The sequence below is a fragment of the Sorex araneus genome, chromosome 5 (genome assembly GCF_027595985.1).
Source record: "Sorex araneus isolate mSorAra2 chromosome 5, mSorAra2.pri, whole genome shotgun sequence".
Classification (NCBI taxonomy): Eukaryota; Metazoa; Chordata; class Mammalia; order Eulipotyphla; family Soricidae; genus Sorex; species Sorex araneus.
This window is the reverse complement of record NC_073306.1, coordinates 152,551,724-152,623,812: the sequence shown is the minus strand read 5'-3', so window position 1 is coordinate 152,623,812 and position 72,089 is coordinate 152,551,724. Positions and strand designations below refer to the sequence as shown.

General features: G+C 39.5%; 1 pseudogene; it reads left to right on the top strand.

The window, feature by feature from the left end:
- The first annotated feature begins 19,676 nt into the window (after positions 1–19,676).
- On the top strand, positions 19,677–50,537 carry LOC129405022 (uncharacterized; annotated as a pseudogene).
- The last annotated feature ends 21,552 nt before the right edge of the window (positions 50,538–72,089 follow it).

Genomic DNA, 72,089 nt, shown 5'->3' with positions numbered 1-72,089 from the left:
CTAATGTAGCACAGCTATGGTCCCACTGACTAGTTGTTTACTGTGGGGCAGTGACAGTGACCACTGAGACCCTGGTGAATGAACAATCGAAGGCACTTCGTCTTGGGCCAGAGGGAACAGCAGGGCAGCTGGAGAACCCAGGAGACCTGCAGTAACCAGAGACTGGTCGAGGCTGGAGACCAGGAAAGTCCAGAGTGAGAGGATCCTGGGGATATGGGTAATAGTTATCTGAAAATTCTAAGAGTTTTACCATCTACTGGGTAAAATAGAAGATTTTAGTTTTGTCAACAAGTGACTTTATGATGTGACTATTGTCTTTACTTTTTATATATCAGCACTAGGGATAGCACAGTATGCAGCCACTTAACATTTGTTTCTCAAAGACAAGGACTAAGACTTCTTCACTTTCACTTTCACCAGACCCTGGAAGAAGGCCGACCACATAGTAGTTTAGTAGGTGCTCAATAAATGCTTGTCTAATGTACAGTCCAAGTACTGTGTGCATGTGTGTGTGTGTGCACATGTGCATGTGTGTATTTGTGCGTGTGTGTGTACATATACAATATAATCAGGGAAACTTATGGTGTAAATGTAAGCTCAAGGATTGGCGAAGATGAAATGAGATGTCTCAGTTTAGGCACTAAGACAGGAAAAAGTGAATTAATTAAATAAAAACATGAATTAGGGGCTGGAGCGATAGCACAGCGGGTAGGGCGTTTGCCTTGCATGCGGCCGACCCAGGTTCTAATCCCAGCATCCCATATGGTCCCCTGAGCACCACCAGGGGTAATTCCTGAGTCAAGAGCCAGGAGTAACCCCTGTGCATCACCGGGTGTGACCCAAAAAAACCAAAAAAAAAAAACAAACCATGAATTAATTCTTCCTTCCTCTTCCTTTTGTTAGATTCAACTTTTAGTGAGATGGATAGTGCCTGCCCACATTAGGAAGGGCAATCTACTTTACAGAGTCATGTAATACTTATCTAATCAGAAAATACCCTATGAGATATACCCCAAAATGTCTAATTTAGGTGTTTTGACGTCAGTCAGGTTAACAAACTACATATGAAGATGAATTTGGTGCAATATTTTTGAGTTCCATGTATCTATCAAAAGGAATAAATAAATTTACACACTCTTTAATTCAATAACCTTTAAACAGAGTAAAGATTTAGTCATAAGCATGAACATAGCATAGCAATTGGAAAAATATTGAAAATAACTGGTATTTCCAATAGATTATTTGAATTATGGTAGTTATTCACTTGATAAAAAAAGATATTGCTTCCCTTGGAGAGCCTGCCTCAGCGCGGAGAAGTCCCCTCCCCGCCCCCTGCCCGCCGCGGCTCGGGGCTTCTCCTGAAGGAAGAGGAATAAAGAACTACAAGGTGCCAACTCTGCACTTCCGTGACAATATGAAGAAACAGCGAAAATCCCCTCCACCAAGAGAGGGAGAACAAAAGATACTAGAAACCTCAAAACAGTCTCCCAACATCTACGACCTCTCAGATAAACAATTCAGAGAGGAAATATGGAGGAGAGTCGACCTACTCCAAGCAAATATGGAACACACATCCAATAAATTAAGGGAGGAGATGAATCAAGCGCTGGAACGGTCTACCAAGAAAATACAGGAAGAAATGAGAGCGGAAATGAGAGCAGAAATTTCAAACCTTCGAACCGAAGTCTCACAAATAAAGCAATCGGTAGATGAAATAAAAATCTCACTAGATGCCCTCAACAGCAGAATGACTACAGCCGAAGACAGAATCAGCGAGCTTGAGGATGAGCTGCAGAAAGCTTACAGACAGCAACAAATCATGGCCAAAGACCTCAAAATGGCTATAGAGCGAATCAGAGCCCTGGGGGATGACTTCAAGAGGAACAACATAAGAATCATTGGAGTACCAGAACCACAGGGAAGTAACCCCAATGAAAAAAACATAGTCAAAGACATCATCGCTAAGAAATTCCCAGAGCTGGAGAAGGCAGGCGTCCAGATACAAGAAGTCCGAAGAGTGCCAGCAAAAAGAGACCCAAATAAAAAGACTCCAAGGCATATCATAGTCAGAATGGCGGATGCTGTAGATAGAGACACAATTCTACAAGTAGCAAGGTCAAAGAGGGAAATCACATACAAAGGAGCACCCCTCAGATTTACGGCCGATCTGTCAGAAGAAACCCTCCGAGCCCGAAGACAATGGTGGGACATAGTGAAAAAACTCAACGAAATGAATGCCTCACCAAGAATACTTTATCCGGCTAAACTCTCACTCAAACTCGAAGGAACCATACACTACTTCTCGGATAAACAACAGCTCAGGTCCTTCATAGACTCAAAACCAATCTTGAAAGAAGGTCTAAAGGGGCTACTGTAAGGCAAGGAGGAGCCCCATAAGAACAACAAATCCCACAGAAAGATGACACAAAACCACATCACAATAATCTCTCTCAATGTCAATGGCCTAAATGCACCTATCAAGAGACACAGAGTAGCTAAATGGATCCGGAAATTAAACCCAACATTCTGTTGCCTGCAAGAAACACACCTGAACAAACAGAGTAAACATAGACTCAAAGTCAAAGGATGGAAAACAATCCTCCAAGCAAACAACCCCCTTAAAAAAGCTGGAGTGGCCATCCTGGTATCCGACAACATAGATTTCAGGATGAAAAAGATCAAAAGGGACAACAAAGGTCATTTTCTGTTTATCAAGGGATATGTACAACAGGAAGAAATCACACTCTTAAACGTATATGCTCCTAACGAACGACCGGCTAAATATTTAAAACGACTCCTAACAGACTTCAAAGAGGACATCACTAACAGCACAATTGTAGTCGGAGACTTCAATACGGCCTTATCACCTCTAGATAGATCCACAAGAACAAAACTCAACAAGGAAACACTGACCCTGAATGAAGAAATTGAAGAGAGAGGCCTAATAGACCTATACAGGGCCTTACACCCCAAAAAGAAAGAATACACATTCTTTTCCAGTGCACATGGAACATTTTCAAAAATAGACCATGTACTGGGCCCCAGAACATACCTCAATCGAATCGGAAAAATAGAAATTGTATCAACCATCTTTTCAGACCACGATGCGCTGAAGATAGAAGCTAACCACCCACAAATACGGAAAATCAAATCAAACACCTGGAAATTAAACAATTCCATGTTGAACAATGAGTGGGTCAAGAAGGAAATCAAGGAAGAAATCAAAAGATACTTAGAAACAAATGAGAATGAAGACACGAGCTACCAAAACCTATGGGACGCAGCTAAAGCCGTGTTAAGGGGAAAATTTATAGCTCTCCAAGCATTCCTCAGGAAGGAAGAAAGGACCCACATAGATAGCTTGACTTCACGACTCAAGACCCTAGAAAAGGACCAGAAAAAGGACCCCAAACCAGACCGAAGGAAAGAAATAATAAAAATTAGAGCAGAAATTAATGACATCGAAACCAAAAAAACAATCCGAAAGATCAATGAAACAAAGAGTTGGTTCTTTGAGAAAATAAATAAGATTGATAAACCGCTAGCAAGTCTCACAAAGAAAGAAAGAGAGAAAACTCTAATAAATCGAATCAGAAATGAAAAGGGGGACATCATAACAGAAACCAGTGAGATTCAAAAGATCATTAGAGACTACTTTGAAAGTCTTTACGCCACAAAAAAGGAGAACCTAAAAGAAATGGATGGATTCCTTGATTCCTACAATCTCCCAACACTGAAGAAGGAAGACCTGGAATACCTGAATAGACCCATCAATGTTAAGGAAATTGAAACGGTAATCAAAAACCTCCCCAAAAACAAAAGCCCAGGCCCAGATGGTTTCACTGGCGAATTCTTCCAAACATTTAAAGAAGACCTATTGCCTGTTTTCCTCAAACTTTTCCAGGAAATTGAAAAAACAGGAACTCTCCCAAACAGTTTCTATGAAGCACATATCTCCCTAATACCAAAAGCAAACAAAGACACCACTAAGAAAGAAAATTACAGACCAATTTCCCTGATGAACACCGATGCGAAGATCCTCAACAAAATACTAGCAAATAGGATCCAACAACTCATCAAAAAGATCATACACCACGACCAAGTGGGATTCATCCCAGGGATGCAAGGATGGTTTAACATTCGGAAATCAATCAACATAATCCAGCATATCAACAAAAGGAAAGATAAAAACCATATGATCATATCAATAGATGCAGAGAAAGCATTTGACAAGATCCAACATCCTTTCATGATGAAAACCCTTGCCAAAATGGGGTTTGGAGGAACTTTCCTCAAGATAGTCGAAGCCATCTATCACAAGCCTACGGCAAGCATTATCCTCAACGGGGAAAAACTAAGGGCCTTTCCTCTGAGATCAGGCACAAGACAAGGATGCCCACTCTCACCACTCCTCTTCAATATAGTACTGGAAGTACTTGCGATAGCTATTAGACAAGAAAAAGAGATTAAGGGCATCCAGATAGGAAGGGAAGAAATCAAACTCTCACTATTTGCAGACGACATGATACTATATCTAGAGAAGCCTAAAACCTCTACTAAGAAACTCTTAGAAACAATAGACTTATACAGTAAAGTTGCAGGCTACAAAATCAATACCCAAAAATCCATGGCCTTCATATATGCAAACAATGAGGCAGAGGAAAGGGACATGAAAAAAGCAATCCCATTCACAATCGTGCCCCAGAAAATCAGGTACCTCGGAATCAGCTTAACCAAGGAAGTAAAAGACCTTTACAAAGAAAACTACATAACGCTACTCCATGAAATCAAAGAGGACATGAGGAAATGGAAACATATACCCTGCTCGTGGATAGGGAGAATCAATGTTGTCAAAATGGCAATACTCCCTAAAGCATTATACAGATTCAATGCGATCCCTATAAATATACCCATGACATTCTTCAAAGAAATGGATCAAGCAATCCTAAAATTCATATGGAATAACAAACGTCCAAGGATAGCTAAAACAATTCTTGGGAAAAAGATGATGGGAGGCATCACCATCCCCAACCTCAAACTTTACTACAAAGCAGTAACAATTAAAACAGCATGGTACTGGAACAAAGGCAGAGCCGTAGACCAATGGAACAGGGTGGAATATCCCTACACACAACCCCAAATGTATGACCATCTAATCTTTGATAAGGGAGCAAGAGATGTGAAGTGGAGCAAGGAAAGCCTCTTTAACAAATGGTGCTGGCACAACTGGACAACCACATGCAAAAAAATGGGTTTAGACCTTGACCTGACACCATGCACAAAAGTCAGATCAAAATGGATTAAAGACCTCAACATTAGACCACAAACCATAAGGTACATTGAAGACAAGGTCGGCGAAACCCTCCACGATATTGAAGATAAAGGTATCTTCAAAGGTGACACGGAACTAAGCAATCTAGTAAAAACAGAGATCAACAAATGGGACTACATTAAACTAAAAAGCTTCTGCACCGCAAGAGATACAGTGACCAGAATCCAAAGACTATCCACAGAATGGGAAAGGATATTTACACAATACCCATCAGATAAGGGTTTGATATCAATGGTATATAAAGCACTGGTTGAACTCTACAAGAAGAAAACATCCAACCCCATCAAAAAATGGGGCCAAGAAATGAACAGAAACTTTACCAAGGAAGAAATACGAATGGCCAAAAGGCACATGAAAAAGTGCTCTGCATCACTAATCATCAGAGAGATGCAGATCAAAACAACTTTGAGATACCACCTCACACCACAGAGACTAGCACACATCCAAAAGAACAAAAGCAACCGCTGTTGGAGAGGATGTGGGGAGAAAGGGACCCTTCTTCACTGCTGGTGGGAATGCCGACTGGTTCAGCCCTTCTGGAAAACAATTTGGACGACTCTCAAAAAATTAGATATTGAATTCCCATTTGACCCAGCAATACCACTGCTGGGAATATATCCCAGAGAGGCAAAAAAGTACAATCGAAACAACATCTGCACATGTATGTTCATCGCAGCACTGTTTACAATAGCCAGAATCTGGAAAAAACCCGAATGCCCCAGAATGGATGACTGGTTGAGGAAACTTTGGTACATCTATACAATGGAATACTATGCAGCTGTTAGAAAAAAGGAGGTCAAGAATTTTGTAGTTAAGTGGATGGGCATGAAAAGTTTCATGCTGAGTGAAATGAGTCAGAAAGAGAGAGACAGACATAGAAAGATTGCACTCATCTATGGTATATAGAATAACAGAGTGGGAGACTAACACCCAAGAACTGTAGAAATAAGTACCAGGAGGTTGACTCCATGGCTTCGAGGCTGGCCTCACGTTCCGGGGAAAGGTCAACTCAGAGAAGCGATCACCAACTACATTGCAGCCGAAGGCCATGTGGGGGAAGGGAGTTGCGGGCTGAATGAGAGCTAGAGACTGAGCACAGCGGCCACTCAACACCTTTGTTGCAAACCACAACAGCTAATTAGAGAGAGAAAGCAGAAGGGAATGCCTTGCCACAGTGGCAGGGTGGGGTGGGGGGGAGATGGGATTGGGGAGGGTGGGAGGGACACTGGGTTTACGGGTGGTGGAGAATGGGCACTGGTGAAGGGATGGGTTCCCAAACTTTGTATGAGGGAAGTGTGAGCACAGAAGTGTATAAATCTGTAACTGTACCCTCACGGTGATTCTCTAATTAAAAATAAATAAATTATGAAAAAAAAAAAAAAAAAAAGATATTGCTATTAGAATGTTGTTAAACTCTTTGCCCTAGAGTGATTATTATATATTGTTGGATTTAAAAAAGATGAAAAGTATTTGCAATGTCATCTCATTTTAGTTTGGCCATATATATTTTGTAGAAAAGACAGTGAAGTATGAACTCATGTACTGTGAATTCCTTTATGGCTAAATTTTATCTTTGGTCCATCTATTATAAATATAAATTAACTATATGATGAAAGAAATTCATCTTAAAATATAAAAAATGCAGGTTGATAGAAGTAATGTTTTCTAGGCTATATGTATTAGCCACTATAACTATATTTATTTGAACATATGGATCTTTGACCTAATTTGCATGGTAATGTTAAAAATAGCTTTTATTCTTGCATTTGTAGGACATAAGTTCAGAGAAGTGGGTGGACTAAAACATTTATAAAGCACGGGCATTCAAGTTGGCTCAAAGCTTCTAAAACTCATCTAATTCTGAGACTAAGTTAGCTGCTGAACCTTCTGGGCTGTCCTCACTCCGTGGCATTACAGGCTGGAAATGTAACTGCTTCTCACTTTTGATCTCTGAAAATGATGAGACATTAGATCAAGAGAAAGGGATTGTCAAAGCTCTTTGTGAACTGAGAGCTACTTGACAAGAAGAGAGCTTATTATCAGTGTGTCAAAGGCATATTGAAAGCACTGTGACTCTGAGCTCTCAAGTTCTCTTCCTTGGAATTCTGATTGTTTTGGGGGTGAGGCCGTGACTTTGGGAAGTAGGATTCGGAGTCTTCCAGTCCAGACTGTCGATGTAGTGTCCCTGGTATGTACTGCCATTTCTTCTGTTCATGGAGAAACTGAAAAATCTCTGATTGAGTTTAGTTACCTCATTCAAGTTTATTTTTTGGATTTTGGGCCATACTCAGTTGTACTCAGGGTGTAGTTCTGGCTCTGAGCTCAAGGATCACTCTTGGCAGTTTGGGGGACCATATGGAGTGTTGGGGACTCAATCTGGGTCTACTGCATGCACAGCAAGCACCTTACCCACTATACTTTTGCTCCAGCGTCATTAATTTCCTCATTTAAGAGACTTCAGACCAAGTCTGCAAGAGGGGAAGTAATTCTCCTGGGTCACTTAGTGTATGGTGAGAACTAAGAGTCTTGTGATTTTTAACACTATCTAATTTTAACACTGTTGGGAGCCATTGGATTTTCATAATAAAGCAGTGATTTAAGACTTTTGTCTAACAGTGGCTGCCTCTGATCTGTCAATGATTTTTTCAGTGTCAGTGGCACAATGTTCATTCTGCTTTTTCCTCTTCTCCCAAGAATGGAAAATCCATGAGTTTCAGCAACAGAGATCACAAGCTCCAGCTCTTCTGAGATCTTAAACCTAGAGAGTAAATGCTGCAAGGTACAAGGACCGGCCACTCACAAGGATGTGGAGCCGGTGCAGAACATGGTCTCTCACGGTGGCAAACTGCCCGATATTCTGGGAATAACCCCGGAGAATCAACTCCTACTTCATTGAAATAGGAAAACTTTCTCAATAATTAATTATACAGCAAGACAACAGGAAGGAACAAAGATGATCTCTACTTAGCCCTTGTTCCTCATTCTTACATTCCACTAGACACACAAAGACAACTCATTACCAAAAAGAATAAGTTAAGTTACACTATGATAACTTGTGATTCTTGACTTTCAAGTTTTATGACTATATTTAGGGAAAAAAAGAACAAAAGTTTTACAATGTATTTTTCAACTAAAATTGTCTTTGAGATTTTCCATATATCTCTTGTAAAATCATTAATTTTTTGTTTTGACATATAAAGGGGGTGCTATAAATAATTATGTTTGATTGATGTACGTCATTTCTTAATTAGCTCAAAACTGGTGCCAAATCCAGTGAGATACACAGTCTTTTATGGTTAACAGGAGAAAACTGTCAAATCAGAAGAGCTATTCCCTGGATTTGTATGGGTAAAATGCTTTTGACATATTTTAGAGAATGTGAACATCATACAAAGGATCATAAGTTTTTGTCAGTGCTATTGCTGTGTGGGCAATTTTTAATTCTATTGCAATGGAAGTTAACGCGTAGATTTTCTTTCAGTGGAGATGTAAATAAATTCTAATTAATATAACAGAAAACATAAAATGTTATGACTTTAGATCCTGTTGAGTATTAAATAATTTGGTGTTTCACCCAGAAATTCTAATCCAACATTCATTATTTGGGACTTATATATGGTTTTTAAACAATTATAATTCTTACATGTTCTATAATTAACAAAATTAAAATTTAATTAAATAATTGAAAAGAGATTCTAGCAAAACTGTTGCAGCAAAGTAGTAAATTACTTTACTATTAACAAATGTGTGTTGAGCAACTATTTATGTAGCTCATCAAGCTAAGTTATTCACGTGGAAAGTTACTAACAAGGAATTGTTCACTCACCATATAATTTCTAGTTTTCAGTGCTTAGAAGACTAAAGCTCTTCAGAGTTACATCAGGAACATATAAAGTTAAACTTCATATTCACATAGTTGTACAGACCTAACCAGATAAGTTCATAGACTCATATATGATAGATACCACAGATGTAACTTTATATGTGGTCAGATTTCTCTGTAAATATTGTGGATTTTGTTTCCAGTAAGTTATGAATTCGCTTGGAGTCATGAACTTTTAGAATCCTGGAAACTAAAAAATCATGCAAGACGATCAATTCATTTCACAGTTGAGGAAATGAGAATTAAAAGGTACTTCTCTTTTAGAACGTCATGAATCACCCTTGGCCCTTTTGACTGGCCTTTTTTCTCATTCCTCCACTTCCAGAAAATTCCCTAGAATCATATTCTTGTGTAATTTAATAATGATGATGTTAGCGATATTATTCTGGATACATTCAGGTTTCACACTGGCCATAGTTCTACAATGGGATAGTCTTTATTTTTTATTTTTTCTCTACTTCAGACAAATAGGAGAAGTGTGACTCCATTGCCTTCTAGTGAAAGTCCTGGCTTTTCCTCTTTGGCTGTGATTACCCACCCCTCTTACTGATTTTGGCCTGGTTCCTTCGGTATTAGTTTGCTGGGTCTGCCATAACAACCTACCACAAACTGGGTGACTAAATGCAAAGAAGTTTATTGTATCCTGGACACTCAAGTTCCAAAGTCAGGTGGCAGAGGGCGATTCCCTCCCAAAGTAGTATATCCTGTCTTTTGGGTTTGTAGGTACCTATGGTCCCTCTCTGTCTCTTCATATCATTTTCCATTTATATTGTTGCTGTGCCCAAATTGGCTCTTTCACAAAGGACAGCAATTGTGTCAGCTTACGGGTCTAAGCTGACATATATTGAATATACTGAAATTGTATATTCCAGTATGATGTGGTTTTAGTTATGTGTCTGCTATGATCTCGTTTCTAAATATGATCACATTTTGAGGTACTAAGTGCAAAGGGTGTGTGTCTATGAATCGTGTATATATTATTATGAATTTATGGGAAGACCTGTCAACCAGCAGCATATTCACAGGATCTGGTGAGGCATTATGGTGGCTCTGGAGCCACTCCTTACATCAGAAGAGATGTTCTCATTCTCCATCCTGAAATAATAGGAATATAAAAGGAAATCAGAGAAAGTTTTAGAGAAAGTTCTCTAGTATCTATTTAATGAGGCAGAAGAAGCTTTCCTGATCTACAGTCTATTCCAGTTTCCAAGAGCTAGACTTTGATGTCAATGCCTCTGTCATTAATATTGATACTTCCAGAATACGAAAAGATGATATATAGCAGTTGACAGACAGCAGACTTTCTATGTGATAGGGGAGTAGGGTGATCCACTTTTCCATGATCTTTGCAAGACTTGATAACTGACAAGAAATTGTCATTAAAAAAACATAGATATTCCTCCATTCGTTCACACATTCAAATGCTATTTATATGCAAACACAGATTCCTTGCTGGTTCATTTGCCAATTAAGTACTCTTGATTCCTTCCCATGACATTTTAATTTTCTCACTTCCATCTCTTTTCTCCCATTGCTATCTGCTTTAGTTTTGACTTTCATTTACAATTCTTTTATCAGTCTGTTAGTCTTTCCCATTGTAACCCACCTGTAGGGGGAGCTGTACAGAACCCACTATAATTCCAATAGATTTGACCTTGACCTGTACATTTTTTAAAAAATTTTTTATTTTTGAATTTTTTTATTGAGTCACCATGTGGAAAGTTACAAAGTTTTCAGGTTTAAGTCTCAGTTATACAATGCTCGAACACCCATCCCTTCACCAGTGCACATATTCCACCACAAAAAATCACAGTATAGCTCCACCCCGCACCCCCACACCCCTAGCCCCCCACACCCCTAGCCCTCGCCACCACCCCTAGCCCCCCCACCTGTGTAACTAATGAATTTCACTTTACTTTCACTTTGATTGCATTCAATATTTCAACAAAACTCACTATTATTGTTTGGAGAGTCTCTCCCCTAGAGTCGGACCTGCTGAAAAGGAAGCATTTGATAATTTGTTTTCCATTGCTGAGAATGAAGAGGTATGAGGTCAAGTGACTGCACTTAGCGGTCTCACGGTTTTGGGTTTCTGTATTTTAGTATTTTAGTAACTAAGTCCAGAGAAATATCTGCCAGAAGTTGCATCATTGCCAACTTGTACATCTCAGTTACATTATATTCCACATATGAGTGCAATCTTTCTATATCTGTCTCTTTCTTTCTGACTCATTTCACTCAACATGATACTTTCCATGTTGATCCACTTATATGCAAATTTCATGACTTCATGTTTTCTGACAGCTACATAGTATTCCATTGTGTAGATGTACCAAAGTTTCTTTAACCAGTCATCTGTTTTGGAGCACTCTGGTTTTTTCCAGATTTTGGCTAATGTAATAAGTGCTGCAATGAACATAGAAATCAGATGCCATCTCTACTATACCTTTTTGCCTCTCCGGGATATATTCCCAGGAGTGGTATTGCTGGGTCAAATGGAAGCTCAATTTCTAATTTTTTGAGAATCGTCCATATTGTTTTCCAAAAGGGCTGAACGAGTCAGCATTCCCACCAGCAGTGAAGAAGAGTCCCTTTCTCCCCACATCCACGCCAACACCGGTTGTTTTTGTTTTTTGGGATGTGGGCCAGTCTCTGTGGTGTGAGATGATATCTCATTGTTGTTTTGATCTGCATCTCCCTAATGATTAGTGATGTTGAACATTTTCTCATGTGCCTCTGAGCCATTCAGTTTTCTTCTTTGGGAAAATTTCTGTTCATTTCATCCCCCCATTTTTTGATCGGGTTGGCAGTTTTCTTCTTGAGGAGTTCAACCAGTGCATTGTATATCCTTGTTATCAACCCTTTATCGGATGGGTACTGCATAAATATCCTTTCCCATTCTGTGGATTGTCTTTGTACTTTGGTCACTGTTTCTCTTGAGGTGCAGAAGCTTCTTAGTTTGAGATAGTCCCATTTATTTATCTCTGTTTTCACTTGCTTGGCCAGTGGCGTGTCAGCTTTGAAGATACCTTTGGCTTCAATGTCGTGAAGGGTTTTGCCAACCTTGTCTTCAATGTACCTTAGGGATTCTGGTCTGATGTTGAGGTCTTTAATCCATTTTAATCTGACTTTTGTACATGGTGGTAGGTGGAGGTCCAAACCCATTTTTTTGCATGTAGCCGTCCAGTTTTGCCAGCACAATTTGTTAAACATGCATTCCTTGCTCCACTTCACATTTCTTGCTCCGTTATCAAAGATTAGATGATCATATATTTGGGTGTGTGTGTCAGAGTATTCCACCTTGTTTCATTGGTCTGCAGCTCTGCCTTTGTTCCAGTACCATGCTGTTTTAATCACTACCGTTTTGTAGTAGAGTTGAAAGTTGGGGAGGTTGATTCCTCCCATTTTATTTTCCCCAAGAATTGCTTTAGCTATTCGTGGGGGCTTATTGTTCCATATGAATTTCAGGAGCGCTTGTTCCATTTCTTTGAAGAATGACAAGGTTATCCCTATACGGATCGCATTGAATTTTTACAATGCTTTGGGGAGAATTGCCATTTTGACAATATTAATTCTCCCAATCCATGAGCAGGGGATATTTTTCCATTTCCTCGTGTCTTCTTTTATTTCCTGAAGTAGCGTTTTGTAGTTTTGATTATACAAGTCCTTTACCTCATTAGTTAAGCTGATTCCGAGGTATTTGATTTTTTGAGGTACAATTGTGAACGGCATTGCTTTTATCGTGTTGCTTTCTTCTCTCTCACTATTTGCATATAAGAAAGCCATGGACTTTTGAGTATTGGTTTTATAGCCTGCAACTTTACTATATGAGTCTATTGTTTCTAGGAGTTTCTTGGTAGAGGTTTTTGGGTTTTCTAAGTATAATATCATATCATCAGCGAATAGTGAGAGCTTGATTTCTTCCTTTCCTACATGAATGCCCTTAATATCTTTTTCTTGCCTAATCGCTATTGCAAGTACTTCTAGTACTATATTGAACAGAAGAGGAGAGTGGGAATCCTTGTCTTGTCCCTGTTCTCAGAGGGAATGGTCTTAGTTTTTCCCCATTGAGGATGATGCTTGCCGTAGGCTTGTGGTAGATGGCTTTGACTATATTGAGGAAAGTCTGTTCTATACCCATTTTGGCGAGCGCTTTCATCATAAACGGGTGCTGGATCTTGTCAAATGCTTTCTCTGCATTTATTGATATGATTATATGATTTTTATCTTTTCTTTTGTTGATATGATGGATTATGTTGATTGATTTCCGAATGTTAAACCATCCTTGCATCCCCGGGATGAATCCCACTTGGTCATGTTGTATGATCTTTTTGATGAGTTGTTGAATTCTGTTTGCTAATATTTTGTTGAGAATCTTCACATCTGTGTTCATCAGGGATATTGGCCTGTAGTTTTCTTTTTTTTGTGGTGTCTTTGTTTGCTTTTGGTATTAGGGAGATGTGAGCCTCATAGAAACTGTTTGGGAGGGTTTCTGTTTCTTCAATTTCCTGGAAAAGCTTGAGAAGAACTGGCAATAGGTCCTCTTTAAATGTTTGGAAGAATTCCCTAGTGAATCCGTCTGGACCTGGGCTTTTGTTTTTGGGAAGACTTTTGATTACCATTTCAATTTCCTTGATGTTAATAGGACTATTCAGATACTCCAGGTCTTCTTGGTTCAGCCTTGGGAAATTATTAGGAGTCCAGGAATTTATCCATTTCTTCTAGGTTCTCTTGTTTCATGGCACACAGATTTTCAAAGTAGTCTCTGATGATCTTTTGAATTTCTTTGGTTTCTGTTGTGATGCCCCCTTTTCATTTCTGATTCGGCTTATAAGTGTTCTCTCTCTCTTTCTTTGTGAGTCTTGCTAGTGGTTTATCAATCTTATTTATTTTCTCGAAGAACCAGCTCTTGGTTTCATTGATCTTTCAAATTGTCTTTTGGGTTTCCATGTCGTTAATTTCTGCTCTAAGTTTTATTATCTCTTTCCTTCTGCCTGGTTTGGGCTCCTTTTGTTGGTCCTTTTCTAAGGTCTTGAGCTGTGAAGTCAAGTTATTTATGTGGGCCCTTTCTTCCTTCCTGAGATATGCTTGCAGAGCTATAAATTTTCCCCTTAAAACGGCTTTAGCTGCGTCCCACAGGTTCTGGTAGCTCGTGTCTTCATTCTCATTTGTTTCCAGGTACCTTTTGATTTCCTCCTTGATTTCTTTCCTGACCCACTCATTGTTCAACATCGAGCTATTTAATTTCCAGGTGTTTGATTTATTTTTCTGCATTTGTCCATGATTAACTTCTATTTTCAGTGCATCATGGTCTGAAAAAATAGCTGGTAAAATGTCTATTTTGTTGATTCTGTTGAGGTATGTTGTGTGGCCCAGCGCATGGTCTATTCTGGAAAATGTTCCATGTGCACTGGAAAAGAATGTGTATTTCTTTTTTTTTTATATATAGAGCCCTGTATAGATCTATTAGCCCTCTCTCTTCTATTTCTTCCTTCAAAGCCAGTATTTCCTTGGTGAGTTTTAATCTTCTTGATCTGTCCAGAGGTGATAGGGCGGTGTTGAAGTCTTCAACTACTATTGTGTTGCCCACAATGTCCTTCTTAAGGTCTGTTAGCAGCTGTTGTAGGTATTTAGCTGGCCCCTCATTGGGTGCGTACACATTTAGGAGTGTGATTTCTTCCTGCTGTACATATCCCTTGATTAATAAAAAGTGGCCTTCACTATCCCTTCTAATCTTTTTCAACCCGAAGTCTATGTTGTCTGATACTAGTAGAGCCACCCCAGCTTTTTTGAGGGAGTTGTTTGCTTGCAGGATTGTTTTCCATCCTTTGACTTTGAGTCTGTGTTTGAGTCTGAGTCTGGCTATTCAGATGTGTTTCTTGCAGGCAACAAAATGTTGGGTTCAGTCTCTGAATCCATTTTGCCAGTCTGTGTTTCTTAATTGGTGAATTAAGACCATTGACATTGAGAAAGATTTTTGTCATAGGGTTTTGTGCCATTTTTCTGTAAGTGTTTGTTGTGCTTATAGGGGTTTTACTTGTCTTATAGTAGCCCCTTTAAACCTTCTTTTAGTTTTGGTTTAGAGTCTATGAAGTTCCTGAGTTGTTGTTTATCCCCAAAATAGCGCATAATTCCTTTGAGTTTGAATGAGAGTTTGGCTGGATAAAGTATTCTTGGTGAAGCGTTCATTTCATTGAGTTTTTTCACTATATCCCACCACTGCCTTTGAGCTTGAAGGGTTTCCTCCGATAGGTCTGCTGTGAACCTAAGAGGTGCTCCGTTGCATGTGATTTCCTTGTTCGACCTTGCGGCTTGCTGTAATATGTCTCTATCTGTTACGTCCATCATCCTAACTATGATATGTATTGGAGTTTTTCTGTTAGGGTCTCTTTTAGCTGGTACCTTTCTGGCTCCTTGAATCTGGATGTCTGCATTGTCCAGTTCTGGGAACTTTTCAGCAATGATTTTTTTGACTGTGGCTTTTTCATTGGGGTTGGTTCCCTGTCCTTCTGGTACTCCAATGATTCTAATGTTGTTACTCTTGAATTCATCCCCTAGAACTCTAATTCTCCCTAGAGCTACTTTGAGGTCTCTCCCCATTGTTGTTGCCTATAGGCTGCCTGCAGCTGATCTTCAAGCTCGCTGATTCTGTCTTCTGCTGCAGTCATTCTATTGTTGAGGGCACCCACTGAGTTTTTTAATTCACCTACCGAATCCTTTATTTGTGACATTTCATTTTGTAGGTTTTTTTATTTCTGTTCTCATTTCTTCCCGTAATTTCTCGGCTGTCTGTTGTATAGTTTCTGTCAGGTCCTCCTTTAATGTAACGAATACCTTGTCAATCTTTCGATTGAGTTGATTGAACATCTTGAGGATTTCACCTCTGAATTCTTTATCGGAGAGCTCCAGTTTGTAGGGAAGGTCTACTGAGGCATCTGGACTCTTTTCTTCATCCTCTCCTTGTGGCGGGGATTTGCACTGTTTCTTCATATTGTTGTTGTGGTATGGAAGAGGGACCTTCAATTTCACCTCTGGTTGTGAAAAAAGTTACAGAATGGGCTTGGTCAGTGGTGATCAATTTCTTCTGTACCCCCTCTAGGACATGTCCCTCTCTGATGTTCCTCTATTCTTTGTGTGAATCTTCAAGCAATGCTTTTTGAGAGTGGGGTCCGGTAGCTTTGGCTTGAATAGCTGCTTATATTCATTGGTAGTTTTCAAACTTGGAATTAGCTAGCAACCTATTTAGGAAGTATTTTAAGGGCCGTAAGATGATGATCAGGGATATCGTGATGAATACTGAGTACTGAATAAATGCTTGATATTTGAAAAAAAATAATAATTGTGGCCGCGTAAGCAGCGGCCGCTCGAAGGAGGCCACGCCCACTTTGTTGAAGCCACGCCTGCTTTTGTTGAGCCCACGCCCACCAAAACAATGTGGCTGGGTGACCTCAGGGAGGAATGGACTGGCGGGCCAGCGCTGGAGGGTGGCGAGGGTCTCTTGACCTGTAAATTTTTTTTTTATTAGTTTATTTTTAATTAGAGAGTCATCGTGAGGGTACAGTTACAGATCCATACATCTTTGTGCTCATGCTTCCCCCATACAAAGTTCAATAACCCATCCCTTCACCAGTGCCCATTCTCCACCACCCGTAAACCCAACATCCCTCCCCCCCTCCCCAGACCCGTTTCCCCCCACCCCACCCTGCCACTATGGCAGGGAATTCCCTTTTGTTCTCTCTCTCTGATTAGGTGTTGTGGTTTGCAATAGAGGTGTTGAGTGGCCATTGTGTTCAGTCTCTAGTCTGTATTCCATCCGCCTCACCCTTCCCCCACATGACCTCCAACCACATTTTACTTGGTGGTCCCTTCCCTGAGTTACCCAGAATGAGAGACCAGCCTCCAAGCCATGGAAACATTCTCCTGGTACTTATTTCTACTATTCTTGGGCGTTAGTCTTATAGTCTATTATTCTATATTCCACAGATGAGTGCAATCTTTCTATGTCTGTCTCTCTCTTTCTGACTCATTTCACTTAGCATGATACTTTCCATGTTGATCCACTTATATGCAAACGTCATGACTTCATTTTTTCTAACAGCTGCATAGTATTCCATTGTATAGATGTACCAGAGTTTCTTCAACCAGTCATCTGTTCTAGGGCACTCGGGTTTTTTCCAGATTCTGGCTATTGTAAACAGTGCAGCGGTGAACATATAAGTGCATATGTCACTTCGACTATACTTTTTGGCTTTTCTGGGATATATTCCCAGCAGTGGTATTGCTGGGTCAAATGGGAGCTCAACCTCTAGTTTTTTGAGAATCGTCCATACTGTTTTCCAAAAGGGCTGAACTAGCCGGCATTCCCACCAGCAGTGTAGAAGGGTCCCTTTCTCCCCACATCCTCTCCAACAGCGGTTGCTTTTGTTCTTTTGGATGTGTGCTAGTCTCTGTGGTGTGAGGTGGTATCTCATGGTTGTTTTGATCTGCATCTCTCTGACGACTAGTGATGTAGAGCACTTTTTCATGTGCCTTTTGGCCATTCGTATCTCTTCCTTGGTAAAGTTTCTGTTCATTTCTTCGCCCCATTTTTTGATGGGGTTGGATGTTTTCTTCTTGTAGAGTTCAACCAGTGCTTTATATACCCTTGATATCAACCCCTTATCTGATGGGTATTGTGTAAATATCCTTTCCCATTCTGTGGATAGTCTTTGTATTCTGGTCACTGTATCTTTTGCGGTGCAGAAGCTTTTTAGTTTAATGTAGTCCCATTTGTTGATCTCTGTTTTTACTAGATTGCTTAGTTCCGTGTCATCTTTGAAGATACCTTTATCTTCAATATCCTGGAGGGTTTTGCCGACCTTGTCTTCAATGTACCTTATGGTTTGTGGTCTGATGTTGAGGTCTTTAATCCATTTTGATCTGACTTTTGTGCATGGTGTCAGGTCGAGTTCTAAGCCCATTTTTTTGCATGTGATTGTCCAGTTGTGCCAGCACCATTTGTTAAAGAGACTTTCCTTGCTCCACTTCACATCTCTTGCTCCTTTATCAAAGATTAGATGATCATACATTTGAGGTTGTGTGTGGGGATATTCCACCCTGTTCCATTGGTCTGCAGCTCTGCCTTTGTTCCAATACCATGCTGTTTTAATTGTTACCGCTTTGTAGTAGAGTTTAAGGTTGGGGAGGGTGATGCCTCCCATCATCTTTTTCCCAAGAATTGTTTTAGCTATCCGTGGGCATTTATTGTTCCATATAAATTTCAGGATTGCTTGCTCCGCTTCTTTGAAGAATGCCATGGGTATCCCTATAGGGATCGCGTTAAATCTGTATAATGCTTTTGGGAGTATTGCCATTTTGACAATGTTTATTCTCCCTATCTATGAGCAGGGGATATGTTTCCATTTCCTCATGTCCTCTTTTATTTCATGGAGTAGAGTTATATAGTTTTCTTTGTAGAGGTCCTTTACTTCTTTAGTTAAGCTGATTCCAAGATATTTGATTTTCTGGGGCACAATTTTGAATGGGATTGCTTTTTTCATGTCCCTTTCCTCTGTCTCATTGTTTGCATATAGGAAGGCCATGGACTTTTGGGTATTGATTTTATAGCCTGCGACTTTACTGTACAGGTCAATTGTTTCTAAGAGTTTCTTACTAGAGCTTTTAGGTTTCTCTAGGTATAGCATCATATCATCTGCGAATAGTGAGAGCTTGATTTCTTCCTTTCCGATCTGAATCCCCTTAATATCTTTTTCCTGCCTGATGGCTATTGCTAATACTTCCAATACTATATTAAAGAGAAGTGGTGAGAGTGGGCATCCTTGTCTTGTCCCCGATCTTAGAGGAAAAGCCCTTAGTTTTTCTCCATTGATGATAATGCTTGCCCTAGGTTCGTGGTAGATGGCTTTGACTATCTTGAGAAAAGTTCCTCCAAAACCCATTTTGGTGAGAGTTTTTATCATGAATGGGTGCTGGATCTTGTCAAATGCTTTCTCTGCATCTATTGATATGATCATATGGTTTTTATCTTTACTTTTGTTGATGTGATGGATTATGTTGATTGATTTCCGAATGTTAAACCATCCTTGCATCCCCGGGATGAATCCCACTTGTTGACCTGTAAATTTTTATCGCAACAATTTTCAATGCCACCGCATGGCAGAGCCTGTCAAGCTACCCAAGGTATATTTGTTATGCCAAAAACAGTAACAAAAATGGGCCTCATTCCCCTGACACTGGAAGAACCCCCAGTACAGCATGTTGAGAAGGACAAGCAAGGAGAGGCTGATAAAATCTCAGGGCCAAATTAGGCTGCCAAAACGAAGAAGGACTAAAATGACTGTCTGCACTTTTAATGCAGGTACGCTGGCATCGGAAGCACCTATTGAGGACCTGATTGTGCAAGCACAGAAGATCAAGTATGACATCATTGGATTGACTGAGATGAGAAGGCATTGATCACATCATGCTCTTTTCGACAATGGAGAAGACTTGTTCCTCAGGACATGTGACAGCAGAGGCATCAGTGGTGTTGGTGTCTTCCTCAACACGAACTTGGCCATGAGCATTGATTCGTTCAAATGCCTAACAACTCAAATCAGATGATTACATTTGAATAGATGTGGCTCATTGCCAGCAGTTTCTATCTTCATCTCTACACACCAACATCCAACTATGATGAAGAAGAAATTGAAAAGTTCTACATGGAGCTGGAGAAGTTCTATAAAGAAGACCACACCTTCTACAAGATCATTCTCGATGATTTTATTAAAATCATTCCAAGATAGGACCAAGAAGATCGCCTGGAGAACTCATTGGGGCCTAGAATGGAATGAACAGGGTGAGAGACTGTCTGAGTTCATAATGTTGACTAAGACCATCCATGGTAACTCACAGTTCCAGAAAGCCAAATCTAAACGTTGGACATGGGAGTCTCTCAGTGGACAGTTCCACAACAAAATTGACCACATCTTATTCAATCAATGGTTTTGCCTCACGATGTCTCTGTTGTCCCAAAATTCCAAACGGGATCGGACCACCGTCTCCTTCGTGCGAAATTCTACTTCACAGAGCGGGGAGAAGAGTCTGCAAAATTTAAGTCTAAGAAGACAACTCCCAGAATGACCACCAACTGGGAGCTCTTCCACACTATTGCAGCAATATGGGAAGATGTCGTCATTGACAACATCGACAAGGAATACGATGGGCTGATTCAGCACCTCCATGATTGTGCAAGGGACACTGAGAGAGAAAGCCACAAAAAGGCATCTGTCTTCAGAAACTCTCAAGCTCATTTGCCAACGTAGTTTGGCGTGAGCCTCAGGCAATCACAAGCTAACATCTGAGCTCGCAAAACTATTCAGAGAAGTGATAAAGGAAGACCCTAAAGAGAGAAGAGTATCAGTGTTGGCCGATGCGGCAGAAGCTGGGAAAAGTATTTGCAATGCCCGTCTATTCTTCGCCAACTATAAGACCAAGATGACTGCCCTCTGATGTCCTGATGGATCTATCACTTCTTCCAGAAGGGCAATGGAAAAGGTTATCCATGACTTCTATTTGGATCTCTTCAATAGCACGTGCACTTGCCCACATACCAAATTCCCCAGGTTGGATATGTCATTCCCAGCGTCCTCCCTTCTGAATCCAACACTCCATTTCATCAATAAAGAAGTGTACAGCACCTCATCCAGACAAGGTCAAACCCAAACACCTGAAGACTCAGCCGCCAGTACTCATCAATACAGTGGCTCAGCTCTTCACACACTACCTGTCTGAATGCAAGGTTCCATCCCAATGGAAAACTGCCAGGACCATTCTGTTGTACAAGAAGGGAGATATCCACGACATCGTCAACTATCTTCTGATCTGCCTCTTGTCCGTCGTCTACAAGTTATTCACTTAAGTCATCCTGAATAGGATTGGCAGAACACTAGACTAAGGACAACCATGCAAGCAAGCTGGGTTCCAAAAAGGATTAAGCACGATCAACCATACCCACATGGTGACCAAGCTCACTGAGGTTTCACGAGAGTTCAAGATGCCACTCTGTCTAACGTTCATTGATTTAAAGAAGGCCTTTGATTCTGTTGAGACTGAAGCAGTCATCAAAGCCCTAGCCAAACAGGGAGTTCAAACTCAGTACATCATGATCCTCCATGAGCTGTATTATGGATTCACCACCAGGGTCTCACCATTCTACAAGGAAGTGATCATTGATGTAAAGAGAGGGGTTCGGCAGGGTGATACCATTTCACCGAAACTCTTCAGTGCCACCCTTGAGAATGTCATGCAATGACTGGAATGGGAAGGAATGGGAGTAAAAATAGATGGTTGGCAACTACATCACGTCCGCTTTGCTGATGACATCACTCTAATAACACCAAATATTAGCCAAACGGCATGAATCTTGGCTGATTTCAACCGAGAGTGTGGAAAGGTTGGATTGCAGCTGAATCTCACGAAGACAATGTTCATGAAAAATGGACTAGTTCCTGATATTCCATTTGCTCTCAGCATAGCAAACATCTCTGAATGCAGCAGTTATGTGTACCTGGGTCGAGAACTCAATATGATGAACGACTTGTCACCTGAGCTGCCCAGGAGGAAGAGAGCAGTGTGGAATGCCTTCAAGAGTGTTGAAGAAGTTGTTAAGACGATGGAGAAACTCCAGCTCCAGGCACATCTTTTTGACTCCACCGTTCTTCTTTCACCAATTTACGCCTCAGAGACCTGGGCCCTACAAAAACAGGATAAGAATGCTATTTGGATCTCCCAAAGAGGAATCGAAAGAGCTATGCTTGGAATACCACATTTCACTCAAGTGAGAGAAGGAATCTGAAGTTCTGACCTCCAACCTCCGTCAACGATTGAGAATCAGGGATGCTGTGTCATTTGCCAAGACGTGGAAAATCAGATGTGCTGGACACGTAATGAGATTTAGAGACAACCGCTGGACTAGAGCTGTTACCGACGGGATTTCACAGGATGTCAAAAGAACGTCTGGCCACCCACCTATGAGATGGTCAGACTTCTTTGTCAATACCCTGAACAAACGGTTTGAGGCTTTTTGTGTTCCTGAAGTGAGCAGATGCCATTGGGCTACAGTAGAACACTACAGGGATGGATGAAGACGTTACTGGCACCCACTCGAGCAAATCGATGAGCAATGGGATGACAAGTGTTACAAGTGATATGATTTTTAATGCATTTAAAATAAAGCCAAAATCCCTCATGAGTTAATCCTGTTATGATCTCAAGCTTTGTCAAATAGTTATAGATACATTGCGAAATATATCAATGCATGTGAACTCGAAATTAGTTTACTATCTGTATGATTGTTTGTTCTCCACAGATACATTGATTCCTTAACTTCATTTCCATCACTTTCTACTTTCTCACCACCTTCCATCTACCCTTGTCTTCTCATACCACTTATACCAAACTCAATTCGGTTTCATACACTTTTGCTTTTTGTGATTCCTTTATGGGGAATTTTCTTCTCCAATTCTTGGCTGAGAGACTCTGATAAATCAGGACTTTGCACAGATGTCACTCTGCAAAGAAGACTTTCCTGAATGAGTGATCCTGGCTTGAATCATACTGCATTGTTCTATTTTCGATACCACATATCAGCATAACAGCCATCTTGTTTATTGATTTATTCTCTTGAATGTTGTCTTGTTTATCTGCACAGGGATGTAATAATGATAGCTAAAGATATTTCCTATTACAATATGCCTCTATATTTCCTATTACAAGCGTGCACAGTGCTAAGATGCTTTCATGGATATCAATCACATAATTTTTACAGGAGCTGCAGAAGGAAGAATGACTTAAATTATTTTATTAAAGGTGTGGCTAAGAATTTGGGGGCATATCATTAAACACATTCAGCTTTAACAAGATCCCCCAAATTTCACAACTAGAATTTGAACCTAGGAGTCCCCTCTGAAGTCTGTTTCTAATAACTGTGCAATGCTGCTCTATGTGTTGTGGCAGATCTTAGAGAGTTTTTATTGCTATCCTCTTCATTCTAAAAATACTCTTTATATATCTGTGACCTACAAATGAATGAATGAATATAGAATGCAATGTGTTGTCTATCTTCGTTTTAGTAGAGACTGGTATATATGAAATATAAATGATTGGAATGAAGAGGCAAAGTAAAATGTTTGGGAGTTTAATTAAATTATCTCTATTTTAAATCTTTTGGCTGCAGTTTTCTAGACATAACCTAAGAACCCTTCCACTTCCAAACAATAGCAACAGCAACAATAACAATCTTTGTTTAAACTGGAGTAAATGTGGAAAAGCTTACTGTATCTTAGGAAGGCATAAAACTTCCCTTGCTATGGTCCATAAAGTATCCAGAATAATTCTATGCATAGTCATTAAAGAACTCTATAAAAGGCACTGAATATTGAGACTACTCAAGCAATCTGATTGCTTAATTAAATCTCTAGAAATGCTCAATATGTGCCAATTGAAACTGTATCACCCATAAAAAAGAATTACGTGCCTTCTTTTTTTTCCTCTTCATTTTTAGTTTATAATAGCAATAACGACCTTGGCTCTGAGCTTTTCCTGGAGATTAATGACTGGCTAGGCTTAATGATCCCCGACTGCCCCTCGAGTGGACTATCAACTCCTCCCAACTTGTCATTCATTCCCTGAAAAGTAACCCACATCCCACTCAGGTTTGCTAAGGAATGTTAAACTACTCGGGATCATTTGTGAAAGGTGATTTGTGAATTTGGGTGAGGGGTTGTGTATAATTGTGGTCGGTGATTTTCTCTTTTATTTCTTCCTTTATAAATCATGAACTAACTAAACTTTCCCTAGAACATGATTCCTGTCAACAACTCTCCATTCATAAGAGGAGAATTGTTTGCCGGAAGTCATTAGTTGATATTTTGCAAAGGAATATTGCAAACACCAATTTTTGAAAATTGAGGTAATGTTGGTTTGTATGTGTGCACTCTTGCAAAATTTGTGACAATATTGACATTTCTAATGAAGCCAGGGTCCTGATTAGCCTCCAAAGTGGGCTTTTATTTTTTTTCTCATCCCACATCTCAGTGGAAGGGTTTAGAAGAGCATACACCCATGAACAATGAAGCATTTACAATAGCCAGCAATTGGAAACAACATAAGTAGGAAACAATAGGACAGATAAAGTAATTGTGGTAAATATACACAACAGTATACTGTTCAGCTAAGCCATAAGATAAAATTTTGCAGCATTCTGCAACTTGGATGGAATTGGAGGGTATCAGGCTAAGTAAAATGAGTCAGAAAATTAAAGATAAGTACAGTAATGATCTGATTGATACCCAGAGTGTAAAGAAACAATGAAAGGAATTGGACTATCTCAGTGGTAACAAACCCTAGGATGGAACAGGGAATGATCAATGGAACAGGGAACTGGGATCCCAAGGAGACTGGAGTGGGAAGAGTGTCGGGGACAATGATGAAAGGATCCTGAAACACTTCCAGGGGGATTGGTAAAATAGCACTGCCAACTGAAAATCAATGGCTTCAATCCTGCTGTAAACTCTAGCTGAGCAAAATAAACAAAAGGATTCAAGAGTGTCTCTGTTGCAAATTTTACTCTCTTTTCTTCAACTATGTGTCCTTTAATGGTGGTATGGATACAGACTGTTTCCAAATTCTAAAAAGCTGTCTTCAGTTTTGTTTAAATCAAAGATGGATACAGCTGCCTCTAAGAAATTCTGGGAAAACTGGAGACAGTGGGGGAGGGAAGGTGAACGTGGTGGTAGGATTGGTGTTGGAATATCAAATGCCTCTAACAAATCATCATGAGCAACTTTGTAAACCACAGTGTTTAAATAAAGTGTGAGGGGAGAAAAATAAACAAATTCTGATTATGACTTAGACAAGCATGTGCAACCTCCATCTCAATGAGGTTCTCACGCTCGGGAAAAGAATGGTACTACAACTGGTACCATTCTAGTCTCGATTTCTTTGCTTTCTGGTTGCCAGAAGAGACTTAGCAGAAAAGAAAAGAAAGAGAGAAAAAGAACATTTTTCTTTAGTTTCAGAATGTCAGTGGGACAAATTCTTAGCTCCTGCTTCCCATCTGTCCACGGACACATCTCTAGTTTGTGTGCCTTTGTCACTAGTGTGTCGTTGAGCTGCTTTGTGTACTGAGATAATGATATTAGTACAGCTCATTTAAATTGCACTTTAGGATAGACAGGATGCGTTTTAGGAGCACATGATCAAACTTGTTTTTGAGAGAGAAAGCAGGCAGGGTTCAAGGGACAAAGTGATTTGACACAATGCTTTAAACAGAAGAAATAATCCAGATTTTTCTGACTTTAACTTCAGTCTCTCAGTTATTTCCACTTTCCTTCTTTGAAAGAGCTCATTGTCTACTTTTTTTTACCCCATAAGTCATTCTTGATGTGTCAGAGCAAGTGAAGGCTTTAAATGATAACAGTAGCTACTACTCCTTAAGTGTTAACTCGGAACACACATTTACATACCTCATTTCATTTTTATCTTTCCCAACTCAACGAAGCAAGGACGATTACCTTGTTATGGAGGAGGAGACTGCAGTTCAGCAGGGTCAGCGTCCAGTTGGCCATCATGATCTGGCAGATCTAACTCTAAATAGTAGCCATGTCTCACTAAGCTGCTGGGCCACTGGGAGGTTATTCTGTGGGACTCTAACGATGTGACATATTTCTCCCTGTTGTACAGTTTCAAATTCAGGTGTTTCATGAGCCAGGGATAAAATTGTTGAGAGTATTACCAAATAAATGCTACTGACCGCAGGGAGATCAGGCTGTCTTCTGGGGGTTGCAGTAAGGCTGAAGAGTGTGTTGAGGTGGTTCAGGGGTGTTGCCTTGAGAGTGGCAGAAATACTTCATCTGACACTACCATCACATTTAATTTTTTTTCTCAACTCTGGCTTCTGGAAGAATCAGAAGGAGGGGGCTGGTTGTCATATCTCTGGATACAGATGTGTCAGGTTTATGGTTTCTATACTTAAACACCAGGGGTATATTTGATAGCTTCGTGGGGCTTTGAGGAACCAGAGAAATCACTGGCTTTGTTCCCTTACAGTTTGGAAGCCCAAATCCGAAAAGCCAGCGGCCTTGTTCTTTTGGTGGGGTGTGGTTGATGGGCAGCATGACTGCTGTGAGCCACCACCATGAGGCTGAGACATGCAAAGAATAAGATATTCTTGTTCTCAGAGCATTTAGACTGGAGTGGGCAGAGGTTGGGATCTTGGCTCTAGCATGATTCTGTGATTAAAAAAAGAGCTCTGCTCTTGTCTTTTTTCACCTGATCTTTGCTTCTTGAGGTACACCATGACCTTGGCACACAGCACAGGAAATGTTAGTATCCCTACTGCCCACCCACATCACCCACTATTTCTAGCCAGGGGTCCTAATTTAGGGGAGGAGCCAGAAACTAGACCCAGATGCTCAGGGTTCTCATTACGAAGGCCAAAGTCAGGTCGAGGGAGAACTCTCCCTTCCCCCATCTTCCTCACTTTTTGTTCCCAGAACTTGAATCTAGCTGATGTTCTGCAGAGGGTAAGAAAGGAAAGGGTATTACTTCTTTTGAAGCTACTACTCTCTTCTTCCTGTTGTCCAGTCTATTCCTTGGGCGTTCTACTGGTGTCCCTGAGAGAGAGCAGAGCTCCCCCTTAAGGTTCAAGTGAGAAAGGCGGAGATGTGGTCCAAAGTACGCAATGGCCAGGATTGAGGAAAACCTTAAGAAATAAGATGGAGCCCACACTTTTTCAGGTTTTTCACTTCCATGATGTGATTATGTAGCCTCAGGAGAACATAAAAACTATGCCAAACACAACCAAAACAAAATAAAACAATAGTCGCCGGGAACTCCAGAGTTCACGGAAATTTATTTTCTTAGGAAAGCTTTCTCCTCAGGTTCCTCACTCTGCAGAACTTCATTTGCCATCAATATTTAAAATGAAAATAAAGTAGTTCTTAAAAAATGAAGATCACTTAAACATAGTGCTACTTGAATGTCAAGAAGCCATTATGTTTAATAGCATTTTTTAAACTATTAAAGTTGAGTGGTTACTTTTTATTTTGCATTTAGTCACTCATGGGAGACATTTATTTAGTCTTATATGCTACAAACAGTGATGCTGCTAGTAGAGAAGATTCTCATTTTGAATAATGGTCTCATTTATATAATATCTCTTAGTATAATATATTCATATCTTCTAGAGGAATGGAAATGCACAAACTGTTCAGAGACTGAAAATACCACAAAACATATGCCCTTAAAGTTATAGAGTTGGAAATCAAGAAAGGTGGTAATTATTTTGGTTTGATCCAATGGTATCTAATACTTAGCTATTTAATTATAAGTTTATGTATACTATATATAATTAAATGTTTATATAATTTCAACCACCATCTTTGGAGGGAAGGGAATTATTGAGAAGAAAGAAAAAGGCTTTCAACATTTTTCTTTTGGTTCATATGTCTATGTGTTTTCCAGTCCATTTCCAGGATATAGTCTAAAAGTATAAGGGCTAAAAAGAAAAAATATGGAATAAAAATATTTATGCTTCTAATTGTTGTGTTATGATGCAATTTTAAAATTGCCTCCTTGTTTACATAAACAGACTGCTTGTCACTTTTAGAAGAGACTTAAGGAATCTTGTACCTTTTTATTTTTCTTTAATTTTTCAATCCCCTCTCCAATGCATGAACCTCATAAAACTCTAAACTCTGAACCAGAGAAGACGCTGCTTTATGGACAAAGATGGCATTGTCTTTTGCATGTGCTTTTTTTTTAATTTCTGAATGCACTCATAAATGTGGAATTCATCGACAAGACAGGAAATGGGGGCGTGTGCTATAGGGAGGGAAAATATGTCATTTTTGTGGGCATGAAGATTGTGCTCCCAGACAATCTTGGGGAGTGTGGGAGATCTGGGGTCACTCCTAAGGATACTTTCCCGCAGGGCCTGACAGCTCCTGGGCCCAGCAGTGTGTGGCTGAGAGTCCTGGGGTCACCACCCCACATCTGGCAGTGCTCTGGCTCCACACTGCTGTGCCTTGCAGGAACCACGCTGTGGGGGCCGCCACACTCAGCATCCACAAAGGCAAATGCCTTCAGCGAAGACTGTCCGATCCAAGAGCCTGTGATTCGAAACAGTTTACTGCTCTGGATTCCCCCAGCCATGATTTCATGGTGGGATCATCTTTAATGAAGTGACGAACCTCTTCCGTTCCCTACTTACCAATTTTACCAATTAAAATTATTTCAGCTCTAACAGAAAATTACTGCAAAGATTGTCACCAGGAGTCAGTTTCTCTCTGTGTGTGAGCCCTGCTTGCTGCTTTGATGCAGTGAGATGTACCTGCATACTTGGGAAGAGAGTTCCATTCTCAACGCTATTGGCATTTGGGAACAGGAATGTTGTTGCTGAAAGCAGCCAACTCTGTATTAATATTGGCCAATATTGTCCTCCATCTACTATCTCTGAGTAGTACCTCCTAGCCCCAGGTTTGTCCCAAATACCCCCTCTGTGTGCCTCTGGGTACCACCACCCTTCCCTTCATCCAACAGGAACCTTTTGGATAAAAGAAGATGGTCGCCAGATGCCCTGGACAGTGTGTCTTTGAAGATTTACATTTTGGGCTGTTTATGCCTCTGCATTCCCAGGGAAACCATTGAGCTTCACTGATTTTGGACCCAGAGAGATGACTCAGACTTTAATCGATCACTCTGGGTGTCCCTGAAACCTTCTCCCAGGGTTCTGTGATGTGCTCCACCTTTTACTACCTCTGTATCACTGTATCACTGTCATCTCATTGGGTATTGAATAGCATTGAGGGAAATCATCTGTCTTTCTGCAATAGTAGAACTGTTAAGAGTTAACAACTTTCTTAGTATCAGGGAGAATTGAGCATCTATATTTCTGATGCTCAAAATTGGCCCATGACTCTACAGGTATAGGGTAGACCTCTCTTTGAGTTGGCTTCCAAATTAAAATATGTTCCTTCCAATTGTAGCATCAAAAGTGGTAAAAATATATTCAAAATAATGCTCCTCTAGAATTAGCACATATTTCTGCTCATTATGAGTTAAAGATGATTTCTTCCTGGCTTAGGAAGTCAGCTACAATAAATAAGACTGTTTCTGTCAGAAAATGCATTCTGAATGCTAAACCATAGGCTTACCAATGAACTTTTGGAGTTCAGCGCATTTCTAAGGGAGGGCTGCCTATGTTATAAAACCAACACTCCACTTGTAGGTTATTCATTTCTTCCAGAGACTTGAAGTATTTGTTCAAAGTTTCAACCTGCTGTTTGAATTTCTAATAATAATGAAATCTACACAAGTTCCCATGTTACAGACCAGAATGACCCAAATCTAAGAATATATGAAACAATGAAAACTTGCACTCCAAGCTTGAGGGATTTACCTGTCACAAGCCATCAATAGTCCCATTTTTAATCAAAGGTCTTTGTTAATCATAACCGGACAGGTAATAAGTCACTACATCTTAAGAGATTTCAGCACAATATGGAGCTCAAATTTGATTTACTTACATTAGATAGAAAGAAAACATGATTGTTTTTACTTGTGAAATGCATTTCCTTCATTTTAAAACTGCCCAAACTCATGAACAGAAAGATCTCTGCTCTCTCTAGGGACAACATTGAGATGTATCTTTGGGAGTTGCAACCTTTTCTTCCCTCGCTCTATATCTCTCATAAATATCTTCAACAATAAACACACACCCTTTATGTAGGATGCCATTTTTTTGTGATACGCATCTCAAATTTCATTGTTTTTCCCTTTTGCATTCCAGTTTGTTAATTCTTGGAACAGTTTGGGGAGGGATCATATTACTTAGGTTTAGTGAATGTTTAGCTTTCTCAGGAGGTTGGTGTTGACTTATTGTTTTTAAGATGTGGGGTGAGTCTATCACTTGAAAAGGAGGTAAAGGGCATGACTGCAGGAATTTTTACTTTTACAAACAGGTACCTTCAGAAACACATTTGTAAGCAAGAGCATTCAAGAATAGCAGAAAACAGCTGCAACAGAACATTGGGAGAAAGAGCTTTAGCTTTCTACACTTTTTGCAGTGTTTAAGGCTGCACTGAAGGAATTTGAAATCAAGATGATTGACATTACTAAGCTTTTTTTTATGCTGCACACATGGTCTTTTTTAAAAAGAGTACTCTGCTCAAAACATAATTGCTCTCTGCTTCTGCAAAGGTTTCCCTTCAATAGAATTGCATTTTTGTGATATAACTGATTAAAATAAATTAAATGAGCCACTCACTTATTCTTCCAGTTTGCAAACTTTGAAATTTTTAACAGGCCTTTTTCATAAGCATGCATTGTGCAACTCTACATATTATTTAGTAAAGTGTATGAAGCGCACTTTTGAAAACCCAGATAACGGTGTCCTCAATAAAGAGAAAGGAGGACACTACGCCCAGCTCAGGGACCACAAGGCCTCTGTTCTTTGGCCATGAGGCAGATGACATTTCAAGTGAACGAGTTCTTGCCAGTTTTGTCTTGGCCCTCTCTAAGACGGAGCTGCCTTGGTCAAAAATGTATGCTCCTCCCAACTCTCCGTAGGGTCATTTGGTAAATACTAGTGGGAGAAAGTAAACTTTTGGGGCCTGGGCGACTTTTCATGTCTCCCACGATCATTAATTTTACACTAAAAACACATATTAGTATCAATATGTATGCATGTGCAAATATGTACATATATACATACACACAACTGATGTGGATATACACATGTATATAGGAATATCTGTCTAGATACTATATAGTTGTTACTTTCATTATGCTATGTCTATATGTGTTTATGTTATAAAGATAAGTCTATTTTAAGACTTTTTAAAGAAATCCCAAACAGGCTTCCTTGTGATTTATGCCCTTTATAAATACATGTCTTATTTTAGTGGTAGATCGATGTCACTTGCACCACAGAAAATATATCTGAGTTTATAAAAATGCTACAAAATAATAGCTACTTGACTTAACATAACTTATTGAGTAGCTGGCAGTTGTTTAAAAAAATAAGTTGATGCATTGATCAATCGAACAACTGCAGAGTGACTATAAACCAACAGGGGCGGAGGGAAGAAGAGAAAAGAGAAATGTAGTGGATGTCAGAATAGCATAAGAAATATCAGAAATAGGCGACTCATTTTCCATTTTCTTTCTAAATTAGACAAAGATCTCACTGTGTCTGTTGTTACCAGGTATTATAAACCTTAAAGATGTGGCTTACTGTTGTTTTTTTGTCTCTGAAAAATTTGGGGGCAAGTCAGGAGAACAAGCTAGTCAAGTCTTTAAATATTCTGATCAGGTCTCCTCCTGGTCTGGCCGCTGAAAGAATGTCTTATGGGTAAATTTCCACTCTCTCAGCAGGGAGTGTTTTGCATGAACCAACTCCCAGGAGAAAATGTTATTCCATAGAACAAAGCCCAGCCAGTGACTCATATTAAACTGACCGGGATGGGGGAGGGGAAGCAGTGACCTGGAGGGAGGGGCAGGCTAGTGAGACCCAATTTCCTTTCTAAAAACTGGCTCTGGCTTTCTGGGAAATGAAAAACCTGTGAAGTTTCTGTGTTTTCTCCTGTGACGCTTTTTATATAAAAAGTATTTGCAATGTGTCATAAGGATTTTCTAGGATGAAATGAAGATTCTCAGTCAAGGGAAGAAAAGCTGAGTCTCTTGTGGAAAGTCACCAAACTGTCCTTCTCACCTACAGTCGTTAGTTATAATATCAACGGTAATTGATGGGCTGGGCATGGCTAATTTAATAAAGACATTTACTGTTCACCACTAGAAACAGGATTTAAATAGATGCTGATTTTAAGGAAGAGCCATTTCTCGCCTGGATCTGCATGCTTCAATACGACACAAGCTAAAAATGGATTCTCCTCGTTTGAGCTAAAACAAGCAGAATTTCAAACACCTTTTTCTCGCCCACAAAGGTTAGAGATGCCGAGACTTCCACTGCCCTGGCGTGCGATTGCTATAGGGCTGTTTCTTGATAAAACGATATAGGTCTGCAATTCAGTCCTTTTAATTATCTTTTTTATTATTACAACATGCACCAGGGTTCTAAACTTTTGAGGATTTATTGATAAGGGCATCTTCCACGTGTACTGCTTCATTTTATGGCTGTTTTTATAATGGTTTCTAACTAATAAAATGTTATCTTATTCATTTTGTTTATGTGTAATAAATCAGAAGCCTTTCCCCTTCTTGCTATGCAGATATGGGTATGCGGGTGGGAGAGACTTTCTCTATGTGTTAAACTGATGACGGTCTTTGCATACAAATAGAAATTAGCACAAGAGCATTTCATTAAGGAAAGTATCGCTGTTTCTGCGTGACCTAAGGAAAATTAATATTCTACATACAAAATCATGTGACTCGGGTTTTTTTTTTGTGTGTGTGTGTGTGTGTGTGTATGTGCCTCTTTCCAGCAACGAAAGCTGTGAAAGATGTCTGGAATCAAGCCTAGATTTCTTCTCTGTTCCTCTGAGCAATTTTGTTTCCTTGATGAAGGAAATAGACTGGATGGAAAATATAATATGTGCAGTCTTTAGGCAGCTTCAAACCCTGGGTGTTGTATGCGTTCAACAGATATTTAGTAAAATCTTGGAATGTGCCAGACACTGGCAGGTATCACAGAGAATAAAAGACTGAGTTTTGTCCTCACCACTCCACAGACAACCTCTGTTTTTATATAGTTTTAGAGAAAAATGGATGACTGAATGCATGCTTACATCAGTGCATATATAATTTTAATTGTGATAACAGCTGGAAAGGAAAATCTTAGAAACCGAGAGAGTACATCACTGTAGCAGTATTGCTAGTCTTGTTTTCCACCTGCGCCCCCAACCCCAGCCTACCTGGTGAAAGGCAGAGAGAAAGCCGGGGCCAAGCCGACACCCGCAGAAAGGCAGACAGCGCCCCTGATGGAGGTTTCTGGGAACTGCGTTTCCCGCCCCCCACCGCCCCCCCACCCAGGAACAATGGCCCATAGGTGTTCAGAGGGAAGGATTTTGCAGCGTGTTGAAGTGTTAATAAGCTTTCCAGTTACAGGGTGGGCGAAAGGAAAGGGGAGAAGCAGAAGTGCGTTTTTAGAAAAAAGTGAAAAGTTGTTGGAGGCGAGGACATAGGCAATGCTGTGACTGTGGTGGGCTGGGCAGGCTGGCTGAAGGCAAAGGATGGACGGCAGACGCCTTGCCAAGCCATTTTAACTGTCTTCTTAGAGAGGTTCTAGTGGGCACTCTTCTGTCCTCAAGCTTCTACCCTGCCCATTCTTCCTTCCTGAAAATACTCCGGGGTATTTTCTGGAATCCAGAGAAAATCCAACCTATCTTCAGATGCAGACTTGATCCTATTAAGATTCCCCACTAATTGCCTGGATCTGGTCTGACTGGTCACCAGTGAAAGCCAGTCACCTTACATCTTCACATTGGCAAAAGGGACAGGTTTGCAAGGGGCAAATCTCGCCAATTAGAAGAAGAGGGAGAACCCAGGAAAGACATTTTCTCTTTCTTAATACAGAGTCATTGACCAGGATGCCTTCTCTTCCTTGGAAAATTGTGCATTGCAAAATTGAAATCCTGCCTGCTGTCAAATACTGCATGCCTAGAACCCAGTCAACCTCCACATGAAACGCTCACACCACATAAGGAGCATGATGTATGCCTGTGGAGCAGAGCTCTAGCCCCCTATCTGCATGTGATAGGAGACCAAATACGGCTCTAAGATATAGTGTATACAATGAAGATAATAATAGTACTTATCTCTTGAGAGTGCTTGGATGGTGGTAAGTGCTTAATAAATATTTGTTATTCTTACCCATTTGTTAAATATTTACTGAGAACACACTTTGGGACAGGCGCGGTGAAACACTGAGTATATTTAGCAAGCACAGACCTTGTCCTCAGAGAATTGGCAGGGTGTGATTTATATTGTATTTGTCACTTGCGAGTATTTCATTAGCCTCTATTATTGGTAGTTAGAGATTGCCATGTGCTTTACTCAATTTATTTCTGCCTATTGTACCTGAGATGGTGGCTTCTGTATAGGATGTACTCAAGAGATGAATGCCTATTGGAATGAAACACCCAAACAAATATTTATGTAAAATCTGGTAAGAGCAAGTCCTAATCCAGGTTACAGATCAGAGAGACAGTGTGGTTCAGTCGTTAAAGGCCTTAGGATTGGTTTCAAAAAGGCTTTGATCTGAATTTTAGGTTTGGTATTTACTAGTTTTGTGACCCCAGATGAATAATTTTTTCCTTGCATATTAACATTAAGATAATAATGCTTCTTTCATTAGAGGTTTTATGAGAGATTAAATAATATGAAGGAGTAGGCATAAAGTACATTGCCTGCAAGAAAATAACTGCTCAGTAAATTATAGCTATTTGTCATAGGGATGTTAATTTCACTGACATGAAGTCCCCTCAGCATTCCTTTGGGTGTTTTATGTGAGAAAGTGTTATGAGGACTTTTGTCGTTTCAGTTGCCTAGATCTTGGACACTTTTCTATGTGAGCAGAAGTCTAAGAGAGCCCAGGAATTTTCTATCCTCATCAATTAATAGTTAGATACCAAACCCATATGTGAATGGAAGTCATCACAAGCTCTGCTCAGGACTTTTATTTATAAAAGAGTGATAAAAGGCAGAAACAGACATTATTCCTGCGTGCTATGCTGGACTTAAAGGCTTATGAATTTGTGAAGGGTTTAGTATTGAGAACAACTGAGCCCAGCATTGTGGCAGGGGTTGGTTGGTGATATGGTGATGGATAATATTCTGGCTGTATAGACTCTACCTTCGTATTTCCTGGGCTGACTTCTCTAGAATTGAGATCTGTTTTCCAAATGTCCTGCTGCCCACCTAAAAATTCCTTTTCTGTTTATATAAACCAAAGTTGTATTTCTGTTTTTTGCAACCAGTGGCCTTGACGGAACAACAGGTGTTAGGATTTCTAAATTAGAAACTGTGTTGTAATCCTATGGCATTGGTAGAATACCTGAGGAGCACTGAAAATAATTTGTGTTATTAAAAAAACAAAACTGGGAGTTGGGAAAATGCTCAAATTATAGAGCAAATGCCTACCATTGTGGTAGGACCTAAGTTTGATTTCTAACATTTCTTGGACCTTAGACACTGCCATATATAGAGTGATGGAATTTTCCCTAAAGCACGCTGCCATGCTACCTATTTATTTTTATTTTATTTTATTTATTTACATTTTTCCACACAGCAGAGCCTGGCAAGCTATCCGTGATGCATTTGATATGCCAAAAGTAGTAACAACAATGTGCTCTTCATGTTCCTGGAGCGAGCAGACGCCATTAGGCTACACTAGCATGAGACAGGGACAAATGAAGATGTTACTGGGGCCCACTTGAACAAATTGATGAATAACGGGATGACAGTAATTCAGTGATACAGTTATATATAAATATATGTGTAGATATATATAGTGAAATAAAATCAACAGCAAATCTCTAAACCATTGAAATAAGACATCTTATTGTCAGAGTACCCTAAAACAATAGCCTTATTTCATATTCCTTTAGTTTGGCTAAAACCCAGACCTGATACTGCTCAGATAATGATATTTTCAACGTGTTATTTCCAATGACCATCTTCACCATATGTGTAACTCAAGAAATTGTCGACTGCAAGAAAATCCAATAAGCCAATTCTTTATATCTAACACTTGTCCCACCTTATATTTTTGCATTCTTGGGAAAAGTGATCATAATATGTGTTGCTTTAATCTTAGAAAGGGGGATAATAAAGATAGATTAGAGTCTATCTAGATTTCATGCTAATGTTATAAGGGAAGTAATAGAAGCTCATTGTCACCATGTACTAGCATGCTAAACAATGAACACAGTAAAGCAGAAACAATGTGCTGAATTTATGGACAGAAACAAAACCTAAGGGAGAAGGGAGGTTATCCAGTCTAGAGAAGTAAGAGCCTTTCTCTTTTATGCCAAGTTTAATCAGTGGATGGGATTGCATGAAATGCTGTCAAGAATATTTAAGAAGTGAATCCAAGTTCAGTGAGAAAAATTCTATGATCAATGAGCAAAGAGTACTATGGAAGTTGAAAAAGTGAGTGATGAGGCATTAATGAATTATTTGCATTTGGGGCTAGCCTAATCTCTGTCTCACTGGTGAATAACAGAAGTCCACCCAATCAAAACATGGACAGATGACGTAAACAGACACTTCTCCAGAGGACATACAGGTGGCTGACAGGCATATGAAAAAACCCTCATCATAACTGATCATTAGGGAATGAAAAATTAGGATCAGTATGAGATACTACTTCACACCTGTGAAGAATGGCTTACATTAAAATCAGTAATAATGAGTTGCAAAGGGTGTGGAATGAAAAATACTCTAATGCACTGCTTTTGGGAATGGAAATTGTCACAACTATTTTGGAAAACCTCATGGAACTTTCTCAGAATGATGAAATATAGGGACCATGTGATCTAGCAACCATACTTTTGGGTATCTGAAAAATACAAAGACATCACTGAAAAGGATTATATGCATCACAGTTTTTAATGCCATGCTACCTACTATAGCTAAAATAACCAAAGTTCCCACTGATAGATGACTGGCTAAGACAGTGTGGTACATTTATATGATGTAATACTATTCAACTATACAAAAGATGAAATTTTGTACTTCACAGATAAATGAAAGAATGCTAAAGGAATTATGCAAAGTGAAATAAATCATAGGGGAAAGGCCAGTATTAGACAATAGTCATCTAAGTATGCTGTATAAGAATATACAATTGATGAAGGAATGAAGAAAAATAAAAAGACTAGCCCATAGATATTGATAGTAGGACAAAGGTTACCTGAGGCCAAGAGGTTTGAGGGAAACAATAAGGAAGGGGTGTGTAATAATTATGTTGCCTATGGTAGTTTTTGTATAATTACTCTGAGGCTAATTGTGTGCTGTGTGGGATACAGCAAATTAGCAATTGCATCAGAGTTCTACCAGTACCACATTCACCCACAGAGTAAATTAAAAGCACCATTATCACAAATTTAAGTTGGACATATAAAATGGGTTAACCATTTTATTTTAGAAAGAAACAATAAACTCTCCATTTCTGGTTTCTTCTTCTCTTTACCTTTTGTTTCCGTTCTTAAATAAACGCTTCGTTTCACTCTCAGGCACTGCTGATGGGTATGTTGTCTGGTTCAAGCCCTGTGGGACCAGTTCGGAGACTTCTCAGTAAACTTTGAATTGAACTGACATATTACTCAGCAATTCCCCTTTGGGGCATCTACCCCCAGAACATAAAAACACTCATTCACAAGAACATATGTACACCATTTTTCACCGCTGCACTTAGTATAATAGCCAAGATATGGAATAAACCTAGGTGTTTAAAGACAGATGAATGGATAATGAGGACATATATGTATATACACACTATATACATCTGTATCACTGTATCATTGTCATGCCATTGATCATTATTTTGATCAAGCAGGTGCCAATAATATCTCCATTCGTCTTAGCCCTGAGATTTTAGAAGCCTCTCTTTTTAAAAAAAATTATTAGAGAATCACTGTGATGTACAGTTACAAACTTATAAACTTTTGTGTTTGCATTTCACTCATACAGTGATTGTTTACCCATCCCTCCACCAGTGCCTATTCACTTCCACCAATGATCCCAGTATCCCTCTCACCATCCACACCCCATCCCCCACCACCCCACCCTGCCTCTGTGGCAGGGCATTCACTTTTGTTATCTCTCCTTTTGTGTGTGTTGTAGTTTGCAATAGAGGTATTGAGTGGCCTTCATGTTCGATCTATAGTCTACTTTCAGTCTGCATCTTCCAACCCAAATGGGTCCTCCCAACATCCTCTACTTGGTGTTCCCTTCTCTATCTCAGCTGCCTTTTCCCCCAGCATGCAAGGCCAGTTTCCAAGCTGTGGGGCAGACCTCCTGGTCCTTATCTTTACTTCTCTTGGGTGTTAGTCTCACACTCTGTTATTTTATATTCCACAGATGAGCGCAATCTTTCTATGTCTGTCTCTCTCTTTCTGACTCATTTCACTTAGCATGATACTTTCCATGTTGATCCACCTATATGCAAATTTCATGACTTCATCTTTTCTAACAGCTGCATAGTATTCCATTGTGTAGATATACCAAAGTTTCTTTAACCAGTCATCTGTTTTTGGACACTCTGTTTTTTTTCCCAGATTTTGGCTATTGTAAACAGTGCTGTAGTGAACATACAAATGCAGATGTCATTTATACTATATCTTTTTGCCTCTCCGAGATATATTCCAAGGAGTGGTATTGATAGGTCAAATGGGAGCTCAATTTCTAATTTTTTGAGAATCATCCATATTGTTTCCCAGAAGGGCTAGCAGCCTATATTTACTCGTTCTTCCCAGTGGAGCCACATAGGAGGCTCTTTCAGGGTCAGGGGGATGATAAGTTAGAATACTATATGCATAATGGAATATAAACATAATGGGTACATGTACATAACAGAATACTATGCAGCTGCAAGAAATGATAAAATTATGCAATTTACTGCAACCTGGTTGGAACGGGAAGATATGTTGAGTGAAGTAAGTGAGAAGAAGAAAAACAAACACAGGATGATCTAATTTCTCTGTAGCATATGGAATAGCTGGAAGAGGAAACATATTCAAGTCAAGAGGAATTGACTGGTTCACCTTTGAACCCAGAATTTTGGGAGGAGAAGGACAGAAAAGGAAAGAAATCAAGGAGAAAAGGAAGAAGAAAAGAAGTGTAGCGATGGGGAGATGGGATCAGGGCTTCAGTTATACTGGTGATTGTAGCTATATATTCCAAATACTGTCTCAATGACACTAAAAACATGACATCTGAGCTGCAACCACCAGAACTTCGCAATGTGCCTTTCAAGGTTACAGGCGGGTAGTGTGGATGGGGAGAAAATTTGGGAACTCTGGTGGAGGGAAGTTGACGCTGATGGTGGGATTGGTGTTGAAATATTACATGCCTAAAACTCAATTATCAATAACTTTGCAAAGTATGTTATTTAATAAAATTATTAAAAACATATACAATTACTTTCTTTGTCTTTTTTGACAGTCTCTGACTTCCGGGTCCCTGTTTACACTGTTCTCTGTCTATACACCAGCTTGCTGTCTGAAGATGGCACAGTAGGATGGAAAAAATCTCTGTAGAGTCAAGACACAGCTGGACTTGAATTCTGCTTTATCTACTCCTTTTTTATCCCTCTTATTTGTTAAGATTCCCTCATTTATTTTTACCAATGTTTCCTATGCTCTTGCCAGGTACAAGTACAGAACAGTGAACAAAACTGGCAACTCTCCCCCAGCCCACACACATCCCAAAACCCCTCAAAAACACCCTTAGCTTTAACGGAACAACTTCCTATTGGGTTAACTGATGTGTGTGTGTGTGTGTGTGTGTGTGTGTGTGTGTTTATGTCTTTATCAACAGGTGCCTGATAGGTGGCAGATATACAATAATAGTTGCCTTCCGGCCCTTCAGCTCTATATGCTGCTCCAGGCTGGTCTGATGAGAGCAGACAGCTAGACTGACAGTGTCTGTCATTAGGCACAGAAACTAAGTTGAAGACTAGCTAACATGCACACAAGTTTGGGAGACTGGGATCTTCCTGGCTTGAGTGATGCATCCCTGGTAATCAGAAGTAGACATAGGACATTGCCCTCCCCTAACATGGGGTCAGTCGAGATCTTTCCTGCATATGTAGTAGATATTGATATCTTTGTCTCTCCCTCTAAAATCTCCTTTCTTTTTTACTGCGTCAGCACACACAGGCAGGGAGGAATGAAACTCAGGAGGGAGGAAGCATGACAGAAAACTCTCTTTCTCTGTCTCTCTCTTGCTCATTCACTTGCTCATTTGCAAAGGGAGGAAGGACCAATTGTCTAATTGCTCACATGTCCTTGTTTAGCTGCAATTCTATTTGGAATAGAAATGAGCAAACAGACTTTCACAAATCCACCTGCTAGTTGTGTGGTTGTGGTTTGCACATTCGCTTTCATCATGTAAACTTGAGGAAAGTAAAAGGTCTCTACTCATCAAGAAACAACTTGCTATTTTGCAAACAGATTCAGTTCTTGCTGGAAAAAATAGATTAAATGCAACAGATTAAAATGTCCAAGGTTTTCAGTGGATGATTCCTAGAATCTTAGGGAATACATTTCTATAGTAACAATTCTGGTAATGTGACCCAGAATTGGATTTGTATTCTTTCACCCCTAAATTTGATTATTTCCCCTCCAAGTGGCCCACATTCTTCTACCATAATAAAGACAAGATGCCAAGTGAAGGTTTTGGTGGCTTTTCTTGCCTGCTTGGTTTTGGGTGTGCCATGGAAAACTGTGCCTGTGGAAAATTGTGTTCTGCTACTACAGTTCCTAGTCCAGGGGAAGCCAGTAGGAAAAATCGTATTTCTTTTCAGAAGTATGTCTGGACTATTTTTTTCTCCTATGCAAAGGTAGGGATTTTCATCACATAAGAGTTGGAGAATTGTTAATAATTTGGGAATTACAATGTCTGGGAATTACATTCACATCTGCTTATCAGTTCTCGGTAACGTAAGCCAAGAAAGTAGTAGGAAGGGTATCTTTAACATACACGGCATTTTGCATATGTGAAAACATTAGTAAACTTTCAAGCTGTTTCTCTGCCATAGAATAGTTTGAACCCTAAAGTGGCCTTGTGAAGCAAGCTTGGCAGTATAGTTTTTTCTAACTTTGTATCTAAGAAAGTTGAGAAACAGCAGAGCAAAGTATACTTCTCATGTGCCTGGAGTAAGACAGGCAGACAGGCCAAACCCACATCTCCTGTACCTGAACGTGACATTGCCTGGTTCTCTACCTATTGCTCTGCTGGTCATACTTATCCAGAACCAGGAAGCCCCAAAGCTCCTCTTAACAGCTGACCAAGCAATAGGACCCAGTCTACGGTAGTTTGCTCAAAATAAACTTATAAAAAGCATCTAATCAACAGTTTACCAATGCTTAAGGTAAACCAAACATGTAACACTGTCTCCCATTGTTCATTGATTTTTGCTTGAGCAGGCACCAGTAAGGTCTCCATTGTGACACTTCTTATTACTGTTTTTGACATATAGAATACACCCTGGGTAGCTTGCCAGGCTCTGCCGAGCAGGCGGGATACTCTCTGTGTAGTTTGCTCTCCGAGAGCGACAGAGGAATCAAACCCAGGTCAGCTGTGTGCAAGGCAAATGCCCTACCCTCTGTGCTATCACTTCAGTCCAAACCAAACATGAACTAAAAAAAAAAAATCTGTGTTCAGCCATGGTCTCAAAGCAAAGGAAATCAGTTGTATCTTCAGTCACGTGCTGAGCACAGAACCATATGTCTTGGTTTTTTCGTTTTCTAACTGGTGGTCTTATACAAGTCAACTTGATGAAATTACAATTCATCAAATGTAAAGTAGGGATCAGAATTATTTGCCTCATGCGTTGTCATAATAACTAAGGGAGAAAATGTGAAAAAGATAGAGTAGTGCATAAATTTAATTTACTCGTACTACAAAACAGTGACTATGACCCCCAAGCCTTGTTTCAGAAGCTTTACAAATATTTCCACAAGGAATTTTCACACTAACCCTACAAGATAAGTTTTATAACAATAAAACAATAAAATATGTGAAAACTGCTTGTCCGTGTCACAGAGCCAGAAAAGGTAGAAGGGGGAGATAAACCCAGGCAATCGGCAGCAAAGCAGAGGCTGTGCCTTTGGTTATGACTTCATGCTTCTTGTACAAACTGATTACTGAGATTATGATTAGAGTTGTAGCTAGATTTATGTTAACTATAAATGGCACAAACATCTCACCTTTGTGACTCCTTAAGAAGGCAAAAAAAGTGCCTTCTTAAAAAATAAAATAAAATTAAGTAGTGAATGAGTTGAGATAAATAAATAAATTAGATGAAAATATGCAGAACTGATAGCTACTACAAGTATTGAGTTTTGGGGGGAAAGATCCATAGTGAAAGGAAACTGTTGAAGTCTAAGGAAGACAAGAATAAGTAAAACAGAAGCACATACACTAGGAAATAAAAAAAATGAATAATCACAGAGAGCAAAATAACATTGTTTTAGGGTGCAATGTCTACAATTCCATAGCAAGACATATAACATTTTTCTTCATCAATTTTTAAATTATTTTTGGCAATATAGATTTTCTTAGGGGTTGATTTAGGAATAGTTCTTCAAGTTTTGGTATAAAATATCTAGTATAATCTTTTCTGAAAGGGATTTCCCTGAATGTGAATATATCCACTATTATCCCCTTCTTTCAGCCTTGATTTTACATTGAAATTAGGAAAAGAAGCAAAACCCAGTCTTCCAAAACACAAAACTACTTGTGGAGATGTTCTTAGCAATATAAGAATCTCAGTCTAAGATCCAAATTAATAAGTGCTCAGCAAGGTGGCAGGTTATAAAATAAATTTCTCAAGTTTAGGCTTCCAGTATTTAAGAAGTAATTTTCAAACACAGAAAAAAATGTTCCTATTCCTAAGAGTGATAACCATTATAGAATGATTACGAATAAATTAACAGTAAATGAGGAGTTCAGTACTAAATTCAAAACCGATCTATTAGAAAGGTCAAGACAGCCCCCCATTGTGTCAGCCCAGAGGGTAGCACAGGACATATACAGTGGCCACTTCTGCTCTAGAACAATCCATCAGGCAAAGGTTACACTTTCAAGGCTACTCAGAAGTGTACAACAGTTAGAGGCTCATCTACGCCCATACCACTGACCTTTCCCCTTCATGTTTGGGGAGGATCCGACTTGTGCTAGATGTGACAGTGTGTCTGCTTCCCCCTGCTTTCTCTTCTTCACCACAGCCTTCCCCTGCCGGCACCCCACCTCCGACATTTCTTTTAAGCTTCTCTTGGCATCTGCTTCTACAGAAGCAGATTGAAACCAATAATGGTATTTCATAACTCCCTTCCCAGTCTTCTGTTTGGTTCTTATTTTTTGGAGGGCCACACCTTGAAGCGCTCAGTACTTACTCCTGGTTCTGTGCTCAGGGATTCCTCCTGGTAGTACTGGCCCAAATGCTGTGCAGGGATTGGCAACGTGTAAGAAAAGTGCCTGAGTCCCTGGAATCTCTCTCCAGCTCTGCCAAATTTAACTGCTTTCTTTTCAGCTCTAACACTGGCTTGATAGATTGTTGCATGCAATTCCATTGCTGTTTGCTTCTCTCACTGCCCTTTGACTATATGCTCCATAAGGACAAAGGATGCAGTTTGCTCTTGACCATGACCTCAGAACCCAGGATGAGTCCTATCATAAAATGTACTCATTGATGAAGTAAGAAAAATACTCTTCATAAGAATTGATGCAGTTTTGTATTATTATTTCATATTATTTTAATATAAATATAAAATAATATAATAAAATTTTATTTTTCCTCTCAGAGAGCCCGGCAAGCTACCGAGAGTATCCCACCCGCACGGCAGAGCCTGGCAAGCTACCCGTGGTGTATTCGATATGCCAAAACAGTAACAAGTCTCACAATGGAGATGTTACTGGTGCTTGCTCAAGCAAATCGATGAACAATGGGACAACAGTGCTACAGTGCTTTCATATTATTTTAAACAAATATTTAAAATACTTACATTTTAAATAAAATCTATTATTTAAATAATAAATAATTATTATAAAGCAGTCTGGTATCAATTGGAACATTTACAGACTGGTTAGAAAAAATATAATAAAAGTACAGTTTCAAGTCTTTTTAGAAAATAGTATATAGATAAAATAAAACATAATATATAGATAAAATAAAATTAAACTAAAAAAGATAAAAAATAAATAAAGATAAAATTTAAAAAGAGGAATTATCCAATTGCAGAACCTTTGTGAGCTATATTACAGATTCACCACCAGGATCTCACCATTCAACAAGGAAGTGATCATCGACCTAAAAACAGGGGTTTGGCAAGGCAATACCATTTCACCGAAACTCTTCAGTGCCACCCTCGAGAACATGATGTGATGATGACTGGAATGGGAAGGAATGGGAGTGAAGATAGACGGTTGGCAACTACACCACTCCACTTCACTGATGACATTATTCTAATAACACCAAACATTAGCCAGGCGGCATGAATGCCGGCCGACTTTGACTGTGAGTGTGGAAAGATCAGACTGCAGCTGAATCTCACAAGGACAATATTCATGAGAAACGACTCGTCCCTGACATTCCATTTGCTCTCAGTGGAATGAGTATCTCCGAATGCAGCATTTCTGTGTACCTAGGTCCAGAACTCAACATGACGAACGACCTGGCACATGAGCTGTGCAAGTGAAGAGAGCAGCGTGGAATGCCTTTAAGAGCATCGAAGTGGTTAAGAGGATGAAGAACCTCTGGCTCCGGGCACATTTTTTTGACTCCACCGTTCGTCCTGCACTAACATACTCCTCAGAGACCTGGGCCCTATGCAAACAGGATAAGAACGCTATTCGGTATTCCAAAGAGGAATCAAAAGAGCTATGCTTGGAGTATCACATTTCACTCAAGTGAGAGAAGGAATCCAGACTTTCGACCTCCATCAACGATGGAAAATCAGGGATGCTGTCTCATTTGTCAAGGTGTCGAAAATCAGATGGGCTGAATACGTAATGCAATTTGGAGACTACCGTTGGACTAGAGCCGTTACTGACTGGATTCCACGGGGACGTCAAAAGAGCGCCCAGCCTATGAGATGGTCAGATTTCTTCACTAAGACCCTAAATGAACAGCTTGAGGCTCTTTCTTTGTGTTCCTGGAGCGAGCAGATGCCACTGGGCTACACTAGCATGCGACAGGGATGGATGGAGACGTTACTGGTGCCCACTCGAGCAAATTGATGAGCAACGGAATGACAAGTGATACAAGTGATGCAATTGCCTATGTTAGAATATAAGGAAAACAAGTCATTTCAGACAAAATATAGCTTTTGTTGTGCAATAATACAACATGAATCAAGGAGTTAAATATACAGATAAAAACCATAAATTATTAGAGTAATTGGGAAGTACATACGGTGATGAAAATATTTATAACATCATACTTGAGGCAAAAGCAATAAAGAAAAATTTTACTAGACTGGTATTTGAAAACAAAAATATCTATACATTAAAATATAAGTAACAGTGGAATATTTTATTTTATTTTATTTTATTATTTTTTTTTAAAATTTTATTGAATCACCATGTGGAGGGTTACATAGTTCTCAGGATTATGTCGGTTATACAATTCTCAAACACCCTTCCCTTCACCAGTGCCCATCCTCCATCACCAACCCCCCCAGTATACCTGCCGCCCCCTCCCACCTCCCCAGTCCCCACCCTTGTACTTGATAAGTTTCACTTCATTTATGCCTTATCTCGATTACATTCCATGTTTCAACACACAACTCACTACCGTTGTTGGGGTTTCCCCCAAAAAAGAAAAGCAGTCCTATTGCCAAGGAGGCATTTGATAGTTCTCCACTGCTAAGAATATAGAGATATTAAGTCCCGCTGTTTGTTACATAACTTTTCTTTTTCCCCCTTGCCCCGCGCCACCGAGTTCACGCCTGTTTAGTAATCGCCACGCTGCCTGACAAGGGAAAAAAAAAATGAAAAAAACGAAAAGGATGGTTATTTCCCGTCATCAGCAGACATGGGGCTCTGGCTTAGTTGATAGACTAGTAGAGTGTCTGGAAGCAGTTTCTGGAACCGAAGGTCTTGCGCTGGTATCGGCTCCGGCTCGAGATTCCACCAGCGTCCCACTGTTCCATGTACATAATTTTTCCCCTTATATCCCATTCCCACGCCACCAGGTCTGTTTGCTTAATGGACATCACACTGTAGTTGACGACACGCCGCGTTTCTTCCCGAGAAAGAAGAAAATTTCTTCTCAGCTGGCGTGGGGATATAGCTTAGTTTAGTCTAGAGAGATGGCTACCGTTTTGATTGCCTTCAATATTTCAGCAACAGACTTACTATTCTTGTTAGGATCTCCCACAAAAGTCCGACCCATTAAAAGCGAACCATTACATATTGCTGATGCTAAGATGACATTAGGTCGCGCGGCCGCGGTAGCGGCCGCACGGTTTTGGGTTTCTATATAAAGTCCAGGGAAAGTACAACCAGAAATAACATCACTACAAACTTTTACCCTTTTATGGTGCTCATAAGATGGAGAAGTCCTGCGCTGTGTTCAGGAGGGAGGAGTTGAGAGAGAGAGACAGGTTAAAAGAATTGGGGGATGCCCGGGTCCCACTGTTTCAGCGCACCGTGGGGTCTCTGGTCCCATGCCGGAGTTAGTTCAGTGGGCTGCCTGGAGTCCAAGGGCGCTCCCTTGGGCTCTTCCATCATGTTCGCTCCGCAGCCGGATCCAAAGGGAAGCACACGTGGGGGAGGTGGGTTTAAATATCTATCTGCTGTGGGCGGGGGTCGCCGCCCCCGCCCCCTGGGGTCTCCCGCAAGCGCGCGAAAGCGTCCTGTTTCAGCTGGATCGCCGGCTCCATTTTGCGCTCAGGAAAGCCGCGGATCCTGCGCTGTGCTCAGGAGGGAGGAGTTGAGAGAGAGAGACAGGTTAAAAGAATTGGGGGATGCCCGGGTCCCAAACAGTGGAATATTTTAATCCAAATTAATTGTTGGAAAAATATAAGCGTTGCTTATAATGATTAATTTTATAAATGTATTATTGCTTCACTAATATCAGAAATTATATTGCAGATATATTTATATATATTTTATATACATTATATATAAAATACATAATTTTATACATTATATATAATTATAATGCTAAAATGAAGAGATCTTAAATCAAGAAAATGAAGAGAACTCACTAAAGAGGAAATGTACATAATCTAAATAATTGCAAAAGTAGTTAACTCATAGAATTGGAATTATAAACTATAAGATACAATGTTCAACTTTAAAATGCAGATTTTAAATATAGCCCTTAAAAGACAATATTTTTCACTAGTGTAAAAATAATCAATTTAGAAATAAAAGACCACACATCAAATAACTCATTGATTCATGTCATTGATGGCTCTGTCAACAATTTTTTAAGTGAATGATTTCAGCCTTATAGCTCGTACAAGGTATGGTTCTATATATTTTATATATGTTTTGAACTATGATTTTCCCTTTTCTAATTGCAATTTAATAAAATAATCCTAAGTCTGAACAAAAATGTAACTAAAACTTTGTTCCTTACAAGGTTCAAGTGAAAGTCATTTAAATATTCTACAATAGGCTGGTTAAAATTATGATGAAATGTAATTCATCCTTTCAATGATTTTTTGGAATAAAGTATAAGGCCAGAACAATGTTGATAATTGTATTGGTTGGAATAAACTAGATTATGCTGAAGTAACTGTTCCAAAGTTTTCAGTGTTTTGCACAAAGACCTCCAGAGAGCTAGTGATTCTCAAGGGCAGTTCTACTCATATTGATTTTGCATTTTTTTTTCATTTGAAAAAAGTTGTTCTTTATTGAGTTTTGATCATGCAATGTTTCAACATCGACCCTTCACCAGTGTACATTTCCCACCCATGTCGCCAGTTTCCTTCCCCCACACCCCTCCTCCCAGCCTGCCTCGATGGCAGGCACTTTTCTTCTTGCACTTTCTCTGTCTCTCTCTGTCTCTGTCTCTCTCTGTGAGTTTCTGTCTCTGTCTCTGTCTCACTGTCTGTCTTGTCTCTCTGTCTCTGTTCTGTCTGTCTCTGTCTCTGTCTCTTTCTCTCTTCCTCTCTCACTCTTTCTCTCCCTCCCCCATTTGTTTGTGATGGCTTGCAATACAGATAGTGAGAGGTTATCCTGTTTGCTCCTTTACCTACTTTTATGCACATTGTTCTTATCCAGAGTGATCATTTCCAACAATCTTTGTCATAGTGGTCCCTTCTGTATATAACTGTCTTCTCCCTGCACCACTTGATAAAAGTTTCCAACTGTGAACCAGTTCTCCTAGCCTTTGTTTCTAGTTGTTTCTACTTTCCTTGAGTATTAATCTCATACTATGTTTTTTTATATATCCCCAAATGAGTGCAATTATTGTCCGTTTTTTCTGATTGATTTTCACTCAGCGTGATATCCTCTTGTTCCATCAGTGCTGCAACAAAATATTTCATTCAGAACTCCATAGTATTCCACTCTGTGTGTGTGTGTGTGTGTGTGTGTGTGTGTGTGTGTGTGTGTGTATCACAGATTCGAGGCCTATTCATTAAGTTGAGCACTGGGGGCTGTTTTCAAATCTAGGCTGTTACAAAAAGTGCTGTGATGACATAGTTGTGCATACATCCTTTTAAATTATTGTTTTTGTGTTTTGGTGGAAGATGTCAATAAATTGTATTGCTAAATTATATGGGAGTTCTATTCCTATTTTTGGCTATATCTCCATATTTATTTTTTTTAATTTTTTATTGAGTCACCATGTGGAAATTTACAAAGTTTTCAGGTTTAAATCTCAGTTATACAATGCTCGAATACCCATCCCTTCACCAGTGCTCATATTCCATCACCAAGAATCCCAGTATAGCTCCCCCCGCCCCCTCACACCCCTAACCCCCCCACGCCCCTATGTAACTGAGAAGTACAAGTTGGCAACGATGCAACTTCTGGCAGATATCTCTCTGGACTTAGTTACTAAAATACTAATACAGAATTAGTATTAGTATTTTAGAAATACTAATACAGAAATACAGAAACCCAAAACTGAGAGGCCGCTAAGTGTGGTCACTCGACCTCATACCTCTTCATCCTCAGCAATAGAAAACAAATTATCTAATGCTTCCTTTTCAGCAGGTCTGACTTTAGGGGAGAGACTCTCCAAACAATAACAGTGAGTTTTGTTGAAATATTGTATGCAATCAAAGTGAAAGTAAAGTGAGATTTTGCATTTTTTAAGACCTCCATGTTCCTGCAGAGAAAGAGGAGTTCCGCTTCTGGGCTCTAATGCTGGAAAGCAAATGTTTCCAGTCTAAGGTGACAGGGGTCTCTTCAACTCACATTTTGATTGCCTACATCACTGGCCACACGCAATCTGATATTTGACCTTTTAAGTCATCTTGAGGGCTTGGAAGTAGGGAGAAATGGAATACTGATGAGTGTTCATATTACTTATCTTGCAGATGCACTATTAAGCGTTTAACATGACAATGAAGTTTGTAATAATTGAGTGTGTGGAAAGATGCTAGATATAGTCACCTCCAGCTATACGTATGCAGAGTCAACACAGTGTCTCAGGTGATGGAACTATGGATGATTTTAATTTCCTTTTTTAAAAAATATGGATTTTGTAAAATTTCCACACTGAGCAGCTCTTATTTTAACAAATCAATGCATAACATAAAATAAAAACAGTAGTGGAGAAAGGTGTATATGTTTATTTTCCTCCAGAAAATGTATATATAATGTATATAATTGTTGATACACACATTTTATGTTTGTTTAGTGTTTTTTTCTTTCTTTTTTTGCTTTGTTTTGGGTGCCACACCCAGTGATGCTCCTGACTACACTCAGGAATCATTCCTGGTGGTGCTTGGGGGGCCATATGAGATGCAAAGGGTAGGTTCACCTGCTTTACTATCTATCACCCTCATTTTAGTTTTTTTCTTTTTAAAAAAGAAACTAAGCTTTTTTCCAGTTAAAATACCATTCCCAATAGCTCTTTGCCACTTTTTGATTATTCCTATTTCTGTCTGCATTGCCTTAGGTTCTTCAGCAGGAGAAATTGTTAAACTTTTGTTTGAGACGATTGTCTTTAATTTCTATCCCATTCCACTAAGATGGTGCTCAACTCATGTGATTGAATTATGATTGCAATAGAATTACTCCTCTTAAGGAGGCACAAAGAAAGGACAGATGGAGTTAAGTGTATGCTGATGACATGTGAGCAATTGTCATTGAAGAGACTTAAGATATGACCTCCTTTATTCTTAGCCACAAGTGTTCTTAAGGGGTGGGAGGGGAGGGAGAAAAGAGACTCTGTGCATTTTGATTATCGTATAATCTGACCCCATTTTGGTTAACAAAGATTGCTGAAATCTGGCATCTAAACCTACTTCTTTCTTGCCCCTTAGAACTCAAGTATCTGTGTTGGTGAAAGTGAAAGTCCTGTGGGACTTGGGGAGCCATCAGCCTCTGCTGCTGGTTGGTCTGGACCCCTTCAGAGCTGCTGGCTATTTCCTCATGCTTCCAAGATGGTTCTGCATTCTGAAATTGTGATGCCTACTGAATAATATTGAGATTAATATGTTGAATCTGACCTACAGGACAGCATCTCTGGCATGTGTCCAGATCAGAAATACACAGAACTGCTTATGCGCAAAAAGTAAGCTCTTCAGCAAGATATTTTTGGACATCTGCACATGATCATAAGATCTAGAAGGAGGACAGTATGGCATAGAATTTTGCAACTCAGTCACTTCTGGAGAAGAAAGTGACTAATATGTCTACAGTCACCACACAGAAATGCCACAGATTCAGTTCTGCATCACTTCAATAAAAAGAGGTCACTTGAATTTTGCAGCTTCCTGGTGCAGATAACAGTAATACTTACACTACATAGTAATCATTGAATTTTTATTTTACTTTTGGTTTTTGGGTCACACCTGGCAAGTGCTCAGTGTTTATTTCTAACTCTGTGCTCAGGGATCACTCCTGGTGGTTTACTCTGAGGACCATCAGTGATGTTGGAAATGGAACCCGGGTCAGCTGCATCAGGAGCAAGCACCCTTTCTAAACCTGTACAGTAACATATTAAGTGTGCAAGTAGAATTCTGTACAAAGAAGTCCTCCAAGAACCTCAATTTTCAAACACTTCATTATTATTAAAGGGTTGCAACGCATCGCCTGAGACATCTGTTAGTCATCATGTTTTGCTGGCAGAGCATTCTGCCTTCATGCTGATGGGACTGACTGAGCAGGACAGTGGTTACTAGAAGTTGGGGGTGGTTGTAGCAGCTGGTTTTGATTGGGGACATCCAAGCAGTGCTCAGGGGTCCAAAGATTTCTCTTGTTATTCTTGGCTAAGCAGGATGGTGGTTCAATGCTGAGATCTGAGGACATCGTGCTACTCAGACCCTGTGGTGCTGGGACCACCTCGGTGGGACTTCCAGAACCTAAACCTGAAGATACTCGGAGGTTATACGGTGCCAAGGATCAAATTCAGGTCAGGAGCATGCAAAGCTAGTGCTTTAAGTCGTACACCATCTCCTAGCCCCAAGGCAATTCCCTTTCTTTCTTTCTTTCTTTCTTTCTTTCTTCTTTCTTTTCTTTCTTTCTTTCTTTCTTTCTTTCTTTCTTTCTTTCTTCTTTCTTTCTTTCTTTCTTTCTTTCTTCTTTCTTTCTTTCTTTCTTTCTTTCTTTCTTTCTTTCTTTCTTTCTTCTTTCTTTCTCTTCTTCTCTCTCTCTCTCTCTTCTTCTTTCTCTTCTTTCTTCTTTCTTTCTTTCTTTTCTTTCTTTCTTCTTTCTTTCTTTCTTTTCTTTCTTTCTTTCTTTCTTTCTTTCTTCTTTTCTTTCTTTCTTTCTTTCTTTCTTTCTTTCTTTCTCTTCTTTCTTTCTTTCTTTCTTTCTTTCTTTCTTTCTCTCTCTCTCTCTCTCTCTTTCTTTCTTTCTTTCTTTCTTTCTTTCTTTCTTTCTTCTTTCTTTCTTCTTCTTTCTTTCTTTCTTTCTTTCTTCTTTCTTTCTTTCTTTCTTTCTTTCTTCCTTCCTTCCTTCCTTCCTTCCTTCCTTCCTTCCTTCCTTCCTTCCTTCCTTCCTTTCTTCCTTTCTTTCTTTCTTTCCTTCCTTTTCTGAATCATTGTGAAATACAGTTACGAAGCTTTCACGATTGAGTTTCAGTCATACAATGATAGAACATCCATCCTCCAACAGTGTACATATTCCACCACCAATGTCTCCAGTATCCCTCCACCACCCCCACTCCATCCCACCCCACCCCACCCAGTAACTCTCTGGCAGGCACTTTCCTTCTTAATCTCTCTCTACTTTTGGGCATTATGGTCTACAATACAGATACTGAGAGGCCATCATGTTTGGTCCTTTGTCTACTTTCAGCACACATCTCCCATCCTGAGTAGTATCTCCAACCATCCAATTGATTTAGAGGTCCCTTTTTCATCCCAATTGGTTAAGGCAATTTTTAAACATGAGACAATTAAAGTCAGTTGCATGCAATGACTCTTCATTTCACAAAAGATTTCTCTGTATCATGAAATTTTCTGCACAGTAGAACTTCTTGCATATTTAGAATCAATCATCCCAAACCCTGCCAGTACTTTATAAACTAAGTTTATTGTACTATTTTGAGTCTTTTGTTGTCATTGTTTTTAATATCTTACCGGAAGCAGATTCCATCTCAAGAAACACTTTCTTTGTTCATCCATAGAAGCAACTGCTCATTCTGTTAAATTTGTATGGAGATTGCTGCAATTTGGTTGTATTTTCAGGCCCCGTCCCTAATTCTAGGTCTCTTGCTATTTCTACCACATCTGCAGTGACTTCCAAAACAATTACAGTAGTGACATCAAGATCACTGCTCACAGATCACATAACAGATATAATAATAATGAAAAAGTTTGAAATATTGTGAGAATTACTGAAATGTGACAGAGATATACATGCTGTTGGGAAAATGGTGCTATTAGACTTTTCAATGCAGGGTGGCCATAAACCTTCAGTGGTTAAAAATACCTGTCTGCGCGATAAAGTGAGCCCAATAAAACGAGGTATACTGGTAATGTGAATCCCAACTTTATTAACTTTTCCCTTGAATCTTTAAATAAAAGCCCCTATCAGTTTATCTATCAGTGCCACTTATTTACAGTGATTAATATGAAATCCATAAGGAATAGAAATAAATAAACCTCACTTTAATGGAAAAGTGAGATTTACTTTAAGGACACATACAGGGATGCCCAAAGTCTTATTTCAATTCTGGGAGTAAAACTTGTATTTGCTGAGGAAACTAAGGTGCCACAGATCCAATAAGCTACAACCTTGGGATGACAAAATAGATATAATTAAAATCCACTGATTACCCCCACCCCACACTGACAGTAGATGGTGGGAAGCATTTTTCAGTGAAAGATGATTGTGGAATATCTAGCATATCATTGTATATATATGTATACACAATATATATACAATATCATTATATATATAATATATACAATATCATTGTATATATACAATATATATACAATATCATTGTATATATACTATATATACAATATCATTGTGTGTGTGTATATATATATATATATATATATATATATATAGGGCTGGAGTGATAGTACAGCGGTAGGGCATTTGCCTTGCATGTGGCCGACCTGGGTTCGATTCTTCTGCCCCTCTTGGAGAGCCCAGCAAGCTACCGAGACTATTTTGCCTGCACAGCAGAGCCTGGCAAGCTACCTGTGGCATATTCGATATGCCAAAAACAGTAACAACACGTCTCACGATGGAGACCTTACTGATGCCTGATCAAGCAAATTAATGAGCAATGGGATGACAGTGACATTATTGTATAGAGATTTACTGAGAATTTTAGAAGCCCTAGCGATAGGCAGACCAGTCTATCAATGTCCAATTCTCTTTCTATTGCTGGTGAATGAAGAAGTATGTTCTTAGTAACCTCACCGCTAAGTACAGTGTATTTGTTATGGCCAATGAAGTGCACAAGTAGAAAATGTCGCTTTGGGGTGGTGACAGAAAAGAATTCTATGTGATTACCAGGAGGTCCGGTTCTTCCTTACTGAATCCAGCAAGATACCTGCACAGGATGGTGTGTTTCCAGCAGCCAGGAGTTTGTGGTGACCCCTGTGGGATAATAGCCCTGCAGAGTCACCAGGGCACTCATCTTTGTGGATCTGGGGCTATTGCCACAGTCAAGCCACTCTTTCCTAACTAATTTGTTATACACACTGCTTTGCTTCTTATCCACTTTCAGAATGGACCCATGTCAGACCTTTTGTGTGTCTCTCTTCTAGCACTGAGTGAGGTCATTGATGAATATTGACTGCCACTCTTGGGGTTCATATGACACTTTAAAAGACTCTTAGCCACAAAATAACTGTGTATCACATCTCTAAGACCCTTAACGTAGGAGTTCAAGGCAGACTGCCACCACACCAATCTTTAGATGTTTAACTTCCACTTTTAATATCTTTATAGGAAAGGTTTCAGGGTGCACAGTTAGTCTCTTCAGTTTCTAAGGAAAATGGAAGAAATTAGAGTATAGCATCATTCTTCTAGAAGCTGTTCACTTATCTGTAAGATATAGAGCTAAGGAGAAGTTCAAATAAGATAATAGGCCAAAAAATTACTTGACAGGAATTCATAATTACATGCTCAGTAAAAGCTGGTGGATATCCTTCTTCTAAGTTCTTTCTCATTTGAGGTTGGCTTGTTTATCTCTAGGTAGAGGGTCACATTTCAGCCACAGCACCCAGTTGTGGAAGACGTGGGGTCGAAGGCTTCACATTATGCATTCCCTCCCCCAATATTTTAATCTAGTAATCTCTTCCTTGGTTTTAGCCTTCTATGTTACTGGCCCAGGTTCTATCCCCAGCATCCCATACAGTCCCTTGAGCATCACCAGGAGCGATTCTAAGTGCAGAGCCAGGGGTAATCCCTGAGCATTGGGGTGTCGGATGTGTGGCCAAAATATTGCATTTATAAGATATTTTAAAGGAGGAAAAACTAAAGAAAGTTATCAGTGATGGGTAGGGACAAAAACCAGGGAGGACAGTTGACTGCAGCAGAGCCATGGGGCTGATAGAACAGTTCTGGTTCTTTTGTGCTAAAGTTACTTGACTTTAAGTCTCTAGGAGAACTTCTCTTATACCAAAAGAAAACGTTTTACTGTATGAAGAAAAAAAAGAGTGGGACTTTACCTTGGGAAATGGAGACCCATCAAAGGAACTTGTGCCAGGATCTTTGTTTCTTATTTTAGCATATGTGTGTCCCCAAGCACACTCCGTGGGAGAGAGGCTGAGAAGGGGAGAACAGTAACATGTCCTTCCCTTCACATTGCTGATAGGATGATGCTGGTGAGCTTCGCTTCCTCTCTCTGAAGTCCTGCATCCTTCTCGTTTTACACTGCCAGTGCTCCAGGCATCCTGAACCCAGTTCCTCCTGAGCTTTGCTTTTTCCACCTGCTGACCTTCACATTTATGTTTCTTGGCTGGGAGAATCTAAACCTCTCCTGCCATCTTCATTTGATTAAGTCTTGTTCAGGTTTAAATATTTCTTTGAGCAGCACTTGTTTTTGGAATGTCTTCCTTGACTTTCCAGGCCTGGGGACTTTGTTTTTATATTTCCCTGCACTACCATATGTATCCTAATTGAATATTTTTGTGCTTTTACACTAGAATAGACTCCCACATAAAGGTTGTGGGCCCAGGATCTCACATGGGAGTTGATACATAGTATGTGCTTAATAAATATTTCTGGGTAGACTGAATAAATGTCTTCTGCTCTGGATTTTAAACATTCATCTTGAATTTTCATATCCGCTTGTTCTCTTTGTCTTAAAGTCATTTTATAAGAATCCCATAAGTACTGAATTACTCCCACCCTTGCCCTCGATATTCCCTGTCTACACCTGCCTTCCTCCCCGTCCATGTGTCAGTAGTTTCAGTGCATTCTGGGATGCTCAGGTAGGGTAATTGACCAAGAATGTTTGGCTGCTCAAGGAGAAGTGGGGCTTCAGTTGCATTTGCTTTAATTGAGAAATTAGAAAGGAGACTAAGTCAGGGTTCACCCCAAACCTACTGAATTTAACCTGCCTTTTAATAAGACACACAGGTGTTTGATCTGATACACAGTCATGGGTACTTGAGTTGTCACTTTACTCCATAAACACAGTTCCTTTCAATCAAAATGTAAAAAGTTATACCTGAGTTAAGGGTAGAAAGGAGTAAGACAGCTCATATACAAAACCTCGAGCTATTATTAAAATTACATTTCTCTCTTCCAGGGTCACTCATCAGGATGTATTTTGCATAACAGGAAAGTCTCCTGAATAATTTGTGGTATACTCCATTACTATTTTTGAAATCAGAAAAAAAGTCACCTTTTAATGGTAATATCTGTACTTCCTGTTCCTTCAAGAAGGATATCAACTTCCAGGTGACTCCAGTGTCCATCATACTTGTGGAATATGCAATTTTAAGGACACATGTAAATCAATCAAAACTGTCCTCATTATCCGCTAAGCTTTAACTTCTTTGATAATGGGGACCACGTCTTAAATCCCTTTGTTCTCTATTGGTTAACAAAACATGGTGTCTCAAAGGAGTTTGAATGTATTTTGATGTTGGTGATGTAGATCATTGCTTCTTTTCTTAACAGTGGGGTCATTTTGTTGCTCTGTATCAGACCAATGTAATGGCCTGAGTGTTCTAAATGTTGACTTCAGGTGTGGTATTATGTGGTCAGTCTACAGGATAAAACCAGTCAAACCAGTTCCTTGAACTCTGTTCAAAGGAGTTAGTCACAGAGAATGTTTCAAACACAATGACTGTCCACGCAGAAGGATCTCCTGAACAGCGCCGAGCAAGGAGCTGTTTAGTGCCATGTCTGCACGGCCCGTGCCCCTCGGCTCCCACACTGCTGTTAAGAACAAAATCTGGAATATTTACATAGCTGTGGCCGTAAGGTGATAATCAACAGGTACCTTAAAGTAAAGTGTTAAAGTTATGGCAATCCCCCGTTCTGCGTAGCAGAACATTTCCTGCTTGAGTGCATGTTTGTAGCCATCATAAAATGATCAAAGCTCCCTTTTACCTAGGAGACTGTCTTGACATTGGGGTTTTTTCACTGAGGGGACAGTTTGCACAGTATCATGTTCTTGGTAGTACAACATCATAGAACTCCAGTAAATATGCCAGATCAGAACCCAGCTTATTAGTCAAAAATCAGAGAGGGGGCTCTGAATGCCCTCTTTCCATCTCTGCATCTCCTGTTCATAGAGTGGCAGCAGATTGCGAGTGAGAAGAGCTGGTGTGACGTCCTTCCAAAGCCTTGGTAGGTGAGGATCTTAGTCCTGTTACGTTAGCCCTGCTGATCCTAAGCTCCAACATAGAACATTCAATGGCTGTCTCCCCCAGCACATGAGGCAGGCTTTCAAACTGTGGAGCAGTTCTACTGGCTCTTGTCTCTACTGTCCTTGAATTTCTTTCCTTTCTCCCGCTCCTTCCTAGTCCTCTACCACATCCTCCTTCTTGTCTCATTAGGGTTTCCCCCATTTTCCAGATGACCTAGAGGGAGTGACAGATGACAACACAGTATTTGATTCTCTGCATATGCCTCAGGCGCAAATGATTCCATTTAAGGTGTTTTCATATATTTATAGAAATATTCAAATTGGGTGTTGCCTGGTCAACACAGAGCTGCGCCGTGGAAGCAGGGTTATTGTAAGTAACCAATGGAAAGATGACAAGGTTAGTAACTAGAGAAGCCCTGCAGGAGTGGAAAGTTCCAACAAGGAATGTTTGGAAGGTCTGAATTTTCTTTTTTCCAACCTCTCTAGTTCCCCATGCTTTCTTAGGCTGGGCCCAGAATAACAAGTGAATATTGCTGGCATCTCCTCTCAGAAGGACTTCTGAGAAGAGGTGGGGTTGCTGGATGGTGGCCCACAGCGTTCCCCTCCGTGGCTTCCCCTGCACGCTCCCAGAGCAGGAAAAACATGTTCTATCTTATTAGATTTCAGAGATGTGGACACGGCACAATATTCCTGATTCCAAGCTGTCAGCTAAAAAGAGGGGACAGAGTCGTGGGTTAGTAATTTGAAGATATATTGAGTGAAAAAGGAAGAAAATAGTTGCAGGGCCTAAAGGAAGATTCTCTGATCATAAGGCTCCTATGTTCCTCACCCATTAGCCTTATTAAAAATGAATTGATTATGCCTCTTGACATTATCCCTGAGAAGGTAATATTCTCCCTTATTAGTATGAATGGAACTGGCTCGAGGTTTTTCTCAGTCAGGCAAAGAGAAAGGCAGAGAGGGAGACAGGGCGAGAGGGTGAGAGGGTAGGGAGAACTCACACCATTTACATTTGGATTAAAAGTCATTTAAGACGCTGGTATATAAGTGAGCAAAGGAAAGGAGTGAAATATTCATGTCCAAGGAAAATTGATCATAAGCTTGTTGGAATGTCCAACTTTTCCTTTTTATCCTACATGAGATGGGTCATGAAATGGTTAAAATGCAAGTTCCGGAAGTTGTGGTGTGGGGGTAGCATACTCACTCCTGTTTCCAGAGGAGTGCCTCTGAGACCCACCTTTCTACCCTATTCAGATTCATTTGGGACTTTTCTCCCTTTCCTAAATCCCACTGTTTGGAACCAGCTTGTTTTTTTCCATTATACATAAATTCTAACAGTAATATTAATTCTCATAGAGGAGGCGCTCATATGATATAACAGACTTTTTCTAGATATTTCTATATCATTTCATTTAATTTTTACCACTACTCGGTGTATAGATTTTTTCTTCTCCCCTTTCCTCTTCTTTCTCCTCTATCTTTCCTTCTTGATTAAAAACAAACAACAAAAACCCAAGGCAGAGAGACATTAACTATCCTGCCCGAGCTTTAGAGAACTGGGAAATGTCTAGCTGAATTCCAGACCAAGCAGGTAACTTAAAATTCCACCCTAGATTTCTTCATATACAAACATTTTTCGGCATACATTTGTGAAGGCATCTTTCTTCCTTCTGAACTTAACTCCCCAAATTGCTGTAGAACTTTTACTTTCTGAAATATTACTAGGCATCCCCTTTAGGGCAATAACTCAGTGATCAAATACAAATGAGGAATGTGGGATCAAGCATCTTTCTTGTCCACACGACTTCTGGAATTGTGCAACATAACTCTTCTGGAGGAAGATGTATGGGCAGCATGTCTCAAACTTATTAAACCATAAACACTGTTACTTTATGTATTTTGGCTGAGCCTTTGTAACATCTGGGGAATGTTGTCATGCAGGACCCAACAGGATACAGCAGTTTACCTGACTAGCAGCTGGACCTTATAGGACACTTACCCCTTGACAGGCTGAGATTTTCCCCACATTTTATGTCTCCTGAAAACCCAAACTAGGGGAAAGTTCTCCTTAGTTGCTTTCAGACAATTATACTTTGAATTGCATAGAAATAAAAGCTCTTTAAGGCTACTGACCTGCATCCATAACACTCTTTACTGCTTCCCATTAACTCCTGATCTTCCCTTCTACGGAAAGACGGAAATCACATAGTTGTTTTCCTCTCTACCTCAATTCCTTCAGTTGTCACGGGCAACATCTGTGTAGGTGAGCCAATAGCTAAATATCCAAGTTGCCTTTTATAGTCACATCCCACCCCCAATATCACCACCATCACCTAGACCCTGGCTACTGTCGGGAAGGACCCACCCATTAGAATGTAAACTTCCTGAAGAGGCTAAGTGCTTTCCCTTTCAGCCTACTCCTTTGCTTACAAGCTTCTGATTCTTTAGCATATCAAGACCTCTACACTTCTCATGGCTCAGCTCTCCCTTTTCTTCCCACCTTCCTTTCTTCCCCACCCCAGTCCAGCTTCCATGGCACACAAGTACCTGTTACTGGCATCCTTAAACTTCTAATTCTTTTACACTTTTACTACTTTTAGTCATTTCTGCTCTATTCCCTCCTCCATACCCCTTTCACTCCTAATAGTAAAGGTCTTCTTGTCAGTGTAGTAAATCTTTTGCTTGGAAGGAGGAAGGAAAATACTGTTTTCTCTGTTCAAACTACTGAGAAACTTGCATTTCCTCTACAGATCTGTATAATAATGGATAATACTCATCTTTTCCTCTTCCTTATCCTACATTATTTCCTTCCAGGGCGGCCTGGGATCAACTTCCAATATTTGTTGTATCCTCAGATGCAATTAGTCTCTTGGATGAATGCTTACAATAAATTTCTTTTTGTAATCAGCATATTACAGAGGCGCATTTTTTGCCTTTCTCTCTTCTTCAGTAGGCTTTATATTTCCAACATCACTTTTTATTATAGTTGTCAATGGGTTGAGCTCATCCTTTGCACAAACATCCACATTGCAGAACAATTTTTCTTCCTCTTAACACCTTTTGTTGCAAGCCAATTTAGGCCAAATTAGATTTCTCCTGATTTAATTAAAATTCCTGCTGTTCAGCAGACATTTTGTGATGTGCAGCCAGCATCTCCAATAGAAACATGTGTGTGTATATGTATGTATGTGTATATGTGGGGTGCTTTCATGGTTTACATCTGAATGTTCAACTCTTGATCTAGCAAAGATTGTGCAGAATGTTCCTAGCCTGATATCGAAATACAGCAACCTTCTAGGATTTTATAAAAAACAATGAAAGGATTAGTTGAACAAACTGAGATTAAAGGTGGATCAAAAACAGGTGATTGGATGAAAATATAAATGCGTGTGTCATGCTTTGTAAGGAACCAGAGGTAACGTTTTCCAATTGGGCCAAGAAAGCATTTCACCTTGTGTTCAGGCTTGGCTTAGATTCCTTGTTCCTATCCCCCTGCCCCTCTTCTGCCTACCACCTTCAGTTGATCTCCAGGTGTGAGCACTCTAACATCTTGTGCCACTGATTTTATTCTCAGCTATTACTCTGTGATTAATCGCTGTTCATTTTGAGCAAAGATGGTGTCAATTTATTTTTATTACAGTTTTTCTTGCCTTTGATATGCTCTGTAAAATTTGGGTTGCCTGCCTTTCTTCCTTTCTTTCTCTTTTAAACTCTAGAATAGGCTTTTGTTTGCTTGCTCTGTTATAACCTTTTTTAACCCGAGTCCTGAGTCCTGCCTGATATCATGGGTGAAGGGAGAGGTGGTGTGGGTGGACGTTGATTCTCATTTGTTGGATAGGAGAGCTCTCAGAGGTGTGAGCTTAAACTGCAGTCCCTTGTTTTGTAGAACCAGGAAAGAGAAATTGTATTTTCTGATTGATCATGCTGGAGTAGAAATCATCGATGCATTTATTATACCCCTCTCTGTCCACCTATTTGCTGGCATCTATTTGTCTTGGAGCTTGCTTCTCTTTTCCAGATGCCGAGACAAGCATGAAGTGCCCAGAAATTAACAAGTCACCTTCACTCAGGGACTTCTACATATGATAGGATAATACTGAGGCTCCCTCTCTCCTTGAACAGCATCTATGAGATACTAGCATTTTTCAAAATTTCCCAGAGATTCCCCCAGGATGAAGCAGTTATCAGGGTAGTTGGCTGACAACACACTTTTTGGTCACCCATTTCCTCTTTCTTATTTTATTTGCCCCAAATAAATAATCTCATTCAAAAAGTTGTTTCAGGAACTGCTTGTGAGTTGACCAAAATTAAAGCAGACATGACTCATTCTTCAGGTGGCAGAAGACCAGGGATGCTCATTTAACCGTTTAACACGCTCTTCTGTGAGATACACTGACAAGAACTATGAATTTTATTTTACCTCTGCTTCTTAATTGTGATAAAATAGATATCACATAAAATGTACAATCTTAACCATTTTAGGTATACAGTTCAGTGACATTAAGGATATTCATATTGTTTTTTGACCATCACCACATACAACTCCTGAATGCTTCTCATATAAAAGTGAAACTTTCTATGCACTAAAGGTAATTTTCCATGACCCTCTTCCTAGAGTCCATGGAAACCATTGGCCATTTAACTCATGTCAGCCTCTAAGAACTACTGATCTACTTTCTATTACTATACAACTTTAAAAAGTACTCCAAATATAAGTGAAATTGTAGACATTAAAGACTTAAGTTCTCTTTATAGTACTTGGAGAAATTTTTTAAAGAAAAGTTACATTTTTCTAGAGGCTTTGTGAATTCTTAGTGTATGAGATATACAATCTTTCTTGGAATGACAAGTAGTAGTTTAATTCTTAAGATGGGAAGAGAGACAAGATGATTATTTTTCAGTGAGTTGAGATTATGAGAACAGTAGCATTGTGAACTTTTTGAAATGTGATTGATCAATACATTATAGATTTAAAACAATTTACTGAATTATATTCTGAGCAGCTCAAATGTAAATGTGATTAAAGTAGTGGCTTAGTGTTCCAAAGGAATGGATTTAAAATGTTTCCTACTAATAGATAAGTTCTTTAACACAGTATATCCATGCATTAATTCATGTGTCTATTCTGTCAAAAATATTATTGGATACATACAAATTTGTGTATATATACTGATATAATGATAACACTTACAGTTCAATTTCCTCAGGAAGCTTGAGTCAAATGTGATGCACAATAAGGAAGCAATTGCAGCTGAGACTAGAAAGATAAAGTATAGAAGTAAAGATGGCAGAAATTTCCCTAATCAAATTGAGGATTGAAGTAGTGCTACCAGAGCTGTGATATCCCAACTCCTTCTCGAAAGATCTCTGGGATATAATGGTGAGATGAAAAGAGAAAAACACTGCAGGAAGAAAGAGGCACCCACAGGAGGAATGATTTATGGTGTCTCATTGTACAACCTGCAAGGGTTTTGTTAAGGCTGAATCCAATGGTAGAAGGGTGGTAGGTACCACATGAACAATGAGGTGGAGAATTGGCTAAATAGATTTTCAAATATAAATGTTCTTGATTTATGTGTCAATTAATAATAATCACTGAAAATTTAAAACATGGGAGTGTTAGGAAATGATCTAAATTATAACATTATCCTCATGCTTTTTTTAAAAAAGGTATAATCAACATATAATATTATATTCTTTTAGGTGTACAGCATAACAATTTAATAATTGGATACTTTGTAAAGTGGTCACCACCTATGGTGTGTTACATCTGTCACCATACCCAGGTTCTTGTGCAACTTGGCGAATGTAGTCAAAAAATACTGCAAATTGTTTCCAAAAAATTAAAAATTTTTTGAAAGTTGTTAAGAGAATGAAATTTAAAAGTCCCACCTCAAGGCATTTTTATATGTCCATTTATTTTTAAGGATAAATATAGTGACAATGGGATAAAATCTTGTACTAGGAGAAAAAGCTCAGATTTTCCATGGGTTATAAAATAAACTGTTCTGGAAAAGGTAAAGCACATCTGCAACCACCCTTGCACCTTTCATTCTTGTTTTCTCTCAGACAAGCTGAATTCTTGCTATTTATTTCACCTGGACTCTTCTTGGTGGGCAAGCCTTCCTCATTTCTTCAGATCTTCTCTCAGCAGGTCCTCTGTCATCATTATTCAGCGTCTCAATCACCCTTATTCTCTTTCCCTTTTATTTTTTGGTTGTTGTTGCATTTACTGACAGACATTCATGTTCATTTTCTTGTTGACCCCTGATAGGATGTAAGCTCCATGCAGGTGGGCTGGATCTGTTTCTCATTATCCTATCTTCAGAACCTCTAACTGTGCCTGATTCAGTTCAAATATCTGTTGAATAAATGTAAATGAATAAAGGCCAGGTTGTTTCATGTTTTCATTTTATATTTATTCACATGGTTTACAAAATTGTTGATAACAATTTCAGGCATAAGTGTTCCACCTCCGAACCAGTGTAAGAGTGACCTTACACCCTTCACCAATGATCCCCCCGCTTTCTCCCCACCACCTCCCTAGCATTCATTTTTAAAATTACTGACAGTTAGGCTCACCTGCTTACACTAGTTAAAACCCAAGTCCTTCCTTATGAAGACCAGAAACATGAAATTTGCTGAAGGGATCTCAGAATTCTGGCCAACATGTTATCATCCATGACATCTATTAGAATTAAGCTGAGTGTGTGATGTTCACAAAAATCACCAACAATTTCCATAATTAACCCATTTTTCATGGGCATAGACTAAATCCTTTGTTTGGTCTTGTTGGATTATTACAATAAGCATAATTAAATTAATACATTAAAATTGAGGTCCAGAAACTACGCCTGACAGGGGAGGTGGGGAGTGGGTGGGTTGGATTTCATGACATCTGATGCCTGTTTCACTAAGTGTACACTTAAATGGAGCAAGGAAAGTGCTCATAAACAATGAATAACTGCATGTGTGCTCTCTGATAACCGTCCTCTTAATTTAATGCTCTGTTCTTTGAGGCTCAGATCCTTTGCTTTGTGTACCTGAAGGGTGTTGACATGCTGTTTCTGGAGACCAGAGCTCTTTGTAGTTGAATTCTTTTGTATGGTTCAGTTATAGCCATAGAATTGACTCACCTCCTGATTGCTGGTCTCTGCCATAGGTGAGCTCTGGCATTTTTTTTACATCTCAAAGTAAAGGTTTTTGCCACCTTTCATTCTGAACTAAGTTTCCAGGCAAATTTGTAAAGTAAGTAAGAGATGAAGAAAATATCTCCCTTTACAGCAAAGACTGGGGAGGTTTACATACACTCCGTTACAAAGGATGGTGTTTCATAATTTTGTTATTCCTTCTCCACAATGCGAGTCCAGTCAGTCCCCAGCCTTTTCTAGAACTTTCTGGAGGAAAGGGGCTTGGGGAACTAGTAGAAAAACATGCATGTATAGGAACTAGTAGATTAACATGCATACCATTATTATGGATGTCCTTATCTCCCTACATTTCGCTGGCTTCCAGAAAATGGTTGCAGGCTAGACTGCAAAGTATGTAAAGTCTTATAGCACTAGAGTCAGGAGGAGATGATTTGTGTTTGGTGCAGAATTAATTATGCACGATCTGTGTCATCAAAAATACAAAGGATGATGACCAGTATGATAAAATATCTGAAAAAAAACCCAACAAAAACCAAAAACCTTATGAAGAGTTCAAGGAATCCAAAGATTTCAGCCCAGAGGAAAATAGTACAATAGACCAAGGAAAAGCAAGCAGTGGTCTTTTCTTCTTTGATTCGTAATGCAAAGACAAAATTTCTTCTCTTGGATTGCTCCATAGGGCACAGTTCAGTCCAAGATGAGGAAGACATGGTGAAGCAGGATTCATCCAGTGGTAAAGGAAATGTGTTGTTACCTGAAGGGAAATACAGTGTACAGATTCAATTTTCTGGTGATGAGCTAAGTTATGTAGGCCAATCTCTAATTAAGTTTCTGTCAGAATTCAGTGTTCATGGATAGGGAAGATACTGACATAGATCTCTAGATCATGTCTAAAGAAACTCCTTTTGCAATATATTAGAGATCATATCTTATATCTCATTTCTTCCTAAACAATCCGACGAGAAAGTTTTGGTTAATTTCTTGCTAATGAACTCTTTAAAATCAAGAATGTTAGAATGAAAGTTTATATATGGACATGTTTGGAGTTTTAAACTATTATATATACTTTCTACACTGTTCTGCTAACATCACATAGAATCAGAACTCCAGTCTAGAAATGAACTGGAAAAGGATATAGAAAAGTTTAAGCAGGTTTAGTCATACTGACTCCTCTATTTATTCATTCATTCAGTACACCATAATGGAACATCTATTTTGTGCTAGGTGTGGTGAATGCCCTATGCTGGATGTGGAAAATTTGGAAAAGAATAAAGAAGTCCTTACCCTTGTTTTTATTTATGACCTCAGATATGTCCTGTAGGATTAGAGAGGAGAACATAGAAAGCAGACATAAAAATAGAAAGATGGAATCGAAGACTTCTTTTAAGAGATTACTACACATAAACTGAATCTTAATAGACAAAAAGAAAGTGAGCAATTTTAGAACTGACAATAGGGGAAACCTGTGGAAGTATAAACGCGTGCTCCACCCAATACAAGAATATGAAGCAGCTAGAGAATGTTCAAATTAGCAAAATAGCATGGTCTGTCTCTACCAACGGATACCTAGGGGGACCTCAGTGGGCTAGCGAATGAAGCACAAGCCACATGACAAAAGACCTCATGGGGACAGAAGGAAGTAAGCATGGACTAACACAACTAGATCTCCCTTCTCAAAGACAACTTTAGTTGCAATGAGCAAGATAGACTAAAGAAGGGAAATATTTGGGGAGGATGAGGGAGAGAAAAAGAGGGAGAGAGAGAGTTGCTCTACTGTGATTAGGGAAGCTTTGAGTTACAAACACAAAAACTCGTGAATTTGCTTCAAAAAAATCCTGGTGTTAAGAGGCAATTACAGAGTCCTGAATCTTATACTCCACAGCCCTGCAAAGCAAGACTGAAAAATAGAGGGTCTGATTCCATAGGTAGGGAACAACAAGTGCAAAGTAAAGTTGGGCCATGGAAGGGCAGGAACTCACCCTCTCTTAGCCTGGTACCACTTCCACCCCGATTAGTCTAACCTTTCTAGGTCTCTTGAAAAGTATTTTGGGTTCTGGGTGCATCCTCCAGTTTCTACAGAAAACAGTGGAAGACCACACTGAAATAGTTCTGAAAGGGAAAGGGCTTGTTGCTAGGAAACCAATGGCCACTATTAACCACACCTACAGGGCAGCTCCAGACGAAGTCCTTTCTCTTTAGAAAGGAATTTCTAATTCCTTCAACTGCTACTGCCTACATACTTAATTTCCTTTTGGGGTACAACAACCATCTGGCCCTCTAACAAAGAGTTTCTTAGTGATTATGCAAAATGTTCAGAACTAAAACTTGGCCAGATGTGAATCTTTTCTTCATCCCCCCCTTTGAAACAGAAAAAGAAAATGTTTTTTTCCCCCTCTCTTTCTTTGGTTTTAAGAACAAATAAGATTGAATTTTCAAAAGAATTTTTTTCTATGTTGTTTTTTAGTGCATTCCCATAATGTCAACTAATTGGGCTATGCATGGAGGCAGGTAAGAAGATGTGGAAATTTCCCTTTACTAGACAAAGGTCAGGTTGTAGAGAAAAGTTGGAAGGCAGAAAATGCAGGTGGCTGGGGTGGTCTTCTTGATGCTGTGTCTCAACTCTAGACATAACATCATTGTTCTTAGTAAGTCCTTAGTCCTTAGATCGGAGCAGGGAATGAATCTCGATTGCATCAGAACTCAGTGCTCAATTTAACTTTGCACATGCTACAAGTTCTTAATGAAATAATCAGTGAGAGCAATTCAAGCACAGTCCAGTGACATGAACCCAGGAAAGAGTTCAGTCATGTGGAACAAATGCTACGGTGAGGTGCTAACACCTAACCGGAGTCTCACCTCAGGATGTTGACTTAATTTCAAGAATTTTTCTGAGTCACATTGTGTTCTCCCAAATTTATATATTAGTATTTACCTAAAGCATCTTGAAGGGAGTGAATAAGCTAAAATAAAGCCACTAAAAATGAACCTTAATTCAATTCAACAAGGTACATCTTATAGACAAGAAAGAATCACCTGAGAAGCTCATGCATAAAAGCAAGACCATTAGAGAATCCAGAGTAAGTCAGACTTCTGCAAGACCAGAAGTGAGTTCACAAGACCCCACTCTATAGGCAACTTGATCTTGGTCTTCTTGCCTCAAAGAATGATGAGAAAATATCTCAATTGCATGCCACCTGTTGTATTAACTCTAGCTCTAATATAATAATTATTCCCTGTACAAGTCTAGGGAGATACAAACATCTCTCTAATTGGGAATAGAAACACTGGTTGGGTGAGCTACAGAATCAAGGCTTTGGGAAGAGCCAGGAGCTGTGGTAGTGTGAAAAGCCTAAGGATTCAGCCATGAACTAGAGAGAGGAAATCAAAGGATAATGCTGTCCCAGTAGCATACTCCCTCCCATCCTCTAAATAACCAAACACCGGAAAAGCACTTGAACACTATCTCACAGTGAGAAGAGTCAAGGGGAATTTTAACCATTCTTGTCTAATAGAAGTTTGCATTTGGGTCAGCTGAGTTCCCATTTAAGGCCTTAGACTCCTGAAAAGATACACTGAGAGAATACACAATAGTTATTCTCAAAGGGTGCCTTTGAGAGGAAAATAAACTAGGCTTAAAAGATAATAAGATATCTAGTAGAACATGAGAGGACAGAGATTCAATGCAGAGCTAGTGAATAAAAGAGAAGAAAATGGGAGGAAAAAGAGCAAAGAAGAACATGACATCTACAAAAATACAGTACAGAAAAAAAATATAAAGAAAACAATCATGTAAAATAGAGACAGAGAATCCAGTCTGGAAGAAAACACAACCCAAGGAACAGAAGGTAATTCCCCACCAGTGTTTCTAGTTATTGAGCAACCTAATAAGAGTAGAATTCAATAAAAACAAGTGCTCACAGATGAGATTATAAAGCGATAGAACATGATGAAAAGAGACATTGTAGCCCTAAGGAAGAAAAATGGAAGAATAAAATACTTTCATTACAGAACTAAAAAATAAAATTAAAAACATAAGGAAAGGAACAGACACTGCTGAAAATTCAATTACTGAAAATGTGAAGAGATGTGAAGATAACACTGTGAAGGCAGATTAAGAAGAGAAAAGAAAGCAATCAATAGATGCTAATAGGGAGGGCAGGAAAAGATAAATCTGACATTTATTCATATTCATTTAAACATATATTATGAAGTATTTTTTATGAAGACAAGACTCTGTCTTTAATGTCTTTATAGATAATAGACAAACAAGTCAATATGTCAGCTAAGGGGAAATGTAAGGTAAAGGATATGATGCTGAGGATGGTGGGAGATGTTAATTTTCTAAAGGCCCATTGAAGAAAACCTCTCTTATTGGGAAATCTGAGGTAGACTTAAAGGAAGGAAGAGTCATCCCAGAGCTTAGAGAAAGACACTGTTGCGAACAAGAAGAAGTCTTATATTGAGCATCAAGAGGTGTTGGGGGGACTGGAGTGGGGAGGGTACTAGGAGATGAAGTGGGGGAAGTGGCAGGGGAAAGATTTATATCACCATGTAAGCCATTTTGAATTGGGAGGGTATGAATAATTTGATAGATTGTTTTGAGCAGAACAATCAGAATTCAATCATCAGAAAAAAATAAAAACAGAATACCTCTCAATGCTTTGTGAATAGACTGTAGCGGAGTGAAGGTGGAAGAAGATACCTCTTCTGAGGTGTTGCCATCACCAAGGTTAGAGAAGATAAAGAGATCAGAGTGAAAGGGGAGATGGCAGAAAGTCCTCATATTTTGTGTTTTTTTTGCTTTTGGGGGTCACACCCAGCGATGCTCAGGGGTTACTCCTGGCTTTGCACTCAGGAATTACTCTTGGCAGTGCTTGGGGGACCATATGGGATGCCGGGGATCGAACCTGGGTCGGCCGTGTGCAAGGCAAACGCCCTACCCACTGTGCTATCACTCCGGCCCAAGTCCTCAGATTTTGAGTACATTGAAGGGAGGTTGAGGAAGTAGAATTTGCAAAAATATCAGACATGGGATGTATAAGAAAGAGAGGAGTCATGGAAAGATCCAAGATTTCAGTTTTTTTGTTTTGTTTTTGGGTCACAGTTGGTGGTACTCAGGGCTTACTCCTGGCTCTGCACTCAGCGATCACTCCTGGTACGACTTGAGGAACAGTATGGAGTGCTGAGAAGTGAATTCAGGTTGGCATGCACAAGGCAAGTGCCCTATCCCCTGTACTATCTCTTTCACCAGCTCCAAGATTTTTGACCTGAACATCTAGGATGAAGTTCTCATCAATTGTAAAAAAATTACAAAGGGTGCACCATCGCTGAAGGGGGTGATGATGTGTCTGTTGTGTTCTGTTGTTCTCGGGCTCTTGGGGCAGTTCTCTCTCGCGTGCTGCTTGTATTCTGTGCTCTTGAGTCGCTGTTTATGGACCGGATCAGGATGGCTCCTCCTTGTGCTCTGCTTCTGTGTGTGCTGCTGTGCTCTCTTCTGTCTGTTTCTCTATCTCTGTCTCTTTCACTGTAGTCTCTCCTCTGGTCTCTTCTGACCTCTCTCTGTCTCCGCTTCTGTGTCTTCTCTCTTGCTTCTGTGTCTTCTCTCTTGCTTCTGTGTCTTCTCTGCTGCTTCTGTATTGCCTCTGTCTTTCTCCTTTGCTTCTGTGTCTTCTCCTTGCTGTGTCTTCTTCTGTCTGTGTCCTGCTGCCTCTGTCTGTGTCCTGCTGCCTCTGTCTCTGCTGTCTCCATCTCTTCCCCCACAGTCTTAGTTTATATAGCAATCACATAGGGCGGTGACACAAAGATGGATTGACATTAACAAATCAACAAAGAAGGGTAAGACCATTTCTCCACGAGATGAACAAAATCTCATCTAAGGAGATTACTCCAGATTACTAGGAGATCTGCTAAAGAGTGGGATCCAAACAAGGGTGTATCGATTTCTTCCACCTTCAGCTAGTAATTCACTTAAATAGTTATAGTAAATTTACTTCTAATATTTCTAGCAATGTCATTCTGTATGAACACAGTAAGAGATGTATCAAACATAAAGTTTGGTTCTTTCTGAGGACATCTCACTATATTTTCTAGACCATAATCCTCAGGCCAGGTTAGTCTTCCTAACCCCATCAGGGTCCTAGTCTCGTTGCTACTTTTGGATCATGACAGCATTTTGTCTATGACCATGTTCTCAACTTATAGTTGAGTATTGTGGCGCTTTGGCCTGGCCCATTTTGATGCCAGGATATCTCACAGCTTGCCCTGGGTCTATTCCGTCCCTTGTCAGGACCCTGCTTTTGGGGTGCTAAGAACTAAGGGCAACTGAGTTGAGAAAGCAGATGCCCAGGAGTAAATATTATTGGAGTCAATCAGCTCCCAAGTTACAAAACATAATATTAACTGTCTTCTTGTGTCCATACAGAAAGGACATTGCTTTAAGGTAAACTAAGTTCCCTATGGCAAGGCTAAAAGGACAAACCTCATGTTATCCTACAATCAATGGCACTGGGAAAACTGGTAGGAGCAGGTTTGCAGAAACCAGAGCTTGGTTTTTGAATGGGTTAAGTATTCCTTTTAGTTCAGGGGGTTGTTGAATATCTAATTTTGGAATTTCAAGGAGAGGTCTACTTTATAATATAAATGTGTGAGTTATCAACGAAAAGTTGAATTCCTTGATGTAGAGCATGCAACACAGGGAATAGAAAAATTATTCAAGGATATAATGAAATGAAAGTTCCAGAATATGTAGATTAAAAGATCTTACTTTGTTTCAAAATTTTAAGTGCAGCGCACTTAAGCATACAATGCAAAGCCATGTCCTGATACAGATGCTGAAGTTCAAGGATAAAGAATGAGCCTTTTTCAGACATCCAGGAAGAAAAAGCAAGTCACATAGGAAGGAGACACAAGGCTGACCACAGCATTATTCAATAGTTGTAGTTAATAGGCCAGTGACTACATTTTCTGTAAAAAAAAAAAGTAAGTCAAGAATATCCTATAACACCATGATGTTGTTCAAGAAAAGGGCAACAAACAGCTATTCTTAAATGACTCACATTACTCAGGAAATATTGTACTGCTGAGCTCTTATAGGAAAAAAAATTACTTAAAAATGAAATCAAGTCACTTGAGAGATGACTCAAAGCATGCCACTCAGGAATGGAGGATGTGGTCACAGTGAGGATTGAGTCAAGTTTTCTATAGACCCGATGCTGATAATGGTAGGAACTACTCTTACCCAGCAGCATGCAGATACTATGAGCCTTGAAAGTATAAAAAAAACCCTGAAGCTCTGACTAACAAAAATCAGGAGGTCGTGGGTGGGAGGGAATGGAGGAGGAATGCAGAGAGTGCTAATGGATTCATCCTTTGTGGGAGTCAATCAATGCTGCCTCGAACTGAAACTTGTACTTTAAAGACACCTAATGCCTCTAATTATGATCTTCATCATTTTATTTCTTAACATCACAGTGTTTTAAAATATCTATTATGGTAAAAAATTTATTTCACAATTAGCAATTCCATTTCATTTTCATTTCTTTGTTTTGGTACATTCAAATAAAATTAAGCCCTTTA